The 53,617-nt window shown below is 34.1% G+C and overlaps 1 protein-coding gene across 2 annotated transcripts; it reads right to left on the bottom strand.

The window, feature by feature from the left end:
- Positions 1-18,958: 18,958 nt before the first annotated feature.
- LOC149168934 (ran-binding protein 1 homolog c-like) lies at positions 18,959-28,382 on the bottom strand. Of its 2 annotated transcripts, XM_089426993.1 has the most exons (4): positions 27,973-28,382; positions 19,632-19,718; positions 19,446-19,538; positions 18,959-19,273 (listed from the first exon to the last, which is right to left on the bottom strand). In XM_089426993.1, exons 1-2 carry the CDS (start codon positions 28,146-28,148, stop codon positions 19,694-19,696), a joined length of 201 nt encoding a protein of 66 aa, XP_089283119.1. In that variant the 5' UTR covers positions 28,149-28,382; the 3' UTR covers positions 18,959-19,273; positions 19,446-19,538; positions 19,632-19,693. The 2 variants fall into 2 exon arrangements, with proteins under 2 accessions (XP_089283119.1, XP_089283120.1); XM_089426994.1 differs by lacking the exon at positions 19,632-19,718 and having other exon boundaries at positions 18,960-19,273; positions 27,973-28,378.
- Between the last annotated feature and the right edge of the window lie 25,235 nt (positions 28,383-53,617).

Raw genomic sequence — 53,617 nt, 5'->3', positions numbered from 1 at the left:
CCATGTGTTTATAAGAATTCAAGCCAGAAGGAGTACCTTGCAGTGGAGTGGGTGTGGCAAACTTGCTCCACGCTATTTTGGACCTTTTCAAATCTTGGCAAGAGTGGGGCCAGTAGCTTATCAACTCGCTCTGCCAAGTCATATTAAGATCCACAATGTTTTCCACGTTTCTGTGCTAAAAAAATACGTCTACGATCCTAAACATGTGATCCAATGGCAAGATGTTCGGGTAAGAATTAATCTGGTTGTTCTAGCTAAGCTTTGACCTCAAACAGGAAAATAACTAAACTTATTGTTGGTTGCAGGTCGAGCCGGAAGGCGACGTTCTGGTCGAACCACTGAACATTCTCGACCGGAGAGAAGTGCGGTTGCGGGAGAGGGTTATTTTGCAAGCTAAAGTGCAGTGGCAGCACTATGGGTCTGATGAGGCCACCTGGGAGGATGAGGAACTCCTTAAAGAAGCTTACCCGAACTTGTTTAGGGAAAACAGACATCGGGAGGATGTCCAATCATAGGAGAGGGAGGTGTAATGACCCCAGATGATGTAATGTGGAATTTTACTATGGTAAAAGATAGTGTGGTAGTTGTTGTGTTATTTTAAGAAAAAGAAAACAAAACTCTGATATGTTACTTTATTGAAAAATTTAAATATTTTTCTTGAAATGCTGGTAGCCTCTTAAAGGAGGATTTCAAAGAAAGAAGTCAGTTGTAATAACTGATTGAAACTACCCTCCCAAACAGGAAAAGTCCTGGTAGTGGGGAGGAAGTTCTGTGCTGTGGGGACAGACAGAAGGATCTCTTTCCAAGAAGAGAGAAAGAGGAAAATACAAGAAAACTGGTTAAGTCTGGTGAGGACCAGATAACCAGGCACAAGGGTGCGCATATCTTGTTGAGGGCTGAAGGCCTGCAAGATGGCTCGGGGGGAGAATCCAGTCTGATAGATGGATCTCATGGTTGGGTGGAAGAGCAGAATCGAAATGCAGGTGACTTGCTAAAGTACCTATTCATGACTCTGGCGAACCAGGTATGGTTTCATACTGCAGAGCCTTTAATGAATTTTGAATGATGAATATACAGTGGACTTATAGTAGTCAAATAATAACTGTGTTTCATTCCCTTAGTTACTGTCATGTTGTTAATATAGCTACACAGGTGTAGTTTTAACTAAAAAGACAGGCTATTAATCGATAGACATAATAAGAAACAATCAGAGAGATAGAGGTAGTATCAAGTAAAGAAAAGCATTTAATTAGACAAGCAGCCCAGAATGCCCTAGAATATAACCAACTATTAATGTAATGTGCCGAAACAATATCAGAGACATTCTGAGCCTGAGCAATGAATGCCGGGTGTAAATCTTTTCTTAAAAACACCGACAGAAAGGAGATGAACCCACTTCTAATTATAAGAAACTGTTGAAATTCGAAGATCTAACATATTGTTTCAGGCAAAGAAAACAAACTCTGCAATCGTATGAGATGGAGAAGCCATACAGTAACCAGTTATCAAATAATAATGTTCGAAGCTACAGCAGCAGAGGAATCAGACTAATATAGATTAACAAAGGAAAACGAGTCATCAAACAGGGTACATGTTAGGGTTAAACAATTTGGACAAGGTGCAACCGCAGCTATGAGCACGACTGAGAGGAATTTTCCTCCGGGGTAACCCATATCAGAACAAAGAACCTGTGCATGCTACCAGGAAACCCCATACATGTGTTATAATCCAACATTTTCAAAGGAAGGGAAAGAAGTATGGCGCTACTGAATAAACCGAGCCGAGAACATCAATAACAGAACTATTCAATGACAAGAATTGCACGGAGATACCAGAACTATTTACCCCGAAACTGTAACAAAATATAAGTAATTTTGAAGAACCCTGCCGTCTCAAAGACGGACAGCTTAACTATAGCTAGAGGCGGAAACCATTGGTAAGCAAAGAAAACCGTGCATCATATTAATATTGTTCAGAACGCAAATCATATTAATAATTGCTCCAAACGCAAGCAACCCAGAAGGGGGCTCAGACAGAGTAAAATCTTCGAATGCAAATTAGAAAAGAACCCAGATAGTATAACCTTGAAAGTGTAAACATTTGTATATAAAACCGAAAACTAAAAAATATAGACTGGTTCTGCTAACCAAAAGTTGGCATTACGGCCAGTTGTGTACAGTTTGCCTTTAAATTAAATACAGAGGCACCATTGTCCAAAGATGCCGAAAGGGTAGATATACCAAAAATTAATCCACAGATAAATGAAATCGAGTACATAGGTTCCGCCGTGTATTACATTTCACCAGGGCCGGACATGGATTCAAGCCAGATAATAAAACCCATATAAGTCGTGAGGGTCCTCTTGGGGAAATACCTCAGCAAATCGAAAACGAGAGAAAACCAGCATCCGGACAACGGACTGCAATAATCACAAATGCGAATATATTAGGGTCGAAGGAGCTTAGAGCTCTCGCACCCAGGAGGAAAATAAAATAAGAGGTATACCTCCTACCTGTAACTGCCGAGAGAGCTGAGGCGTTGAGGTTAACACCTCGATGTTGTCAGAGGGGCTTGAACGAACCCATCTGCATGCACTACCAGCAAAGGAAAAACAAATCAGTATGAATTTCTAACGGGTAACAAATTTAACTCTGAATGCGAACCACAAATAGAGAAGCAGATGAACATTACCTGTGTAAGCTTTACGATGAGCACTCCACGGCCTCCGGAAGGTTAACAGGTTGCGAGGACGACGCTGGTGGATTCGAACTGGTGTCTGAGCACCAGAGTGGAGTCGGGTAAACCTTGTGAAACAAATGAGCTCCAGGCTTGCTCCGGCGGGTTTATGTATTGACCTAAAACCCTCGGGCTTTTCCCAGCCCTTCGATCCGAGGAGTGAATCTCGGTCGTTGAAGTAGAGCGGGAAACTGGAGCGGAGAAGCCGAGAAACCAGAACCCGAGGTGTCACATGGCCGAGCGGGCAAGCCATGCCACCTGCCATAGTGTGGACCAAAACCATAAAGACAACGGATGACTTGGCGCCTGCAAGGGCTGCGGCCGGACCACAAATCTCCGCGCCAAATTAATATAAGCCGCGTACTGGGGGGGGTTGATGAGTTAGGGTTAAATGCAATATCATACAACCCACCATAAACCAAATCTCCGTGCAGTATATAAACATCAATGCAGCATATAATCCGACATGCGGTAAGGTGTTTGGCAATGCAACATATAAATTACAAAGTTATATAGTATAAGGTGTTGGATAATGCAACACATAAATTAACATACAATAATGCGTAAAGGGAAAAGTTGTATAGGGTAGTAAAGTTCCCGTTTATGGCTTTTTAATTTTATTTTTTTTTTATGTATATGTAAATGAGGGTGTGACAATTTAGGGTTAGGAATGTTTTCATTGTGAATATGAAAAATTATTTTTTATTGATTTTTTTTAATTAAAATTAAAATTATATAAAATTTAAAACTTGATTTGATGAATCTTTTTCAAATTATAATTCTTATTCTATAGGATTAAAATCATAACAATTCAACTCTTTTTTTTTTTAAATAATATGGAATGGAATAGTCCAGTGGTCATGTTTTAAAGATGATAACTTGGTATTGAATAAATGTGATGTAATTTTATTAATGAAAATTGAGTAAATGGTAAATAGTCTTTTTTGCGTCGAGAGGTGCTCTGGAATTTAAAATATAAAAGAGATGTTGACACTTAACGTAACGTTACGTTAAAAAAATATATTAAAAAAGATATATGTGTCGGGTAGAAGATATGTATAAAGTTACTGTATATGTGTCGACTAATATATATTGTATATGCTGAAGATATGTGTAACAATACTATACTAATATATGTTATATATGCTCAAGATATGTGTAAGGTTACTTTAAAATAAAAAATAAAATAAAATAAAAAATGTGTAGAGTAAAATTAACAAACTCAATTTTGAAAATGAGAGATAGATTGCCTTATTCATTAGATAACAAAGAAACATATCCTGTAATAATAACAAACTTAATTTTGAAAATGATATATATACAATTTAAAAGATATTGATTATCTTATTCATTAAATAACAAAAAACCATATCCTATAATAATAATAAGAGGCAAATTTAGTGGTGTTTGTGATTTGTGTAATAATAATGAGGCAAATTTATATTTAGTTGGGCACAGATTTTTGATTAGGTGATATCTGTTTAATTTTACTTTTTACGTGAAATTATAATACGATGCTAATTCACTATATCCATTTATCAAGGACTACACCAAAAAGATTCAGATGATGCCTTTTCTTTCTTCTCAGATCATCGTGCACACATGTATCTCTTGTGTCTTGTAATAATAAGACAGGTTAACTTGGTGGCGTGGTGAGTAATAATAATAACCCTAAATTTATATTTCATGGCATTCATGTTTTCGGTTGTGATTCCTGCAATAACTGTAATAATAATGATGAAGTAAATTTAGGGTTTATGTAATTATTATATTTTTAACAATTACTATAGATGTGTTTTACTTATAAATTTTTCAGATCATCTTGTATGTATGTATCTCTACTGTGTTGTGTAATAATAATAAGGTTAATTTTGTGGCGTTTGTCGCGTAAAGGTCAATTTAGTGGCAATTAGGTTTTTTGTTGTGTGATTTCTGTAATAATAATAACCCTAAATTTATATTTAGTGGCCTTCAAGTTTTCGGTTGTGTGATTTCTGCAACTCTAAATTTATATTTCGTGGCCTTCAAGTTTTCTGTTGTGTGATTTCTGCAATACTGTAATAATAATAATTACTTAAATTTCAAGTTTACGTAATCAATATATTTCTAAAAATTAATATAGATGTATTCCATCTATAAATTTAATTAATAAGTAGATAAAAGCTCAATATTTACAATATGACAAGATTGTTAATCATGAATATTTACCATGGATATTATTGACTTCTAAGTAGGTTTTTTTACAATACCATGGACCAATACTCACAAGAGAAAGATAGAGAGGGAGAGGAGGGAAGAGAATTATAATACCATGGGCCACTACCATGGTTTATCAATACCACGGTCCAAATAGACTTTTGATTATTATTTTATGTATCTAGGCTTTTGATTGTTACAATACTATGTGTCAATAGCATGTGTTAATTTAATTTTATAACATTTTTTAATTAAATCTATGACAAAAAAAGTTATAATTACTTTTGAGGTATCTCTGATTATTTACAAAGTCCTTCAGTATGGAAGCTCTCAGACGTTCGCATGTGGGGAGCCTCTCTATGGTTGCCCATCTATGCGCTATTGAGCTCGATGATAGACTGGGGAATCGATTGCTGCTCCAAACATATTTGATATGCAAGAGCCCAATACGCTGCTTCCCATTTCCTCTTGCAATTCTCTGAATAATCATGACCTACAAATGGGACGAGACCATGATAAATGAGCAGCTAGCTATTTTGGTAGACTCTCAGACTTCTGTTACAACACATTGGAAGTAATACCATACCAGGTGGGTTCATATTTGGGGATATTGATTAGGAAAAATTGGAATAATATATTGGGGATATTTATTGATGATAAATTGGCATAATATATTGGGGGATATATAGAGGTAGAGATTTTTTATATTGACAATTATAAAAAATTAAGCAGAAAATCAATGAAAAAATATAAAAAGGTATAAAAAATGTTAATGAAAAGAAATTATAGGTTTTTAAATTTGGAAGTAGTGTTGGGTTTATATTGATAGGGGTTAAATAATGTAGCTTTTAAAAATATTTTCCAATATATAATTAAATTAAATGAATACACTTAATATACCATTTTATTGACTGAAGGCCTTGTGAATTCTGATGGCCCACAAGGAAAACCTCCATTACGTCCATTATTGATGTGATGTGAGGGACCATCCCCATATTTTCAACGGTATTCTAGACACTCCGCAGCACACTCCGACAACCACAAGAGCGAATATTTTGGTTCACATGACCGTGCGGTTTCACTGTCTCAGCGACCTCCTCCGAAATTCGGTGAATTTGCTGCGGTCGAAAAATTTTATTCAATCTGCGAATTCAACCATTTTGAATTTCGTCATTTATTCAAACTGCGAATTCAACCATTTTGAATTTCGTCATTTTAGCCCAGAGATTCAAAATTCTGATTGCTAAAACAAGAGGCAAATATTAATAAGTCACATCAACTTTAATTCCATTTCACATATAGCTGCAAGCCTGCAACCAGTGTTTCATTATCGGAGATTACAAGTTTAATATATTATATACAACTCTCACTGTTTGGCACGGAGAGTATTTCACTCAGAGATTACCAATCTAATATACTATATGCATCTCTTACCATTTTAAGGGAGAGAGTGTCACATTCTCCTACGACACCATCGTTGACATCGTTGCCACAGCATTTCTTGGCTGTGTTTCATACATAGATACGCCATTTTAACCTACTGGCACATTCTTGCACATCTGCCATTGTCGCTCACCATTGCGCATGCGTACCTAACCTGGCAATGTGAAAATTTTCGAGAGAAGGTGACAACACACAATTAACAATTGGTGTGACTTATCAGATGATGTAATTATCGATGTGACAGGATGATTTAATAATTATATTATTTATTATAAATAAATGTTAATATTTTCGCTCACCACTGCGCATGCGTAGCTAACTTACCTCGGAATGCAAAATTTTCGAGAGAAAGTGACAACACACAATTAACAATTGGTATGACTTGTCAGATGATGTAATTATCGATATTACAGGAAGATTCTGTAGGATGGTTAGATGACATTTCAACTTCTCCTTCAAGTAAGAACGAAAGAAATCGAATTAACAATTGGTGTGACTTATCAGATATAATATTCGATGTTACAGGAAGATTCTATAGCATGGTTTTTTATTGATTTTTTTAAATTTAAATTAAAATTATATAAAATTTAAAATTTATGAATCTTTTTCAAATTCTAATTCTTATTCTATAGGATGAAAATCATAACGATTCAACTCGTTTTTTTTAAATAATATGAAATGGAATAGGTTAGTGGGCGTGTTTTAAAGATTATAACTTGGTATGGAATAAATGTGATTTAATTTTATTAAAGAAAATTGAATAAATGGTTAAAAGTTTTTTGTTTTTTTTGGGTTTAGAGGTGCTCTAGAGCTCAAAACATGAAAGATGTTGTCACTTAAGGTAACGTCACATTAAAAAAAAATTAGAAAAGATATATGTGTGGGCTAATATATATTGTATATACGGAAGATATGTGTAAAGTTACTATATATGTGTGGGCTAATATATATTATATATGTGTGGGCTAATATATATTATATATGTGGAAGATATGTGTAACAATACCATATATGTGGCGGCTAATATATATTGTATATGCTCAAGATATGTGTAACATTATTACTTTAAAAAATGAGAATACTTTTTTATATACATATGTGAAAGTTATATAATATATATAATATTATAATGAACTAGGATAGATGCATCTTAACCAAGGATCCAAGGTAAGTGAGAAATCAAAGTGATTAACAATGATAGAGGAAAGATAGTGTGTGATTCTTTTAATTTTTTTATTATTGTATTTTCTTTAACATGATGATGAGAAATATAGGTTTAATGTTTTACAACCAATTATGTTTTTTATTAGTTTATATACTTCTTTAAATACAATACAATGGGATCATATTTAAGAAAGAGAGTGCGATGAAAGGGGGAATAGAGTGTGGGAGCGATTCACAGAGGTGAGAGACATAGTGAGAGAGATAAAGGAAGAGAGAGAGGATGGGGAGAGAGGGAGGGAAAGAGATGGATTTGGAGGGGGAAAGAGAGGGAATGACATGGGAGAGATTAAGATGGAATGAGGGAGAGAAGAGACGAGGGAAGAGAGAGAAAATGAGAGGATAAAGATAGGGAAATAATGGAAAGAAAGAGACGAGGAGACATAGATATGGAGGGGGGAGAGAGGGGGAGAGAGAGAAGGAGAGAGAGAGGAAGGAAAAAGAGAGAGGACTTGAGAGAGGCGAGAGAGAGAGGGGGAGAAAGAGATGGATTTGGAAGGGGAAGAAAGACATAGAGAGAGAAAGTTGGAGAGGGAGTGGTAAAGGGGGGAGAGAGAGGTGGGATGGCGAAGGGGAAGAGATAGAGAGGGAAATGAAGAGGGAGAGATAGATTGATAGATAGATAGATATGGAAAGAGAGACAAATAAGGAGAGATGGAGAGAGGAATGAAGAGAAAGAGAGAGAAAGTTAGGGAGAGGGAGATAGAGTGAGATGGGGGAGAGAGGGAGGGCAAGAGAGAGAAGGAGAGGGTGAGGTAGATAGACATGGAATGGAAGGTAGAGAGAGAGAGCGAAGAAGAAAGAGTCTCATAGAGAGAAATACAAGCATAGAAGTTAGATCTAGAAATTCATGAATATTTTAGATTTTCACTAAAATAGACGCATTAATTTCAATGTTGATGTTGATTTCTACTTCTATTTCATTTCTTGCACAAGATGCATTGGTTTCAGTGTAGATATTGATTTCTAACCCTATCTGATCACTTGCACTAGATGCATTGGTTTCAGTGTAGATGCTGATTTCTAATCATATTTAATACTTTACACTAGATGCATTGATTTCTACGTAGATGTTGTTTTCTACTCATATTTGATTGCTTCCATTAGATGTATTGGTTTCAATGTAGATATCGATTTCTACTCCTATTTGATTGCTTGCACATGATGCATTGGTTTTAGTGTATATATTGATTTCTAATCCTATTTAAACACTTTCACTAGATGCATTGATTTCAATATAAATGTTGATTTCTAATCCTATTTGATTGTGTGCAGTACATGCATTGATTTCAACGTAGAAGTTGATTTCTACTCATATTGGATTTCTTGCACTAAATGCATTCATTTCAGTGTCAATATTGATTTCTAATCCTATTTGATTTCTTGCACTAGATGCATTGATTTCAGTAAAGATGTTGATTTCTAATCCTATTTGATTGTTTGCACTAGATGCATTGATTTTAATGTAGATGTTGATTTTTTATTTGATGCAACAAGATGTATGATGTACATTAATTTCAAAGTAATTAGATTAATAGCACGTGCATTGGTTTCAGTGTAGATGTTGATTTTTGATCTGATGCAACAAGATGTATGATGTACATTAATTTCAAAGTAATTAAATTGATAATGTGCATTGATTTCAGTGTGAGGACATCTCTACCTCCTCCATCTATATCTCTATCTCCCATTTTTCTCTCATTCTCTATCTCGTTATCTCAACATCTAAACATACACACACTATCTCTATATCTATTTATCTCTCTCTCCCTGCCTCCCTTTCCCCTCCCTCCCTATCTCTAAAATTTTTCTCTCCATATATATATATGTTCCTCCCTCCCTATCTTTTCCTCTCTCTTCTTCCCTCTTACCCCCATCTAGCTCTCTATCTCCCCTTCTATCTCCTTCTCAAACTCTCTTTGAATGTAAGCACATAAAAATTATTCAACCATAAATACAATACTTGAATTTTCATCCTAAATAAAATGTTTCCTTACCCCAAATGTTTGCTTGTTGAAATTATAAACTATTTATAATTGGGTACATTCTTATTATTCCCATTTTCCATCATTCAACATTGTTAATTACTTTTCATGGGGTAATAGAAAATAACTACCATTGAATATTTTTTGCGGTTTAACACTCCATAAGTCACAATTATTGACTTTCGAGAAAACTACTATTAATATTGGAGATCAACAGAGACAAGGTATGTTGTTTACTACAGTAGCTCAAGTTAAATATTTGATATGTTGTTTATTACAGTAGCTTATGATTCCAACTACTCTTTGCATATGATGAATATGAGAAAATGGAAAAACTGACCGTTGTGACAATAGGAATACTAGAAGAAAATAGTTTCACACTGATCGCAATGAAGATTGTTTGTAATTGACTATATTCTTATTATTGACATTTTCTATCAATCAAAATTGTTACAGTTACACTTTGCACTCAAAATTTTTATTTCTTCATTTTTTAAATTGACTAAATTAATCTTGGAAATATTTGCCATATTTAAAATGATCAAAATAGTTACACATTCAACAAACTTTGTATAGGTTTGCACTTCGAGAGATTTAATCCTTCTAGACGATTGATAGATCCCGTGTTAAACTGGATCTAGATTGGTTATTAATTTTTATGAAGTAGTTTGAATATAAAAATGTAAAAGAAGATCTAGACTAATTATTAAAATTTATGAACTAGGAAAATGTAAAAAAATATTTTTTTTATTAAAATATAAGATAAAATATTTTGTTTTAAAAAACAAATTTAAATGTAAGGAAATTTAAAATTCAAATTTGATATGATGTTTTGTCTTAAATCCCCATTCTTATTTTATGTGGTGGTCATGATGAGCTTTCAATATTTGTAGTAAGTTCAATATTAAATGAATGTAAGACAATATTTTATGTTAAAAATATTTATAATTTAAATTTAATAGGGTTATTTAATTACTATGGTTGGAATTTATTTTAATGATTTTTTTTATGTTTGAAATTTATTTTAAAGAATTTTTCTATTTTAAAAGGAAAATAATTTTTTATTATTATTTGAAAATAAATATATTACTATAGTTTAAAGATTTTCAATCCAATGCAATTAATATCATGCAATTTTATTAAACAAAGTTGCGTAATGGGTTAAGAGGCATTTAAGATAAAGCATTATAAATAAGTTTGGATTTTAAACATGTTGACGAGTATTTTTTTATTGGAATTTAGAATATAATTCTTTATTGAAAACATTTAAAATTTAAATTTAACATTGTGGTTTATTGTCATTCTAATTGTTGAAATTTATTTCAGTAAATGATTCGTTTTTAAGAGGAAAGTAAATTTTCATTATTATAATATTATAGATTTTTTTAATTTAATATTAAAACTAAATAATTATTTAATGAAATTAATTATAATACAATTTTATTTAAAAAATTGAATAAATGGATAATAAACATTTAAGATCAGATATTATAAATAAGTATTGAATTGAAAATATAATTATTCGCTAATAATATTTAAAATTCAAATTTAACATAGTATCATATTATTACATTATAATTTTTTCTTAGGCAAAATTTGTATCTTAACAAGTAATTAATCTTTTATTGTTATAAAAATGAAAACAAGTAAGTCATCCTTTATTATTATAAAACTAAAAATATTACTTTAATTTAAAAACTAAGAATCAAATAATTAATTTATTTTATTTTATTAAATAAGATTAAGTAAATGATCGAAAGACATTTAAGATGAGGCTTTATAAATAAGTCTGATGTTTGAATATATAGGAAAGTATTTTTTTATTGTAATTTAGGATGGATTTCTTTGTTAAAAAGTTTAAAATTCAAATTTTATATGATTTTGCATTATCAAATTCCAATTGCTTGAATTTATTTTAATAAAATATTTAATCCTGAGAGAGAAGTAAATTTTTATTATTATAAAAATAAAATATTGGTCTTATTTAAAGTTTCTGAATCAAGTAATTAACTCGTAAAAATAATAGAATATGATTGTTACGAGAGGTGCTTTACGACCAAAGGAAATGTTATACTCGTGTAAGTTTTTGTAAATTTAAAAATAATAAATGGTTAAAAGTAATATAAAATAATAAAAGATTAAATCTAAAATAGAGCTTAATATGAGGGAGATGTTCTAGTGTTTTTAAATGAATGTAAACACTTAAATGTTGGCTAGATTATATTGGTGTAAGTTTTGGTAAATTTAAAAAATAATAAACGATTAAAAGTAATATAAAATAATAAAAGATTAAATCTGAAATAGAGCGCAATATGAGGGAGATGTTGTATTGTCCATAAATTAATGTAAACATTTAAATTTTTGACTAGATTAATAATAAAAAGTTAAAAGTAATAAAAATAATAAAATTCAATTTGTTGTTTTGTAATTTTGTTTTGCAGGATATATTATGGTGTGGAAAACTACAAAATAACCATAACTTATATTGCTCAATGTTAAGTTCATAGTGGTCGATGAGAATAAGTATATTGTTTTCTCAACTACAAGAACTTTTATAAAGTTTGGTGAATGGTAACCACTAATAAGTCTACACATTTACAATTTTGTAAGTGCCTAGGGAAACATAAACTAACATTTGCACCTAATGTTGCAAGAAACACCATAAGGCATAGAGTGTGGAAGAATAGCGAAATGTGAATGGGCATTGTTGAAAGCAAGAGTCGATGATAATGAGTTCCTATTGAAATTGTTAGTTATGTTTATGCTGAATATCTTTTTCTTGCAAATAAAATTACTGTGTGGAATAATAGTGACATGTGAATGGGCATTGTTGAAAAAATGGGTGGATCATTTTGAGGTACGATTGAAAGTATTAGTTATGTGTGTTTTGATTATGGATATTTTGTAAGTAATAGTAGTTTTTGGAAGAATAGCAACATCTGAATGGACATTCTGAAAAGCAATGGTAGATGATAATGAGTTATAGTTAATGTCATGTAGAGGTTATCCATTATATGGAGTAGTTGTTGTTTATGTGATCATGTTTTTGTTCACTATTGTAAGGTTTTTTTTTTTTTTTTTATTTGTGGATTATGTTTTTCCATATGTTACATGTTTATGGTGTTATTAAAAAATACAAGTTGATTTTAATGAAAGAGTTGAAAAAATCGATACGATGATACGACAACAACATGATGGTTGTAATTTTGTAGTTGAATTTTTTTATTTGTTAATGTGATGTAGAAGTAATATTAATATTTTGGAATATGAAACTTTATTGTGCATATTATTTAGTAGTAGTTTACATGGTAATTGTTGTTGATAATAATATTTAATATTTAAGATTGCATGTAATGGTGGAATATGAAGCCAAGTGATATACATTAGGTATAATTTACAGAAAGTAGAATGTTTGTAACAAAGAAAGTCTTTTGATCTTGAAACATCCTTTTTCAAGTTTCAATTGAAAAATACAAGTAGTAAATTGTAATGGATGAGGTGAGAAAAAAAATATAATATTGTGAAGAACATTGTGGCTGTCATTCCATATTTGAAGTTGCATCGAAATTTGTTGTAGGCATCGAAGACCTGAATAAGTAGCAATGAACGTGGAAAATGTATATTTAGTTAAAATTTCTAATATATAAATTAATTGTGGAAATTTATTAGTAATAGTTTGCATGTGAGTTGTGTTAAAATGAAATTGGAATGAATGGAAATGAACTTACATTTGTCACGGGGATCTAAATATTGTTAGTCGAAGATGCAAGGTGAACAATGGCATATGGAACACCATTGGATATTTATGCGTAATTGAAGATGCATATTTCTCGATTGCCATTCTGCCTGTATTTTTTGCATTTTGTCATGTTGATTAATGTCATTTATGCATTTTAGGGAGGATTTTATTTGTAGTAATAATTGTATAATTGGACAGAGGCGGTATAATGGTACTGCTGGATTCAATACCAGAAGAAATCATTTTTTGATATGCTACAATGTAATTATTAATGCCTCAATTTCATCCCAATAGTTATATAGTTGTGTTATTTCTGAGTCCATATTTCTTGTTGCGAAAGAAAGAAAATGTTGGAATCAAATGTATAGAAAATATAATGAAATTGTAATATTTGCAAACATGATTAATACTGATTAAATTTGATTCTTTTGAAAGGTATGAAGGTATGTTATGAAATAGATTGAGCTTAATAAATAAAAGAAATATTTGGGTGATGTTAACGTATGGATTGGAGCAGATTATCTAGAGGTGGCATTGAACAAAGAATTTCCTCTCCGTGTTTTCTGCAAGAAATGTTTTTGTTGTCCTTCATTTTATCATAATGCTCAAAACTGAATGCGGGGCAAATCCAGAGATCTTGTAGAGAAGGTACTCTTGAAATTGTTGTGAATGTGAGACTGTGACGTTCAGTTTTCCTAATGTCAATTGGTGCTTTTGGCAGTGTCATACCTTGAGATTTATGTATGGTTAATGCCCAAGACATCCTTAATGGAATTTTCATACGTCCATTTCTTTTTATTTATGGAACAGGAAAGTGAGTGGGATTTATTTCATCCCAAGGAGGCCTGATGTATTTGGGAAAAGCTACGACAAAAAATGTTGGAAGTTGTGGAGGTGCAGTTGATTCTTTGTAAAAAATGGTTACATATTCTCCGAGGGAACCATTAACAAGTTTGGGTGAAGCCCAAAGGTTGGAGTTTAACATAAATTTTTGGCCATTGCATAGTAACGCAATTTGCTCAAGTTGCTCATCTTCTGAGGAAATGTTGGAATAGTGTTGTCATCTTCAACAATGGATCTCGCGACAGCAGTGTTTAGATATTTTATCAATTTCTTATTATGGACTGTTGTTTGAGAATTTGTTGGAAATAGATGGATGGAATCATGGAAGGAATGGATTGCATCTTCTGATAAAAGGGAATCTATGTGTGACATGAGTATGTTGTAGTCGTTGATTGTTGGATTTGCATCTCTAATGTTCTAGAGGATGTTCCTGAAAGTAACCTAGGTGATGTTGTCGGCTTGTTGATGAAATATTGTGTATAAGGTGATCACTGTGTTGATGGTGTTCCACAATGCACTTCCATTTCTCCTGCTTGCATATAGAGGTGTGTCTTTGATGACCGGTAACTGGCCAAGATCACCAACCAATATAATGGAACAACCATCGAAAGGAGTGTTTCTTTGTAGTGGAAATTCTTCTTGAAGATGTTCGTCAATATGGCTGAGAAGCTTTGGCCCAATGAAGCTCATTTCATTGATTAGTATGTATGTTATATGCCTGAGTTCTTCTTGAAATTTCGCAAGAGAATTTCCTTCTAAGGGTGTAAGATCCTTTATAGGAAGGTGGAGAGTAGAAAAGACTGTTGATGCTTGTATGTTGAAGGGAGCAAATGTTGTAGGGGTGAGGAGCATGATCGGTGAAGGTTCTGGGCTTACAAGGGTTATGAGCATATCTTTGATGCAAATGATAAGGAGGGATTTTCCTGTACCAGCAGTGCCGTGTACTATCATTCTGAGAGCAGTTAAACTATCATTCTTAGCAAAATGATTAGAAATAATATTTAGAACTTTTCTTTGCATTGGAGATAGTGTAGTAAGGGTCTTGAGGATATGTTCATGTGTTTGAAGAATGTGTTGGATGGAGTGGCTATTATCAATGAATTGTATGGCATTATTTTGTAGATCTAGTGGGATAGTGGTATGATTCTAGCTATGGTTGTCATCAAATCCACAAAGGCCAAGCATGTCAAGGTAATTTACGAGGAGCTCATCTATAGGGTATAATTGGGAGTAATTCCCATTCATTTATTTCCATGGTGTTTGGAGGATTGGCTTCATGAATAGTTTAGTTATCATTTGCGACAGACTCAATATCAGATAGTGTGCGGTGTTGATGCCAAGGTTTGTAGAATGGATGAAATGTTTGCTAATTTGTGATGAATTCTGCAACAGAATCTCCTATATATTGTATGATATGGCGAAAGGGATTGTATAGCATAAGTTCAACACTGAAAAAGTTAGCATAGCAAGCTACTGTTGTGGATGGTATGAAGGAGTAGTGTGGTATGACCCAAATAATTTCTTTTATAGGTCTAAGTTTCCATTTGTTTGTTTTGCAACAAGGATCATATGACTAGGATCTTGCTATTTCTAGAAGTGATGTGGATTCTAGGGTAGATGGGAGTTGGATATATGTATCTATAATGTGTGGGGATGTAGTGGAGGTTGTGTTAGTTTGTGGAAAGTGCATATAAATTTTTTGGCTTACGTTTAAAGAAAAGAATGCTTGAATACACAATATTAATGGTAATTTTTTCATCATGTGGCAGGTTTCGTGTGCTCCAATGTTACAATCAACAAGGGTTTTTGCAAGAAAATTTTGAAATACGGATGTTTCTAGGTCAGCAATGGGTGAAGGGAGGACAATTCTACCTAGCATGTGGTTAAATTTCTCAGATTATTTTTCTGCTTTGGATGCATATTTTGCAATATGTTTTTGTACAACATGTATAAAGAGTACTGGTTGGAAGTCAACATTTGCACACCAAATAGATAGGATGGTAGCATTATGGGTATTCAGTCAATCGTTGTTCTGAGCAGGGGTTTATGTTTTTTTGGCCATTGGAGTCAATGAATAGGGATGATTTTGAATGTAATTCCCATGGTGCTTTATAGCGAAAATCGAATGAGGATCCTTTCTTTCTTAGGAATGTCAGTGAGGGTCCGCCTGAATCCAACGGTCTTCTAGACACTCCACAGCACACTCACACAATGATAAGAGCGAATATTTTGGTTCACATGACCATACGGTTTCACTGTCTTAGTGACCTCCTCCTCTGAAATTTCAGTGAATTTGCTGCAGTTGAAATTTATTCAGACTGCAATTTCAACCATTTTGAATTTCCTCATTTTAGCCTAGAGATTCAAAATTATGATTGCTAAAACAAGAGGCGAATATTAATAAGTCACATCAACTTTCCGTCTCTCCAGTTGTAGAGTGAATTCTATTTCACATATAGCTACAAACCTGCAACCAGTGCTTCATTATTGAAGATTACCAATTTAATATATTATATACAACTCTCACCGTTTAGCATGGAGAGTATTTCGCTCTCAGAGATTACCAATTTAATATACTATATACATCTCTTATCTTTTTAAGGTGGAGAGTATCACATTCTCCTATGACACCATTGTTTACATCATTGCCACATCATTTGTTGGCTGTGTTTCATACATAGATCTGCCATTTTAACCTACTCGCACATTCTTGCACATATCCCATTGTCACTCACCATCGCGCATGTGTACCTAACTTACCTCAAAATGCAAAATTTTTGAGAGAAAGTGACAACACACAATTTACAATTGGTGTGACTTATCAGATGATGTAATTATCGATGTTATAGGAAGATTTTGTAGGATGGTTAGATGACATTTCAACTTCTTCTTCAAGTAAGATTGAAAGAAATCGCATCACTACAACAAAACCAGTGATTTGCGCCAGATTTAGCGCCAGATTTTAGTGCATTTTTTTTGTAATTGTGATGAGAAACCTGGCGCTAAATCTGGCTCTATTGTACAATTTTTAAAGCGTCCTTTTTTTCACCTAATTTTGCATCCTTTTTCACGCTAGATTTTGCATCATTTTTTACACCAAACTATGCATCATTTTTTGCGTCAAATTTTGAACCAAGATTTGCATCTTATTTTATGACAGGTTTTGCTTCTAGTTTTGTGTCATTTTTTGCATCTATTTTTCATTCTCTTTTGCTTCCTATTTTGTGTCATTCTTTGCTTCCATTTTTGCACCATCATTTGCATCAAGTTTACACTGTATCTTGAATCCAATTTAACGTCTTTTTATGCATCCATTTTGTGTCAGTTTTTGCATCTAGTCTTACGCCAGGTTTTGTATCTAGTCTTACACTAGTTTTTGCTTCTATTTTTGCACCAGATTTGGTGCCTATCTTTGCACCATGTGTTGAATTTGATTTAGCACCAAATTTTGCATCCATTTTTGTGCCCATTTTTGCATCTTTTTTTGGACCATTTTTTACATCCACATTTACGTTTGATTTGTCTCCATTTTTCCCATCTCATTTTGCACCATATTTTGCGTCATTTGTTTCATCCAATTTTGCATCATTTTTAACACCATCTCTTGCATCTAATGTTACATCATTTTGAGCATCCAAATTTGCATTTATATTTGCATCTTATGTTGAGTCATGTGTTGTGTCCACCTTTGCATCTTATTTTGTGTCTCATGGTACATTCAATTTAGAGTCATTTTTTACGTCTACTTTTGTATTTGTTTTTGCACCAAGTTTTGCACCCAATTTTAAGCTATTTTATGCCCCTTTTTGCACCATTTTTTTGTGTCTACTTGTGTCCAATGTTGCACCATTATTTACACCGACTTTTTCATCCAATTTTGTATTTTTTTGGTGTCTAGTTTTACATCATTTTCACCATCCAAATTTGCATATTTTTTTGCCTCATTTTGTGTCCACATTTGCATATAATTTTGTGTCTGAGTTCGAGCCTAAATTTGCATGTGATTAGGAATCATTTTTTACATCCAATATGGCATCCTTCGTTTCACCTTTTTTCATCCCCATTTTGCATCTTGTTTTATGTCTTTTCTTACATCTTTTTTTTTTCCTTTTTTGCACCCAAGTTTGCATCCCAAATTTACACCATTATTTGCATCATCATTTGGCATATTAATTTGTAACGTTTTTTGCTTCTTTTTAACGCTCAACTTTGCATCTTATTTTACATCTAGTTGTTGTCTTTTTTTGCATCTAATTTGGTGCCCATTTATGTGTCCTTGTTTTTGCCCAATTTGATATCCTTTTGTATGCCATGTTTTGTTCCCTTCTTTGTGTCAACTATTGCACAATTTTTCACTTCTAATTCAAAACACTTTGTATGTCAATTGTTTGCATTTTGTATTAATTCCTAGTTTAACATCCAATTTTACTTTCAATTTTGCATCCATGGTTACATCCGCATTTGACTTCTTATATAGAGTATATTTTTCTTTACATATATGACCCACTTTATAGATTCATAGTGAAATATATGATAGTTTCTAAATATCATTAAAGCATATATCACAATTCAAAATCATTTGTAAAGAAATTTAAGAGAAATTGACAACATCCATCAAAAAAATAACAATGTGTCATTAACAATTTTCAAAACATGTATAAAATAGCAACATAATACTAATAAAATCAGTATTATTTTTAATCAAAACAAGTAAAATTCAAATATGATTAACAAATCAAAATATTTCATGAATATCGTTATTCTACGATAAATTAACAACAAACATAAATCAAACTCATCGTATGATTACAAAATCAAAATGTCTCATTGATATAGGGTAAATTCACAACACCCATCTAAACATAACAATGTCATTCTACACAATAATTTCTTCATAAAAAACAATGCATGTGCATGCCTAGCTACCACCACCAAGATCATCCTCATGATCATCTTGACCATCCTCATTACTCTGATCCACATCATCACCAACACCGCAACTATCATCATCATCTCCTCCTTCACCACCATCATCCTCATCCTCATCATCTCCTGATATATGTTAAACATAATTTGGATCATCGTCTTGGAAATCATTACCTATAGCATTCTGACAAAAAAAATCAATATTACATGTTAGTATTAATTACATAACACAACGCATGTTTTTGTTATACAATGTTAACCATAAAATGAGGTAAGATATAATATCTAATAGTACTAAAAAATAAAATGAAAATATGGTTAAAAAGTATATTGGAAATCCAACTAAGATTACATACCATAGAGTCCATCCAAACAACAAATTCAACCCATCTCTTTTGCTGCAGCACCTCCTTTTCCAAATGATTTGGAGGTCTTCCATATTTTAGTTCCTATCAATCAGTAAATAGGGAGAAATTAGATAACAATGACTTTCTTCTAGTACAAAATTTATTAAAAAAATATCACATGTTTAATATACTTACAAAGGTTGTTATCAATGCTTTTAAACCTTTCTGGCCACTACGATGAGTGACTTTTGTCTTGGTTATCCTCGCCTTGGATGCCTTGTCCTTAAACATAAACCAATTCAATTTATTTTCACACAAATACATGTCTAAGATACTTATAAGTATTAATACATTCTAAATAATGTTTAAAGAAAAATTCAATACCTGAATGCTCTCATTGTCGGCTTTTCTTTGTGCATCCAACTTCTCATATGATTTTACAAGTTCTTTCCATACTTTAAAAGGTATGTCAATAGGTCTTTGTTTCAGTCTTTGATCTTGAGTTATTTTTTTAATTTTTCTTGTTTGGTTAAAAATTTTGGTTAAAAAAAACCGAACAAGTAATTCACATCAATGGCATGGGGACTCTATGGATATGTGTAAAAAAATGGCTATAAAGAAAACATCCAAAAAACATATGAGCTCTCCCTTTGATGGTCACTTGGGGTATATGGCTGGAAAGGAACAACTCCATTTTCGAAAATCAAGGACAATCCTTTCTCAAAGTCCTTCCTAATATTTGCTCCAAATGTCTTAAAATGAAAAACAAAATTCAAACGTCATCCTTAAACATCTCCCTTAAATATAACGTTGGACCATAAATTCTTAACTTTTATTGTTATCGGCTCTGGAATGATTTTCCTATATGCAATTATATAATGAAATATGTGTGCACTAATGAAAAAACATTGAGTTTCATTTTTCATAATCACAAACAATGAAAAAAGAATCACACATAACTAGCATCATTTTGGAAATTTTATATTTATTAAAAATCTTTAACATGTTTTCCTCCCATATCTCATAAAAAGGTGTGAAATTTTTTATATACTCTCCAATAAGCACTACAACAAAACCAACGATTTGGAGGTTTTACACTAAGTTTTTCAACATCGAGCTTACTAGGGCTTGCACCACCGGGGTTATTAGTAAGAATCTCATGAGGTTTGCATAGCCATGATTATTAGAATCAAAATAGTAGGATTTGCACTAAAAAACAGTTCATAGAGCTTTCCTGCTGGGGAGAAAATCACAAGTTCAACTTCTGCAGTGCAGAGCACCGAGAGCTCGTAAGCTTTCTTCAGCAATCCACCTACGTTTGGAAAATGTAGCCTACCTGCTGGCGATGTTCTCAATCCTCTTCCTCTGCATCTTTCCCCTCACTATTCTTGTATGTCCTCTTTCGTTTTTCCCTCCAAACAAACCCTCTCAAATTGAGAAAGAAGAACAACTCACTCGATGAGAATCCGAATCCAATTATCGCTTCTAACAATAACCCAATACGATACTAGAAGTGATTACACAAAACCTCATTGACTCTTCATTTGTTTGGAAAAGAGCCAAGCATATACTTCTAACGAGGGTTTCTGTCTCAAGTCTGGCTCGCACGACGTCGCTTAGTCAATTGCGAGAAAAGTTTTCCACCTGCCTGTCACATACAATTTGTCACACTATATATTAAAATAAGGTTGATCATACTAACAATAAGGTTGTATAGTTTAAAAGGAGGGCTCTCCTGACTGCATTTGGTTGGTTTATAGAAAAGATTGCTGGAATGTGTAATGTGAATGCTCTGCTAACTGTTTTTTAAGCATTTGGAAGTATTACAACCCCCTAGGATAATTAATGTAAGACCTGTTAATTAATGTGTAAAGATGGCTATTGTCCTTGGGCTACCTTAGCTGTTCGTGTTTAGTGATCTGTGGTATTATGACTCCTCAAGTCACTATTAAACCATGAGAACCATGCCCAGGCAGACTAGTGTGACATTGTGGATGAGAACCAAAACTAGACTCCTATAACCTCCTTTTTCATCCTTTAAATTGCAGAATTAACTGACTGTTCTAGTAATCGTTCTTGAGCACCTGAAGATGTGCACCCTAAATAATAAGAATAATACCCTGTAACATATGAATAGTCCATCCTGTGCATGTAGGATATGCACATGAGGTCCAATAAAATCACTAACCAGAATACCAGGTGTTATTAAAGCCTCTACAGGGTAATTGCAATAGTTCTTCATTTCTTATTACAAGAGTTTCCAATAGATAGGTTTTGAAACAGCTAAATTAGTTCCATAGACATTGGTTACATAAAATTACAAGTTCCAATGCTCGAGGAGAAGTCTTAGCTTACCCATAATCTCCCTACATATACTTGTACAAAATTTGTATTGATCCCACCATATCAGAAGGCCATATACTCTGCCCATTGTTTTCTTCTATCTTTTGTGTTTTTTCAAATATACCATTTCAATTGCTTCACTTGACAACTTTGTTTATTAGACAAACACAATGTCAGGCTTGTCAAATATTAGCTTCTTTTTATAGAGCTCTACCCTTATTTTCTGGCTTACCTCTTCTAGTATTCGAGGTTACAATCTTCATGACATTGTAAAAGAGAAAAAAACGTTTTATTGACTTCTGGTGTTGGAATTGTAGCATCATGATTTGTTCCCTAAAGCCTTCACAACCTTTTTAGATGTTTGGGGCCTTTCGAGTCCTAACAAGGATTTTTCCGACTACTTCCAAGTTCCGTCTGCACAATCCTTGATAGACTTATTTGTTTTTTAGTTATCTGGGTGCACGATAATCCCATTCACATGGTTTTTCATGCTTCTGCTAAATTGTCATCCACAAGTGATGTTTTCCACCAAGAAAAGCATGTGTTATTTTGGGATTGATGATTAGGCATGGAATAAGGGGCACCGGTTCAGCCTCTCTTCTCGATGCATATTCTGGTAAGAAAATGGGACAAATTTTCTTGTGAATGAAAATTGCAATCCCTGTAGTCTTGAAAATGCAAACCTTGACTATAATGGGGCCTCTAGCTGGAAATAGGGCAATATGTGTTCTCCTTATGCAACATCGACATATCAGTGATTTTCAGTTTGCCCGATTCTTAGGTGGGTGATATGAATTCCCTGTATATGGCTGTTGACAATCAAGTGACCCTTGCATGTTTACCCCCCATGATGTACATTCAGTTGTAACCTAGCTTGGAGATTAAGCTAATCCAGATCCACATGTTTTTAGCATACATTTGCTAAAGAACCTTTCAACTTGTAGATAATTCACTATATCTCATCCACATGTAGTCAACTTACTGAAGATTAATTAACTTGCACATTCTCTTGTTGAAGAGAATTTGTGCTCGTCCATGCATGAGCTAGATTGGAAATATTCTGGATAGCTCCTAGTAGTCTCTGTCCATGCATTCTGATTTCTGTCTCATGAAGGTGTCAGATCTGCGTTAGCTATCCAAGACTTCGGTTCATCCTTTGACTTTGTTAAATTCAAACTTCATCTTATAATTTTTAATACTATGTATTGGGAAGTGTTCTCTCTCTGATCTGATTTGTGAAAAACTAAGAAACAACTATGAGAAATTACTAATTAGCCTAAGGTCACAACTAATTACTCCTCTGTTTGGACTGTCATTTCTCCAGTCAGGAGGGTGTCCCTCGTGTTCATGCACTTTCAGCACTTGGAAGCATATGCTTGGTCAATATGAGTGATCAGCACAGAAAGTAGTTTTCATTGATATATGTGTAAGCATCCAAGGACACAAGAAACTTATAAGATCAAATAATATGCAAAATCCCAGTCCACGACCACCAAATATGAAAGAAGAAAAGATGGTTGTGCACTTTTAAGTGATAAAAAATCTTCAAAGTATAGGCACTTAGGTCATTCACACTACTGCAACATACAACACTGTTCAACCATCGAATTTGGAGAGCTGTAAAGAAACTGCATGGTCAAACTCCATCACTGTATTAGTCAAAAGATTGTTTGCATCATGGAGATAAAATATGAGAATGATTGCAATAGTATGCACTGCACAGAGATGTAGGCAGCAATGAGAGAAAGGAAGGATGGAAGAGAACGTTGACTGCTCACTGAGAAAACTCTAGAAAATAATGCCATTCAGTGTTCTCTTATAGCTCCCCAAATTCCCAAAGGTGGGTGGCCTATTCATGCAAAATCTAACTGTTGTTGAGTGGCTGAAGTGAGGAAAATGCTGCAAAATTGCCCGATAACAACCATAAATATGGCTTCCACTAAACCATTGCAATAAGTGGCTTGATCTCTTCATAAGTAAACAAAAACTCATGCAATCAGCTAGAATTCCATTACTAACTAATTTGTCTCAACAAATAAGAATTCCAAATCAGCTTTCTTGTTCAATAATAAAGTTCCATCTCACATGTAAAGTTGCAAACTAATCAACGGGGTCAACTTTGTCAAAAATACAAAATAAACATTTCCCAAACTTCAAGTTTTCCAAATTTAACAAAGAGGAATTTTAAAATCACCCAAATTAAGTTAGGCAGCTCCTTTGCACCTCCTTTCTAAAAATGGTGCCAAGCCGCCCACTGAAAATAGAACTGGAGTCATGAAAAACCACTTTTAGCTAACTACCAGATGTACCGAAGGAAGGGCACCTAGGGTATTCCTGATAGGATTTCCTTATACCTCATAGGCAAACAACCATTGTCCCTTCTATAGATGAGCAGAATAAGTGCTTGGTTCTCTACACTAAATAAAGACAAAGTATAGTACTTATTGCTGACAAAATAGGATTTAAATCGCGGTTCAATTGCTTGACATTCAGCTGGTCACAGAATTGTAGAGTGCATAATCATAAGTGATGTTGCGAGCCTCATTGCTCAAAGTCTAAGGGTCTTGCGAGCCATAATCACAGCCATGTATGGCATATCTTGTGATTATGGCATTTTATGAGGTCAATTCTTGTGAAGACATTTCTGTTTATAATAAATTTTGAACCTCAACAGAGTTTTGGCAAGACCTGGATGAGCTGGGACATCAACAACACAACTGATATGAATGACATAATCTATCCTCAAGAGGGAGCCTCTTTTGTTTCATCACTCTAACAATCTATGAAATGGTGGAAAGCATAACAACTTCCCCTTGAATATGACACCTAAACTGAGTACAAATCCTAAATGATGCAGCCCTTGGTGCATGTCTCTCAAAGCATCGATATTTCAAATGTTGAAAGCTCTTGTGCCCATTTGATATGCATTCGATTACAGTTCCCCTGAAGAAAGAATCTTATAAAGGCAAGGCCATGGCCAATATGTTAGCCATATCCATTGGAGTTGCCATTGCTTGACAACTTTAGTGTGATCAGTCCCACCATGATTCACATGGCCTTCTACTCAACACTGGCTGTTGCTATTGTAAGAGTCTTCAAGCTCGTTGAACCCATAGTATTGATAAGTGTATTCTTTGGGTCTCTGGTTTTCAAATTCTGCCTATGTTTTCCTCTCAGTATCATTATTTCAAATGCTGAAAGCTCTAATTCCCATTGTTGTGTATTTGATTGTGGTTTCCTTGAAGAAAGAAGCTTATAAAGGTGAGCCCGAGGCCAATATGTTGGCCATATCCATTGGAGTTACTATTTCAGCTTATGGGGAGGCCAAGATGAATGCATGGGAGGTGATTCTCCAGTTAAGTGCAGTTGCATGTGAGACTACCCAATTGATTCTCATACAAATTCCACGAACATCAAAAGGGATTAAGTTGAATCCCATCATGCATCTTTGTTGCTCCTTGTTGCCTTGTTTTTCTCAGCACCCCCTGGGCCTTAGTAGAATACCCATTTCTGATAATCAGGGTCTCTTCCTTTGATTTGGATTACATGACATTTCTTCTTGTGCCTTAGCTCTTAATCTTGCAGTGTTTCTTCTGATAGGAAAGACTTCAGCCTTGACTATGAATGTTGCTGGTCTTGTCAAGGACGGGCTGCTCATAACATAATCTTTGTCTGTAATAAATGAAAAGGTTACAGTCATAAACTTGAGTGGGTGTGGACTGGCTTTTCTGGCTGTCTGTTACTATAATCATTTGAAACTTCAAGCTCTCAAGTCCAATGACAACCAACCAAAGTACCTCAGCAACGCAGCTGATGCCAATGATGAAGGAGAAGGTTTGATAATGACGAGTGGGAGATTCTCAATCAGAGATTCAGAACCAGTAGAGAAAAATAAAACTCAAGCTTAAGGATTAGGTATTTAGATCATTAATATTGTCTTGTACTAGAGATTACTGTTCTTGGATTGGCTCCTCTATGCCCAGATCTATTTGCAGGGAACAGGCCAGTCATTCACAGTGAAGAAGACAATACAAGATTAGTGTATAATGATGGACAGGATGGTGCCATGGTGCCAACCTAAATCTCAAGTAAGGAGACATCTGTTCATCAATTTGTCAAGAAGCATGGCCTACAATTCAATTGCTCTAAGCCTATCACTTCTTCCACCTGTCAAATAAATCGTTTCCTGTTTGTTTAGTTGACTATGGTTCTAATAAATATACTATTGTTTGATGTAAAAAGACAAAACAAAACAAAAAATATGGAAAGTTGTGACCCCATTTTCTAACTACAAATTGAAATCGGATTACCATAGTGACCACCTCTGCTTATTGGAATAAAAAAGGGGGTGGGTTATGCACAATCCTCCGTATCATTTGCTATTACCAGAGATAATTAAAGCCACCCTAAACTCAAGTCTTAACTATGCTGATAGGGTGTTTGGGGAGGGGGATCCCTTACCAACCCACTATAATCTGCACAAAAGCATCCTAAGAACATATGCAAAATCAACCCTTCAATGAAATGATCCAAGAATATAGGTACTCAAACATTGATTTTATCAAAGAAAAATACAAGACAGAAAGAAAAGATCATAACAAGGATTAGAAGAGTCTAAGAACAGTGCTCACTGTCTACAGAGCCAAGACGAATGCAGAAGAGTTTTTCCTTCAGTTCCCCATCTGAGAAATCAGTTGCATGCCAGACCCAAGTTTTATCACTACCTGCGTGCTCCTGAAGTGACATTGGGGAATGAACTGCAAGGCAAAAAAAAGAAAAAAAAAACATAATCCAGATAATAAGGATCAACACAAATTCTCGGCACAGAAAGCCTCTTAAAACTTGGACGTAAGATAAGCTATTACAATCTCAGGGGGGAAATTACACAAAAAAAAAACAAACAAACAAATTTACATACTTAAATGGCTTGCACATATTTTCAATGTCTTGGATTGCCTCATGACCATCCGAACCTTTGTAGTATCCTTGTGCTTAAGAAACTTTACTGTTCCTACACCACGCTCCTTCCATTGATTCCCATCCTTGTCAAACTTGTACAGCTTCACCTTCCTGCAGGGTCAAACATATAAAAAAGAATGGGAATATTAATAAACAATGAAACTGCATTAGGATCATTTTAAGAGCCCATGGCATCCATTAGAAGTAACGTCCGCAATATCCCACCATATCAAATGCATTCAAAGATAAATTACCAACGACCTATTAAAAAAACAGGAGATATTCCTTAACATCACCGAAAAGGATCCCACAAAAAAGCTCAATAATAACATCAAACATGTAAGAATACAAATCATCAACTATTTAATAACAAAAGAATTCTCATCCCATACATCCCCATAAAGTACAGAAATGATCAACAACCTGTTCAAAACATCATAGAAAGTCAACGAAAACAGTTGACAGAAGACCAAAATAGACATATGCCTGAATCATACCACCTCACAACATAAAAAGACAAATCACCCTAATGCCAATAACCAAAAGACAGATTATCAAATAGGCCCAATTCAGTATTCAATGGCTAATCCAAAAACCAAAAAATACGAAACCCTGTATGCTTAACAATAACAAATGACCATCACACCCCTCACTAAACCAAAATAATAGAGAAACCATCATAGATTCTTCAAAGACATTGAAAAAAGGATGGCCTATAGTTCAACAAAATATAAAAAGACTCGTCAAAATACAAAACCCCCAATGATAACAAATAAACCATCAAATGCATCCCCGAAAAAATCTTCATCGGCAGCCTATCAACATAGGAAAACAATTATTACAGACCATAATGAGATCAAAAAATGCTGATCAAAATATCAATGGGACATCAAAACAACAAGAAACTCACAAAATACACAGAAAAGCAAAACCCTAATTACCCGATAAAACAAACCATAGCCCGCTAAATTCATCTACCATAGAGTTTCTTCAGCACCCCATTGAAATGACAAATCCGATCATCATCAACAAGCGAACAAAACATCGAGAACCCGATAAAAATGGATCTTACTAAAAAGGATAAAAATTAGAAGTAAATAACTACCCAAATGCATCTTCCTTATAGTCAAGGTCCCATTTATGTGCACAGGAAAAGGGCCACCGAAGAGGCCATGAAAACAACTTTCAACTGAGAAAACAAAATCATGAAATAGCCATGGATTAAGAAATTTACATGTCAAGAAGGACATCCTCCTCTTCTTCGCCCGTGGTGACAGTAACCTCCTCAAGCTTAACAATGGGTGCAACCTGAGCTCCAGTGTCCTCTTCCTTTCCGGCATCATCCTCGTTCTCTCTCGAATCGTCATCTACTGCCCGTGTAAGAACAGGATCCTCCTGAGTTCCAGCCATCCCAATACCAGATAGTGCACAGAGGGAGAGCTCGAATGAAATCGATGGATCCAAAATATGCCAGAAACTCGCCCAATATCAGACACGAATGCGAAACCCTGAGGATTTTGGACAAAGGATTTAACTGTGCAAAAATGCTTCGAAGGCAAAGGGCAATGAGGTCGACGGAGAGAAAACACTCTATATAAGGGTTTTTGAGGTCGATGGAGAGAAAACACTCTATATAAGGGTTTTGAAGAGGGAAGGCCGGTAGCTGTTAAAGATTGAGAGTAAAAGTAGCATCGTTAAAGATAATATAATAAATTATTACAGGGATGGTTGGGGGGTTTCAAAGGGAGAGAAGGCCATGGAATAACCCCTAAATCATCTCCAACATGAGAGGCCTACTTCATTCATGTTGTCATGTTGGGACCAGAGGTTGTTGTGCATTTTTTGTTTTCGCAATTTTGAACTCTTTCCTCGGTGATATATTATTGTGTTTATTGTAATAATAATGGGATGGGGTTGAGGGGTTTGTAAATGAGATAAATATGGAAAAGTAATTAGAAATATTGGTTTTAAATTATTATAATAAGTATTGTTGTGGTTGATCCATGATAAGTTGTAGGGTAGTTGGTTTGTATGGGGTTTAGTTGTTACGAGGTCTTAAGTTCAAATGTCATGGGGAGGGGTTGAGAATGGTAGTCATTTTGGGGGCATCAAAACTATTCTAAGGGGCATCTTCCACTGAGCTTTACACAATCTTCGATGTTGAGGATGAAAATAATATGAATATGCCAAGCTCACTCTACAGCCTAGTATGGTTACAGCCATGTTTGTCCATCATTCCAAGGGGCATCTTCCACTGAGCTTTACACAATCCTCAATGTTGGGGATGAAAATAATATGAATATGCCAAGCTCACTCTACAACCTAGTATGGTTACAGCGATGTTTGTCCATCATCAAAGTTGAAATTTTGCTAGTGTCGGCCAAAATAAATTTAAAAAATAAAAAATAAAAAAAGAAAAATACAAAACATTTAAATAATGTTTGCTCATAAAAAATAATTGCCAATGAAGAAATTGGATCCCTCTCCGCTCATATTATATCTATATTTAATATGGGTCTATGCTAGTGGATAACACAAAAATCACAAAGTGAAGAAGAGTTTAGTTTCAAGTCAAAGCAAAACTTTGGGCCTAGCGCAATTCATCTAACTTCTATTGAAATGCGGTATTTATACGTGTAATGTGATATATATATATATATATATATATATATATATATATATATAGTGTAATTGCTATTATGTTGTTAAATTGTTCTTTAATTAATGTTGGTTATTCGATGGCAAGATGGTTTTGTAACTCTTAATGATGTAATTGTTCATCTTCTTGGTTGTAGTGTGCCATGTTGTTGACATACAAATATTGTAATGGAGCCAAAAAAAAATGACAGTAAAGCATAGTTGGAAGTTATAAGTTTATGCTCCTGGAAAAGAAAAACTGTGGAGTTAAAGAACCACTTCTAGGAAATCAATTTCCATCACATCCATAGGGAGCTAAATACAACTGTAGATTCTCTCTAAAAAAGAATTATTTGTCTGGAGACAGGTTACATATATTATGATGAATTAGTTGGCAACCCAGTTCAAAGTTCTCATTCGATGCCCATATACTAATATGGATCAGCTTTAAGTCAAATTTTCAATTAGTTATCAACTAGCTTACTATAAATTTCAAGTGAGTCTACATTCAGCTTTCAATTAGCCTCAAATACAATGTCTTTCTTTTTCTCTTGACAGGGGCCTCTTCATGGTTGTATAATACACTTTCGGGAATTTTTGGTTACAGGCTAATGTCATTTTTAGTCACTGTCTTCATTTTTCTCATAGTAGGGCCCTCTTCGTGGTTGTATAATACACTTTCTACAATTTTTGGTTGCATGCTATTGTCATTTCTAGTCAGTCTTATATTTTGTAGAAGAAAAAAAAATTGTAAAACCCTGGTTTTATAACAACTTCTTTTTCTCTTCTTCTGGGTCGTGATGCCTTGTCTTCTGGCAACCCATTGTAATGACAAAAGTTACAATATTTTTGTCAATATTTGTGCTTTTTTTCTTCCTCGTGAATAACAAAAGGGTCCTTTTTTTCTATAGTAATAAGAAGAAGAAGAATAAGAAGAAAGATATTGTAATGGTTATGTCATGGTTGGCATTCCTAAATATAAGCAGATATAGGATAAGCATGCATGCATATTAGAACTTGGTGCGCATGGATGGAATTCAATGTGCCAAATGATTTAGATGTTTCACAAGCATGGGGTGTGACATTTCAACCCTAGTTATCAATAGTGATGAGAGGCCACCAAGGACAATACCCCTTGGAACCTATGATAAGTGTTGCACATTTTGGTGTTAGGAGTGGAAGGGTAAGCTTGGTTCGAGGAGGTTGGTTATGGGATGTTTTTTGGTGCACATGAGGTTGTGCATCAACTACCATGGCTACACTTGAATTAGTGGGTCTTTACAAAAATAAAGTGGGAGAGTTAAGTTTTGTGAACAAAAGTAGCCTATGGGTGATATTTGCATTGATCACTTGTGTTAGGAACCTTTTTAGGCAAGTTAACTAATACTTGGAAGGTGTGAACCATGTAATTGAAATAATTCAATAGTGTCCTCCTTCCTTCAAATGAAGCAACAAGGCCAAGAACGTGACTATCAAATAAATATTAGCCCCCTATTGAGCCCTTGTTGCACATTTACAAATTGCTCAGACATTGATGTCATGGTGTTTCACACTAAGTATATCTAAGATTACATGTGATAGTATATGCCTCATTTTAGTACTAACAACTTCATTAGTTTTGTTCTTATATATTACATACTTTTTTTATTTGTGGTTGTTATGTATTTGATGTTTATAATAATTACAAAACTAACTATGTGAAAGCATCCCTAACATAAATTTTCATTTGGCACTAATAATATTTTCCTTACAACCCCCTTCCTTCATTGGCGGTGGGAAGGAAGTTGATCCTTCCTTCCCCCCACACCCCGCTTCCTTCCTTTGGAAAGAGAGGTAAGAGCAAGAGTTGGAAAGATGCCGGAAAGAATGCCTACCTTTGGTAGTTGGGTTGTCATATCGAGAGAAAGAAAGTCAGTTACTTGTTGTCCTCCCTTCGGTAGATGAATGCCTATATTTGGTAGTTACCTTCGGTAGGAGAGAAAGAAAGTCAGTTACCTATGCTTCGCTTCGGTTGCCGTATCGAGAGAAAGAAAGTCGGTTACCTACGCTTTGCTTCGGTTCGATAGGAGAGAAAGTCGGTATGAGTACTTTGGGTGTTGTTGGTTGTTCTTTTTTTTCGAACAACTGGTACTTGTTTGAAGAAAGAAGTCTATCTTACTCTGAAAGAGGTAAGGGGCGGCACTGCAGGAGAACGGAACGCTCTCCAGAGGAGCCATCAAAGGTACGAGTTCAAGAAAAAAGATAAGCGGTAAGCGATCATAGGGCGAGGATAGGGGAAGGCACGCTTGAGGGCCGTCCGGGCGAGGGTGGGGTACGGGTAGGGAGAGGGGGGAAAGGACAGGGGAATAAGAGAAAGGAGAAAAGAAAAAAGAATAAGAGAGAGGAAATAAGGGAAAGGAGAAAGCAATCGACATTAAATTCAACAACTAAAAAGAGGCTCTTTGAGCCATGGCTAGCTCTTAGAGAATTTCATTCTCTTCGAGCTCTATACATATTATACTCGTCTAGACATATGATACTCGCATCTCTACGTTTCACTTCTTTACTCTCTTCTCTACCGAGATAAAGATCTAGATCTAGTATAACTTAGCCATTCCAATAGCCAATAGTCTTTAGTCCTATTTAGTACCCTTCTAATAGTCCCCTTGGCATATTAGGTAGATATTGATTCCTTTTCCATGCATGAAGTTCCATAGCAAGAGATTAGACCCACTTCACCATTGACCTTAGCATATGGAAGGAAGGAGGTGTAGATGCCAGTCATAAGGCCAGGAGGTTCCCTTCTAGATAAGCTCATAGCCGATTATAGAGGAATCCCCTGTTTCATCGCAGATTGATGCTTAATATTGAATTTGCCAGAATGTTCCTTGCTCTCGACACGACACTGGTGAATAAGAAGCGGGGGGGGGGCTTGACAAAGCACCCAACCCCTACTTTAGCCCATTGATCAGTGAGGCATCCAACCCTTCACCTTCTCTCTTTGACCCTGCAGCGCTTAACTACGGTACTCTCTCACTTCGCCTAGCTAGGTTGTTCCTAAACTTGACCTTGCCTAGCCGGGTTGTGAGCCTAACAATTGGTTGGTCGGGGGAATGGTTCAGGGGATAGCTAGTTCGCCCTTACCTCGTTCTACTCTTTATTGTCAAATACAGACCCTACCGACGAGCTGGGACAAGAGCTCCTAAACATGCATATATAAGGACAGGTTGAGACTAGGGAATGTTTGGGCATAAGACTCCATGTGATAGTACTCCTATGGTAGTATATCCATGATAAATATTTCCAACATCTCATGATTGTTTAATTTGGTACTTCGAGGTAGTCGTACAACATTTGGAGGCAGTTGTTGAACATCTAAGGCAATTGAAATACTATTTATGACCACACATAAGTGGATTGAATCCACCTCATTTCTATAGTTAACAAATTTGCATAGCGGCTCAAGCACGACTATTCACTATCTTAACAAAAGACAGGTTAACACCAATTCTACATAAGATCCACATACTGTGACTGTAATTAGAATTTCATTTATGTGCATCCATAAAATCATCTCATTAACGCCACATGCAGTGCATTTAAAACTCAAGCAAATTCTCTCATATGCTAAGGAATTTATAACATAGAGGGTAAGAAACCAACATACAGAACAATCCACGCAAGTGAGTCAAACTAGATCAAAAGAGAGAACGACACTTGGAAAACAGAGCACCGCTACCCAACCTAGAAATGACTCTTCAGTTCACCACCAAGTCAAGGTTCTTGCCATGGATCAACCGCCTCCAATTGATCTATGCAATGGGTATTTAATACCTTCTTTCATGATATGGTTTCCATTATTGGTGTCTTGCTTTTATGGATCTTTTTATCCATTTGCGTAGGCTTATCTCATAAAAGCTCACCTTTCTCTCCCATGAGGATTTTCCTCATAGAACATTGCCTTTCTCTCCCGCACAACTTTTATGTTTTTCTCAATGGATATTTATCTCCAATCCATCCAACTTATCTAGAATTAAATCGAGAAGCTTTACCATGAAAGAATTATCCTTTCCCATTCACCAATGTGATTTGGCAAGAATCTCATCTCTTGGTGTCTCGCTTTTCCAAGTGATTAATTTATTGATAATGTATTTACTTTTTATATTACACATCATACCTAGCTTTTCTCAGCTTAGGTTTGCAAAGTTTGACACACAAGGGAGGGGTGTTACATTTTGGATCCCTCTCTTTCCTTAAGATCCCTCCAACTGCAGCTAGAGTTCTTAGATGACTGTAAGGAGGAAGCCCCTATTGGAAAGGGACAGACAGTTTGAAGGTGTCTATCTTGTTGGTAATTCCTATATCGAAAAGTTGTATTTTCATAGTCCAGGGGTTGGGAATACACAATTCCCATCCACTTGAGCTCAATTTTATCTCGCAAAACTTCATTGGGATCTACCTAAACACATATGCAAACATAGGTGAAAATGCCTTTCAAAAGTCTTTCCCTGTCTACTTTGACGAATCTTCCAATAAAATTGCCCACTTTTTCTAAGAGATCTAGATGGGTAAAGTGAATGGGAAAACTGGGAATCTTACCCATACTAGAGTAGTCATTGGTAACATAGTGAGAGGATTGAAGTTGGGAAACCATGGCTTCACTAGAAGACCAACTCATCCCCAAAACCATGGACCTTGGTCAAGGATTTTTTTCTTATCCTCAAGACATTTGAAGATCACCACAAAAAAACATGGGTCTACATCCACCCAAACCGGCGTTCATCCAATCCTCTCATAATCGAACAGAAAAACGCTACTTTTTCAATTGAAAATGGGGAATAAAAGTATCACCCAAGGATAATGACCATCGCATCAAGCGCTCAATCATAAGGGAGGAGCAATAATTTGACAATCACACGTCCTTGATTTCTGTTGATTTAACTCTGAACACTCACGTAATATTCTCTTGCTTGGCGAATTAAACACCACTGCATGGAATGGACGAGGATTGAGCCGAACCCTGGATGAAGCCCACTTCATTCTCATCTAAACACAAAACTATATATACGTCAAAGCTATTACAATAGATTCTGACTGTCAACACCTCGAGGTTCTGTTTATATGTGGCTACCTTTTATGGTTACTATTGAATGTGTGATTGGCAATAGTAATGGCAACTTAGGGCTGCCAAATTTCCTTCGATTCCCTCACTACACCCTAACACAAATAGTTGTTCAATGCCTTGGTTGTCTTTCAAAACTGGTAGGCAGCGTCTTCTTTGATATTTCTCGATGGTTTTGATTCCACTACAATCACAACTTTCATTTACATAAACTTCGTGTTTTCGCACGAGCGACGATTGTTCCAAGGTGAAATGTCACTTGGATGGTTTCAATGTTGTTGACCCATCATAACTAACTAACGGATATGCCCATTACAATTTTATACCACCCCATTATCAATATCAATTATGCATGGGAACCAATTAAAGCAACTTTTCACATTAATTTTATATGAGCATGAGAACATGTGTTAACAAGCAACCCATAAAGCCTCATTTTGAATGCCATAGTCACTTAGAAGGAATTCCTCTTGTAGTAGCATCCTCCCTACTAAACTTTGCTAGTGCTAACATTAGAACCACCATTACAACAAGATATCCTTCTAGTGTTGACAACACCATTATAGTAAGATACTTCAAGAGAGACATAAAATTTAAAAAGTATGATAGTAATACGTATCCAGAAGATGGTATTGAAACTAGTAATTGTTCACGAATCCATAAGATTGTAAGGTCATTCTCATTATCATAATCACTGTCATCATCATCACCATCATCCTTGTCATTGTTATTACCATCATTAAATTATCATCATAATCACCATTCATGCCATCATCATCATCATTATGGACATTGTTTGCAATTGTTCATAATTTTAGATGTTGTAAGAAATATCATCAACCCAAAAAATGTGATCAGTGCTAGAAAAGGGTTGTTTAGGACACATTAATATACGTAAGAGAAATAACAACTCTATTTTTGACAGATGATTGATGATGATCATCATCACCACCATTATTATCGTCATTGTCATTTTTATCATCCCCATCATCATCATTAATGTAATTTCTATCGACATTGTTGTAATCATGCATCATCATCATTCATGCCATTATTGTTTTTGATGATGACCTAGATGAAAATGATGATCATGACACCAAAGATAATGCTTATGATTATGACAATGACAACATCTAAAATTGGGAAGATTCACCAACGTCATTAGCATCGTCATCATCATAATCATTGCCATCATCATCATTGTCATTGTAACCGCTATCGCCTTTATCATCATAATCACAATTCATGTCATTGCCATCATCTTCATTTTCATCATTGTCAATATTATTGACATTGTCATCAATTGTTCATAATTGTCAATGCCATAAGGAATATCATCAATGCAGAAAATATGATGAGTGTTGGAAAAGGGATGCAAAAGCGAACATAGAAATGGGGGCAACAATAGAAGTAAAATTGGATTAAAAGTGGATACAACATAAGTAGATGCACAACAACATGAAAAACCTGACACAAAAGTGGATGCAAAAGTAGATGCAGTTGTCAATGCAAACTTGGATGCAAACATGAAGGAAAAAGTGGAAGCAAACATGGGTCCAATGGTAGGTGTAAAACTTGGCATAAATTGTGGTGAAACAAATGTGGATGCAACAATGGAAAGAAAAGTATATGCAAAAATGGATGAAACAAAAGTGGATGCAATAGGGTATGCAAACGTGGAAGAAAATGTGGTTGCAATGGTAGGCACAAGATATGGTGCAACAAAAGTGGATGTAACAATAGACAAAAAAATATGCAAAATAAGATGCAAAAATGGATGTAAAAGTGGAAGCAAACATTGATGCAACAGGCAAAACAAAATTGGATGCAAAAAATGGATATAATGTAAGTAGATGCAAAAGTAGATACAAAACGAGATGCAAAACCCAATGCATAAACCTGACATAAAAGTGGATGCAAAAATAGATGCAATATTTGATGCAAAAGAGGATGTGAACATGGATGCAAAATTGGAAGCAAACGTGGATACAACAGTGAGTGCAAAACATGGTGCAAATTGTGGCATAACAAAAGTGGATGTAATGATAGATGCAAAAAAAGAATCAAAGTATGATGCAAATGAAGATGTAAAAAGGGATGCAAAAAGTGAAATTTAAAATGGGTGTAACAGTGGATGCAAAATTGTGTGCAAAAGTGGATGCAATAGAAGTCGATGCAAAAGTAGATGCAAAACGAGACACAAAACCCGATGCAAATCCCAGTCCAAAATTGGATATAAAAAGGGATGCAAAAATAGATGTAGTAGTTGATGAAAACCTAGACGCAAATGTGGATGCAAACGTGGATGCAAAATTATAATCAAAAGTGGGTGCAAAAGGAGGTGCCAAACTAGGCGCTAATTGTGGCACAAAAATATTTGATGCAATAGTGGGTACAATAATAGATGCAAAAGAGGATGTAAATATGGATGCCAAACAAGAGGGAAAAGTGGATGCAACAAAAGTAGATGCAAAATTTTATGCAAAACTAGACACAAAACACGATGTAAAACTTGGCGCAAAAGGGATGCACAAATGGATGAAAAAATGGATGCAAAAAATGATTTAAAAAAGGATGCAAAAAAGGATGCGAAAGTCGATGCAAAAGTTGATGCAAGTGTAGGTGCAAAAAGTGGATGCAAATGAGGATGAAAAAGTATGTCAAACAAAATTAGGTGCCAAACATGATGCAAAACCTGGAACAAAACCTGGTGTAAAGGATGACACAAAAGTTGGCATAAAATTTGGTGCAAAACGTGGTGCAAAACCTATTGCAATACCTGGTTCTAAACTTGGTGTAAGATTTGGTGCAAAACTTGATGCAAAATTTGTGTCAAGTTTTGCACCATATTTGATAAATGGATGCAAATAACACCAAAAATGGGCTCTAGATGCAAAAAAAGAAGTAAAAAGGGACGCTAATCGCTGGTTTTGTTGTAGTGCATTAACAATTGGTGTGACTTATCAGATGTAATCGTTGATGTTATAGGAAGATTCTATAGCATGGTTTGATGACAATTCAATTTCTTCTTCTTGTGCATTGAATAAATATAATGTAACTTAATAATATTCAATAAATAGTTCATAGGAATTTAGGATTAGGAATGTTTTCATTTTGAATATGAAAAACATTTTTTTATTGATTTTTTTAATTAAAATTAAAATTATATAAAATTTACAACTTGATTTGATGAATCCTTTTCAATTTTTAATTGTTATTCTATAGGATGATAATTATAACGATTCAAATATTTCTTTTAAATAACATGGAATGGAATAGTTTAGTTTGCATGTTTTAAAGATGATAACTTGGTAATGAATAAATGTGATGTAACTGTATTAAAGAAAATTGAATAAATGGTTAATAGGGTTTTTTTTGGGCTGAGAAGTGCTCCAGAGCCCAAAATATGAGGGAGATGTTGTCACGTAATGTAACGTTACATTAATAAAAATATTAAAAGAGATATATGTGTCGGCTAATATATATTGTATATGTGGAAGATATGTGTAAAGTTACTATATATGAGTCGGCTAATATATATTGTATGTGCGAATGATATGTGTAACAATACCATATATGTGGCAGCTAATATATATTATATATGCTAAAGATATGTGTAACGTTACTTTAAAATAAAAAAAGATTAATTAAAATAAAAAAATGTGTCAGCTAAAATTAACAAAATCAATTTTGAAAATGAGATATATACAATTTAAAAAGAGATCGATTAGCTTAAATATATATATATTGTATATGCTCAAGATATGTGTAACGTTATTACTTTAAAAAATGAGAATACTTTTATATATACATATGTGAAATTTATATAATATAAATAATATTATAATGAACTAGGATACATGCAAGTTAACCAAGGGTCCAAGCAAAGTGAGAAAGAAAAGTGATTAACAATGATAGATGAAAGATAGTGTGTGATTCTTTTAATTTTTTTATTATTGTATTTTCTTTAACAGGATTGAGCATAAATATAGGTTTAATGTTTTACAATCAATTATATTTTTTATTAATTTAGATACTTTCTTAAATACAATACAATAGGATCATATTTAAGAAAGAGAGTGCGATGAAAGGGGGAATAAAGTGTGGGAGAGAGTCATACAGGTGAGAGACACAATGAGAGAGAGTCATACAAGTGAGAGACACAGTGAGAGAGAGAAAGGAAGAGAGAGAGGATCGGGAGAGAGGGAGGGAGAGAGATGGATTCGAAGGGGGAAAGAGAGGGAGTGACAAGGGAGAGATGAAGATGGAATGAGGGAGAGAAGAGATGAGGGAAGAGAGAGAAAAGAAGACGATAAAAATAGGGAAAGAAGGGGAAGAAAGAGACGAGGAGACATAGATATGGAGCAGGGAGAGATGGGGAGAGAGAGAAGGAGAGAGGGATGGAGATCGTGACAGAGTTGGAGGGTGGAGAGAGTGTGTGTATGATTCGGGGGGAGACAGAGGGATGTGGGAGAGAAGGAGAGAGAAAGGAAAGAAAAAGAGAGAGGACTTGAGAGAGAGGAGAGAGGGGGAGAAAGAGATGGAGTTGGATGGGGAAGAAAGATATGAGGGAGTGGCAAGGGGGGGAGAGAGAGAGAGAAGGGGAAGAGATAGAGAGGGAAATGAAGAGGGAAAGTAGATGGATAGATAGATAGATATGGGGAGAGAGACAAATAAGGAGAGATAGAGGGAGGAAAGAAGAGAAAGAGAGAGAAAGTTAAGGAGAGGGAGATAGAGTGAGACGTGGGAGAGAGGGAGGGGAAGAGGGAGAAGGATAGGGGGAGGTAGATAGACATAGAACGGAATGTAGAGATAGAGCGAAGAAGAAAGACTCTCACAAAGAGAAATACAAACATAGAAGTTAGATCTAGATATTCAAGAATATTTTAGATTTTCACAAAAATAGATGCATTGATTTCAATGTCAATGTTGATTTCTACTCATGTTTGATTGCTTACACAAGATGCATTGGGTTCACTGTAGCTATTGATTTCTAATCCTATTTGATCGCTTGCACTAGATGCACTGATTTTAGTGTAGATGTCGATTTCTAATAATATTTAACACTTTACACTAGATGCATTTATTTCAGTGTAGATGTTTCTTTCTACTCATATTTGATTACTTCCATTAGATGTATTGGCTTCACTGTAGATATAGATTTCTACTCCTATCTGATTGCTTGCACATGATGCATTGGTTTCGGCGTATATATTGATTTCTAATCCTATTTAATCACTTGCACTAGATGCATTGATTTCAGTATAGATGCCGATTTCCAATCATATTTAATAACTTACACTAGATGCATTGACTTCAACATGGTTGATTTCTACTCATATTTGATTGCTTGCATTAGATGCATTCGTTTCAGTGTAGATATTGATTTCTAACCCTATTTGATTTCTTGCACTAGATGCATTGATTTCAATATAAATGTTGATTTCTAATCCTATTTGATTGTGTGCAGTAGATGCATTGATTTCAACATAGATGTTAATTTCTACTCATATTGGATTGCTTACACTAAAATGCATTCGTTTCAGTGTAGATATTGATTTATAATCCTATTTGATTTCTTGCACTAGATGCATTGATTTTAGTAAAGATGTTGACTTCTAATCCTATTTGATTGTTTGCACTAGATGCATTGATTTTAGTGTAGATGTTGATTTTTGATTTGATGCAACAAGATATATGATGTATATTAATTTCAAAGTAATTAGATTAATAGTGTGCATTGATTTCAGTGTCAGGACATCTCTACCTCCTCCATCTATATCTCTATCTCCCATTGTCTCTCCTTCTATATCTCGTTATCTCAGTGCCTAAACATACACACACTGTCTCTATATTTATTTATCTCTCTCTCCCTACCTCCCTTTCCCCTCCCTATCTCTCTCTAAAATTTCTCTCTCCATATATATATCTTCCCCCCTCCCTGTCTTTTCTTCTCTCTTCTTCCCCCTCACCCCCATATAGATCTCTATCTCCCCTTGTGTCTCCTTCTCACACTCTCTCTCAATGTAAGCACATAAAAATTATTCAACCATAAATACAATACTTGAATTTTCATCCTAAATAAAATGTTTCCTTACCCCAAATTTTTTCTTCTTGAAATTATAAACTATTTATAATTGGGTACATTCTTATTATTCCCATTTTCCATCATTCAACATTGTTAATTACTTTGCATTCATTGGCGGTAATAGAAAATAACTACCATTGAAAATTATTTGTGGTTTAACACTCCATAAGTCACACTTATTGACTTTCGAGAAAACTACTATTAATATTGGAGATCGATAGAGACAAGGTATGTTGTTTACTACAGTAGCTCGTGTTAAATATTTGATATGTTGTTTACTACAATAGCTTGCCTAGTATATGATTCCAACTACTCTTTCCATATGATCAATATGAGAATGAAAAAACTAATGGTTGTGACAATAGGAATAGTAGAAGAAAATAGTTTCACATAGTCTCACATTGATTGCAATGAATATTGTTTGCAATTGACTATATTATTATTATTGACATTCTCTACCAATCAAAATTGTTACATTTACGCTTAGCACTCAAAATTTTTATTTCATCATTTTTTGAATTGACCAAATTAATCTTGGAAATATTTAGCATATTTAAAATGATCAAAATAATTACATGTTCAATAAATTTTGTATAGGTTTTCACTTTGAGAGATTTAATCCCTCTTGGCGCTTGATAGATCCAGTGTTAAGATGGATCTATGCTAGTTATTAAATTTTATGAACTAGTTTGAATATAAAAATGTAAGAAAAGATCTATACTGATTATTAAATTTTATGAACTAGTTTGAATACGAAAATATAAAAGAAGGTTTTTTTTTGGGTTAAAACGTAAGATAAAACATTTTGTTTTAAAAAACAAATTTAAATTTGAAAAAATTTAAAATGGGAAAAATTGACAATTTAAATTTGATATGATGTTTTGTTTTAAATCCCACTCTTATTTCATAAGATGGTCATGATGAGCCTTCAATATTTGAAGTTCAATATTATTGGAATGTGATGTACAATAATGTGCGTTAAAAATATTTATAATTCAAATTTAATATGGTTATTAAATTACTATTGTTAGAACTTATTTTAATGAAATTTTTTATTTTAAAAATAAATAATTTTTTATTATTATTTTAAAATAAATATATTACTTTGGATTAAAGATTTTCAATCAATGAAATTAATATCATGCAATTTTATTAAACAAAGTTGCGTAATGGGTTAAGAGGCATTTAAGATAAAGCATTATAAATAAGTTTGGATGTTTAACATGTAGACGAGTATTTTTTTATTGGAATTTAGAATATAATTCTTTATTGAAAACATTTAAAATTTAAATTTAACATTGTGGTTTATTGTCATTCTAATTGTTGAAATTTATTTGAGTAAACGATTTGTTTTTAAGAGGAAAGTAAATTTTCATTATTATAATATAAATAATACAAATATTTTTTATTTTAATATTAAAATTAAATAATTATTAAATGAAATTAATTATAATATAATTTTATTTTAAAAATTGAATAAATGGTTAATAGAACATTAAGATCAGATATTATAAATAAGTTTGGAATTTAAAATTTAGGAGGATATTTTTTTTTATTTGAATTGAAAATATAATTATTTGCTCATAATATTTAAAACTCAAATTTAACATGGTATCATATTATTATATTACAATTTTTTTTTTAGCGAAAATTTGTATCTTAAAGTAATGTTTTATTATTATAAAAATAAAAATATTTCTTTAGTTTAAAAACTAAGAATCAAATAATTTATTTATTTTATTTTATTAAATAAGGTTAAGTAAATGATCAAAATACATTCAAGATGACGCTTTATAAATAACTCTGCGGTTTGAATATATAGGAAACTATTTTTTTATTGTAATTTATGATGAATTTTATTGTTAAAAAATATTTAAAAATCAAAGTTTACATGATTTTGCATTATCAATTTCCAATTGCTTGAATTTATTTTAATCAAATATTTAATCAGGACAGATAAATGTTTTTTATTATTATAAAAATAAAAATATTGGTTTCGTTTAAAGAATAGGAATCAAATAATTAACTAATAAAAATAATAGAATATGACTGCTATAAGTGGTGCTTTACCATCAAAGGAAATGTTATAAGTTTTTTTAAATTTAAAAAATAATAAATGGTTAAAAGTAATATAAAATAATAAAAGATTAAATCCAAAATAGAATTCAGTAGGAGGGAGATGTTGTAATGTCCATAAATGAATTTAAACACTTAAATGTTGGCTAGATTATATTGGTGTAAGCTTTTGTAAATTTAAAAAATAATAAATGGTTAAAAGTAATATAAAATAATAAAATGTTAAATCTAAAATAGAGCCCAACATGAAGGAGATGCTTTATTGTCCATAAATAAATGTAAACACTTAAACGTTGGCTAGATTAATAATAAAAAGTTAAAAGTAACAAAAATAATAAAATTCAATTTGTTGTTTTGTAATTTTGTTTTGCAGGATACCTTATGGTGTGGAAAACTACAAAATAATTATAACTTGTATTGCTCAATGCTAAGTTAGAGTGGTCGATCAGAATAAGTATATTGTGTTCTCAACCACAAGAACTTGTATAAAGTTTGGTGAATACTAAACACTAGTAAGTCTACAGATTTACAATTTGGTAAGTGCCCAGGGAAACATAAATTAGCATTTCACTTAATGTTGCAAAGGAAACGCCGTAAGGCATAGAGTGTGAAAGAATAATGAAATGTGAATGGGCATTGTTGAAAGAAAGGGTTGATGATAATGAGTTTCAATTGAAATTGTTAGTTATGTTTATGCTGAATATCTTTTTCTTGTAAATAAAATTAGTGTGTGGAAGATTAGTGACATGTGAATGGACATTGTTGAAAGCAAGGGGTTGATCATTTTGAGTTATAATTGAAAGTATTAGTTATGTGTGTTTTGATTATGGATATTTTGTAAGTAATAGTAGTGTTTGGAAGAATAACAACATCTGAATGGACATTCTGGAAAGCAATGGTGGATGATAATGAGTTATAGTTAATGTCATGTTGAGGTTATCCATTATCAATGGAGTAGTTGTTGTTTATGTGATCATGCTTTTGTTCAATATTGTAAGGTTTTTTTTTTTGTATTTGGATATTATGTTTTTCCATATGTTACATATTTATGTAGTTATTAAAAGATACAAGTGGATTTTAATGAAAGAGTTGAAAAGAGTGATACGATGATACAACATTGTGAACAACCTTATGGTTGTCATTTTATAGTTGTTGTTGTTTTTTTTTTAATGTGACGTAGAAGCAATATAATTAATATCTTGGAATATGTAAATTTATTGTGGAAATTATTCAGTAGTAGTTTACATGGTAATGGTTATTGATAATAATATTTAATTTTTAAGATTGCATGTAATGGTGGAATATGAAGCCAAGTGATATACATTAGGTATAATTTATAGAAAGTAGAATGTTTGTAACAAAGAAAGTCTTTTGATCTTGAAACATCCTTTTTCAAGTTTCAATTGAAAAATACAAGTAGTAAATTGTAATGGATGAGGTGAGAAAAAAAATATAATATTGTGAAGAACATTGTGGTTGTCATTCCATATTTGAAGTTGCATCAAAATTTGTTGGAGGCATTGAAGACTTGAAGAAGCAACAATGAACCTAGTATTTTGCATGTGAGTTGTGTTAAAATGAAATTGGAATGAATGGAAATGAACTTACCTTTGTCATGGGGATTTAAATATTTTTAGTTGAAGATGCAAGGTGAACGATGGCATACTGAACACCAATGGATATTTATGCGTAATTGGAGGCATATTTCTCGATTGCCATTTTGCCTGTATTTTTTGCATTTTGTCATGTTGATGAATGTGGTTTATGCCTTTCAGGGAAGATTTTGTTTGTAGTAATGATTGTATAATTGGACGGAGGCGGTATAATGGTACTGCTGGATTCAGTACTGGAAGAAATCATTTTTGTATATGTTGCAATATAAGTATTGATGCCTCAATTTCGTCCCAATAGTTATATAGTTGTTTTATTTTTGAGTCCATATGTCCTATTGAAAAAGAAAGAAAATGTTAGAATCAAATGTATAGAAAATATAATGAAACTGTAATATTTGCAAACATGATTAATAATGATTAAATTTTATTGTTGTTGACAGGTATGAAAGGTATGTTATGTAATAGATTGAGCTTAGTAAATAAAACAAACCTTTTGGTGATGTTAACATATGGGTTTGAGCAGATTATCTGGAGGTGGCATTGAACGAAGAATTTCTTCTACGTGTTTTTTGCGATCAATGTTTTTGTTGTCCTTCATTTTATTGTAACAATCAAAACTGAATGCGGGGAAAATCCAGAGATCTTATAGAGAAGATACTCTTGAAATTGCTGTGAATGTGAGACCGTGATGTTCAGTTTTTTCCTAATGTCAATTGTTCCTTTTGGCAGTGTCATACCTTGTGACTTATGTATGGATAAGTCCATGTGTTTTTATTTATGAAACAGGAAAGTAAGTGGGATTTCTTTCATCCCAAGGAGGCCCGATGTATTTGGGAAAAGCTATGACAACAAATGTTGGAAGTTTTGGAGGTGCAGTTGATTCTTTGTAAAAGATGGTTACAATTTCTTTGAGGGAACCATTAACAAGTCCGGCTGAAACCCAAAGGTTGGAAGTTAACATAAACTTTTGGCAATTGCATGGCAACAGAATTCACTCAAGTTGCTCGTCTTCTGAACAAATGTTGGAATATGTGTTATCATCTCCAACAATGGATCTCGCGACTGGAGTGTTTAGAGATTTTATCATTTTCTTATTATGGACCGTTGTTTGAGCATTTGTTGGAAATAGATGCATGGAATCATGGAAGGAATGTATTTCATCTTCTGATAAAAGGGAATCTATGTGTGACATGAGTATGTTGTATTCGTCGATTGTTGGATTTGCATCTCTAATGTTCTGGAGGATGTTCACGAAAGTAACCTTGGTGATGTTGTCACCTTGTTGATGAAATATTGTGTATAATGTGATCACTGTGTTGAAGGTGTTCCACATTGCGCTTCTGTGGCTCATGCCTGCATATGGAGGTATGTTTTTGATGGGCGGTAATTGGCCAAGATCACCAACCAATATAATGGAACAACCACCAAAAGGAGTGTTTTCTTGTAGTGGAAATTTCTCTCAAAGACGTTTGTCAATATCACTAAGAAGCTTTAACACAATGAAGCTCATTTCATCAATTAGTATGTACCTTATATACCTGAGTTCTTCTTGGAATTTTGCAAGAGCATTTCCTTCTAAGGGTGTAAGATCCTTTAGAGGAAGGTGGAGAGCAGAATGGATTGCCGATGCTTCTATGTTGAAGGCAACAACCCCTGTAGGGGCAAGAAGCATGATCGGTGAAGGTTTTGGGCTTGCAAGGGTTACGAGCATATCTTTGATGCAACTGATAAGGAGGGATTTTCTTGTACCAGAAGTACCCTATATTATCATTCTAAGAGCCATTAAACTATCCTTCTTAGCAAATTGATTAGAAATAATATTTAGGGCTTTTCTTTTCATTGGAGATAATGTAGTAAGGGCCATCAGGATAGGTTGATGTGTTTGAAGAAGGCGTTGGATGGAGTGGCTATTCTCAATGAATTGTATGGCATTATTTTGTAGATCTAGTGCGATAGTGGTATGATTCCAGTTATGGTTGTCATCAAATCCCCGAAGGGAAAGCATGTCAAGGTCATTTATGAGGAGCTCATTTGTAGGGTATAATTGGGAGAGTAATTCCCATTCATTTATTTCCATGGTGTCTGGTGGATTGGATTCATGAATAGTTGAGTTATCATTTGCGACAGATTCAATGTCAAATAGTGTGCGGTATTGATGCTAAGGGTTGTAGAATGGACGAAATGTTTCCCAATTTGTGATGAATTTTGCAAGAGAATCTCCTATATCTTGTACGATATGGTGAAAGGATTTTTATAGCATAAGTTCACCTTTACAAAAGTCAGCATATCAAGGTTCGGTTGTGGATGGTATGAAGAAGTAGTGTGGTATGACCCTAATACTTTCATTTGTAGGTCTAAGTTTCCATTTGTTTGTTTTGCGAGGAGGATCATATGACCAGGATCTTTCTACTTCTAGAAGTGATGTGGATTCTAGGGTAGATGGGCATTGGATATATGTATCTATGATGTGTGGGGATGTAGTGGAGGTGGTGTTAGTTTGTGGAAGGTGCATATAAATTTTTTGGCTTATGTTTAAAGAAAATAATGCTCGAATACACAATATTAATGGTAATTTTTGCAACATATGGGATAGTGGTAAAGGAATAAATACAATGTTAGAACTTGGATTATGGGGCGTCCTATACTGTGGTTATTCTAGAGGAAATTGTAGTCCATGGAGGCTCCAAGATTGTAATAGATTGGGCTAACGAAAAGAATATTTTGGAGACTCATTTTCTTTCCAACTGGAAAAATAAGATCATGATGTTGATTATTGACTTAAGAAAGATTTCCATAATACACATCTTCAGAGATAAAAAAAAAAAATGAGACACACAAATTGTCAAAAAAGAGTTACAGTGTGAATGAGACAATAATCAAATTTTGGTTAAGGAAGTATACAAAAGTCTAATGACATTATGCTATGATGAGATATGTTTTGTTACATAACCAAATGGGATAAACAATGATTTTTTGGAACATGATTACATAAAGATACAATGAGAGAAGTAATAACTTTGATCACATAAATATACTTCGTATTTTGTGATTTGTATTTTATTTTTAAGAGAAAAACAATAAATTTGATAAATAAATCAAATTAAAGCAAGTATAAAGAACCAAAATGACTAAAGAATAATAGAAGGTTAATATATCCGTGATATATCAGTTTTTGAAGTATCAAGATATAAGTGGAAAAAATATGCATACCTATTTTCTTTCTTGAAAAAAGATTTCATGTACTTGTGAGTTAGCTTGATTGAAGGGTTAATTAATTTAATAATATTATTAGTTTACAAAAACTAAATTGAATTAAATTAATTTATATTATTATTCTTATTTATAAAAATTAATTATCAAAGAACCACAAAACATCGTACTAGGATTTCGACATAATATAAGGAATATGGATCTCATGTGATTAAGGAAACACAAAAGATATATTGCTTTATGGATCTATGGGCAGTCTATCGAGTGGGATTTTTCGATTGGGCCACATGATTTGAGTCTTGTTGTAGTGGCATGGCCATATATTTCGTGTCTGAGTTGTTTTTCTGTTTCCATTGGTACCATGATAAAAGAATAAATAAATACAATGTTAGAACTTGGATTATGGGGTGTTCTATAATGTGCTTATTCTAGAGGAAAGGCTCCAAGATTGTAATAGATTAGGCTAATGAAAAGAATACTTTAGAGATTCATGTGCTTTCCAACTGGAAAAATAAGATCATGATATTGATTATTGACTTAAGAAAGATTTCCATATTACACATCTTTAGAGATTAAAAGAAAAAAAATGAGACACACAAATTGTCAAAAAAAAAAATTACAGTGTGAATGAGACAATAATCAACTTTTGGTTAAGGAAGCATACAAACGTCTAACCACATCATGCTATGATGAGAAATGTTTTGTTACATAACCAAATAGGATAAAAAATGATTTTTTTGGAACATGATTATATAAAAATACAATGAGCAAAGTAATAACTTTGATCACATAAATATGCTTTACATTTTGTGCTCCGTATTTTATTTTTAAGAGAAAAACAATAACTTTGATAAACAAGAAAGGCTGCGAAGCAGCTAGTCCCTGCACTTGTTATATGCAATTCACCTTTTGTCTGAGTACAGCCAGACACAGACAGTGTTGAGAAGATTATGGGATTGCCGCCAGCTGTCTGTCCTACTGATCCAGAACCCAGATTTGAAGCTTAATCTTATTCAGTGGTAAGCTCTTTTGTGTCTCAGAAACTGCTAGACACCTATTAGAAAATAGGCACAGCTCTACTGGGTAAGAGGAACAAAAATCAATACCCATCATTGAAAAGCAAAGTTAAAAGTCATTTTAAAAAGTGTACGACGGATACATGGATACTTGAGTCCTAACAACATGCCAAGGAACCGCTCAGAATGATCCAACCAGCTTTGTAAGGCAGAACAGAGCATCAACTTGCCAATCTAACAGCGATGAAGATGAGATCACTAATATTCTACTCTTGAGATCAACAACATTATAGCAAAGAAAGTAACCATTGATTCATCTTTAGATTTCTTGTAGCAAAGTTAAAGGTCAACTAATAAAAGTCTATATCGCCAAGCCAATCTGGCAGGACCACTCAAGCTGATCCAGAATACTTGCAGGGCGGACCACAGCATCGCCTTGACCAGGGAAAGACCCAGGGGTCAGCCCAACAAAGACTCAGTAAAAAAGAAAGCATAAACATACAGACCATATAAAAGACTTGACATGTAAATCATGAAAGAATTCTAATAAAATGCCTGCGTTGACGTCAAAGTGCTGCTTTCCTGCTGCAATGGAGACCATCGAGGACATGATCCAGAAAATGCCTGCGTTGACGTCGAAGTGCTGCTTTCTTGGTGCAATGGAGACCATGGTACATTGATTTCCCCTGCGTGATGAATAATCACAGTTTCTGGAAGTAGGGATCGTGTTTCCTCAACTTCTGTCTGTGCAGATTCAATCATGGGATGTTTATGTATCAGATTATCGATTTGTGAAATTTGGGATTCTGCAAAGTCATCCTTCACATGGGGTGACAGAGTAGCGTAACCATGAAATGAAATGGTTGAGCTTTAAACCTATAATTTAGACATGCAAATAGGTTAGTCGAGTGAATTCTAAGTTTAATTATGCTTTAAACCTATAATTTAACATGCAAGTAAGTTAGTCTAGTGAATTCTATGTTATAAGTTAGTGGACTGAATTCTATCAACTTAGACATATAGTGGCATCTACGGGTAAATATATAACTGCCCTATAATATATAACTGTTATATTTATTTGATAATGAAATTTTTAATATATGCGCCACTTCTTTGAATAAGATTTCATGGGCCGATTTCCGAGGAAGGTTTATTTTGTTTAAAATAAATATCTTTACAAAATGAATCGAAGGGTAAAATAGTAGATGCGGAAGGCATCGTATCTGAGAAGGTTATCGACTAAAATTTATTCAAAACTACTAGACTTACTATCAAGAATATACAATATTGCATTGATACGCCCAAAAAGAAATAATAATAAAGAGTCCCCAACCTACTAGACCTACTATGATAAGAAATATCTATAATAAATAGCCGTAGATAAAGTATAGCCATAACGAACACAAGAGCTATTTATTTAGTTTTGGTTACAGGGCATATGTCAAAATTGAGCGTCTGGGTGCAACGAGTGTTCTAACGTGGAGATTGCATGCGTTTCACGTGTCCTTGAGTTATCCATTAGTCACCACACCGTACCAACGTTACCTTTCCTTCAGGAACTTGGCCTTTCTTTCCTAGCGTGACGATGATTTCGGTTGCAGAATGGTCAAAGTCTTTGAATTCAAGCTCAAGCAATTCCAGGCCAGGCCAGGCCAGGCTACGCACGAAACTCGCATCTAGTATACGATGTTGCATGATTCACCCGCATCTGGTATACGATTTTGCATGATTCACCGAGGGAAAACGCCTATGGAGTAGTCAATTGATCTGTCTGGGGTACCAATTTTGCAGGATTCGTCTAGTCCTCCCTCTGGCCATTCCAGCATTCGGGTCGCACCCCACCCACTTAGTCTGAGCTGCAACCCAAATCATGAAAATGCAAGTCCAAGAGGATTAGCATAAGAGGGTTAGGTAGGACAAAGAGCTACTCAGGAGCGCAAGCGTGACGATGATTTCGGTTGCAGAATGGTCAAAGTGTTTGAATTCAAGCTCAAGCAATTCCAGGCCAGGCCAGGCACGGCACGAAACTCGAATCTGGAATATGATTTTGCATGATTCACCGAGGGAAAACGCCTATGAAGTAGTCAATCGATCTGTCTGGGGTACCGATTTTGCAGGATCGCTCCTAGCACCCTGTTTACAGAAACTAAATCACTTGTTTTTTGGGACCTGAAGGAAATGCAGAAATAGAAATAGAGCTTGTTTTGGGACGCAGAAACTATTGGACAAAGAAAATGTGCTGGAAGGACATCAATGTTCCTAGTATTGAACTAGCAATCTCCCTTTATATTTTCATTTTTAGAAGTAGAGTAATATAAATAACAATGAAATCTTTTATATAGTTAATTATAACAAAAATATTTGTAATAGATAATTTGGATACTGTCATTACAGGATACATTTACTATTGATATATTCCCAATTCGTGCACCTAGTTTCCAAGGCCAGACGATTTTGCAGGATCGCTCCTAGCACCCTGTTTACAGAAACGAAATCAGTTGTTTTTTGGGACCTGAAGGAAATGCAGAAATAGAAATAGAGCTTGTTTTGGGACGCAGAAACTATTGGACAAAGAAAATGTGCTGGAAGGACATCAATGTTCCTGGTATTGAACTAGCAATCTCCCTTTCTATTTTCATTTTTAGAAGTAGAGTAATATAAATAACAATGAAATCTTTTATATAGTTAATTATAACAAAAATATTTGTAATAGATAATTTGGATACTGTCATTATAGGATACATTTACTATTGATATATTCCCAATTCGTGCACCTAGTTTCCAAGGCCAGATAATCTGTCTGTCTATGCAAACAGAGGAATTGTTATGGGCAATGGCTCCTATAGTATGTTGTAGAAGCTGCTATGGAGATGCAACAAAGATATATTTCTAAAATTGATTTTAGTAGAGGGAAAGCTTCAGAGATTCAGGCGTCCTATTTACGTTGAACAAATGGTCGAGGAGTATCCCCACCATGGAATGTTCGACGCAGATATTATGAAATGCTAGGAAACAAATGTTTTGAACCGTCCGGAGAAAACCACAGGGCTTCGAATAGGAGCGCTGTATAATGTTATCCCAAATTTTCTGAACCATCATCTGCTGAACGCCTCAGAGATTCAACGAGGAGAGTTACAAGAAGTATAACGGTTCGAACTAATGTAAGTATTAAAACTATTGTAAAATATTAACATTATTGAAAAGTATTGAGATTTTGAAAAGTATTAGAAATTAATTAAGGTATGAAAACTATTGCGTATTGAAAACACTGAAACTATTGTGATGAAACAATAAGCATCACCATATTTTTTTTTTCAAGATTAACACATAAACAATAGACTGAAAAATTAAGTACTCCTAGCATGATACTTTTCAAGGCTTGGTAGTAGTTTAATGCAGGAAAGATTTGAAACTTTGAATTCATATTAGAACTTGATACAATTAATAATTCATTGGCAGCGCCTGCCCAGTTTCACCAGACGTTTAAGAACCCATAGCAAAGGAAGAAGCATGGGCATTCCAAGAATCGAACTCGGGAGCTCTACTTTGTCTGCATCTCATCGACAGTAGGAGACGATCCACGTCCAGGGATCCACGGCCAGCACGCCTCTGATCTGCAACGCAGAAGCAATCAGGGCACAAGGGTGAAATTACAGAAAAGCCGACTACAAAGCGTTACAATTTCTAGCAGAGATAGTGCTTTTTATAAGGCATACTTTAAGCACCCATAGCAAAGGAAGAAGCATGGGCATTCCGAGAATCGAACTCGGGACCTCTACTTTGTCTGCATCTCATCGACAGCAGGAGACGATCCACGGCCAGCACGCCTCTGATCTGCAACGCAGAAGCAATCAGGGCACAAGGGTGAAATTACAGAAAAGCCGACTACAAAGCGTTACAATTTCTAGCAGAGATAGTGCTTTTTATAAGGCATACTTCGTATTTTCGTTGCAGTATTCGTGGCACCACCATGAGACGTGCATTATGAGACGTGTAGTTGTAGTGTTCCTTTCACCGTCTTGAAAGGTGTAGGTGGCAGTTACAAGGTGGTGCTCAGAAAATATACTTTCGCATTCAAAGAAGATATGCCATACGTTTTCTTAACATTAAATGTTTGCAAATTAATGCTAATGCAAAGATAGCATTACTTCATGACCCGTTGACGGTTAGCGAGAATGCAGCAGGCGTAAACCAATTTAAGCTATGGTCGGGCCTCTTCCGCCTCGGGAAGAGGCCAAATAAGATGGCAAAAGTTAAGTTCGAAATAAAAGTTTGGTTATCTGGCACAGTGCGTTTGAGAGCGTTTGAAAACATTGTAATAAGCACAGTATAACACAGTAATAAAACATGAAACTAATGCTAACTCGGATTCGATCGATTACAATAGTCCCTGCCGAATGCCAGATGGCAGGGACTAATAAAACAAATAAAAATAAGTATAGAGAACCCAAATGAGCAAAGAATAATAGAAGGTTAATATATCTGTGATATATCAGTTTTTGAAGTATTAAGTTATAAGTGGAAAAAATATGCATATCTATCTTCTTTATTTATAATGAAACTTTTTTCTTTCTTGAAAAATGATTTCATGTACCTGTGAGTTAGCTTAATTGAATGGTTAATTAATTTAATAATATTATTATTTTATAAAAATTAAGTTGAATTAAATTAACTTATATTATTATTTTCATTTATAAAAATTAATTATTTTAAATAAAATAAATTATAATTTCATTTAAATACAAACCTGAAAAATTATAGATTTTTAAATTGATGTTAATTTTGTGAAAGATTTTTGTAGCTTTGGTGAGACAATCATAATAGGAAACACTTCAAATTTACAACTTTATTTCATTAATATGTTCTTCTCAGGTTGTTTATTTCATGCATCTACCGAATCTCATAAAGTTCGACACCAGTAGCTTCCGAGGATGAACATATAATCTATTAAGTTTCAAAAACAAATACCTCTTGATATAATGTATCCACCAAATACGAACGTCAACCGGAGCGCGTAAACACCCACAGAGTTGTGACTATAAGATTCCGTGATAGGGCAGCTATGAAGCCAAAGAGTCCCGGACCTGTTTGATGTACGGCGAAGTACAGTAAAAAATGTTGAAAAAACCTCTATAACA

The sequence above is a fragment of the Pinus tabuliformis genome, chromosome 4_2 (genome assembly GCF_031772625.1).
Source record: "Pinus tabuliformis cultivar Carrire ecotype Pingquan chromosome 4_2, CPIR1, whole genome shotgun sequence".
Taxonomy (NCBI): domain Eukaryota; kingdom Viridiplantae; phylum Streptophyta; class Pinopsida; order Pinales; family Pinaceae; genus Pinus; species Pinus tabuliformis.
Note: the sequence above shows the minus strand (reverse complement) of the source record. Positions and strands in the feature narration are given on the sequence as shown.

Coding starts and splice junctions, on each gene's coding strand:
- LOC149168934 (XM_089426993.1), bottom strand. CDS start 28,148: ATGGCTGGAACTCAGGAGGATCCTGTTCTTACACGGGCAGTAGATGAC. Junction 19,719..27,972: donor GAGGATGTCCTTCTTGACAT/GTAAATTTCTTA, acceptor TTTATGTTTAAG/GACAAGGCATCCAAGGCGAG.